The following is a 72,089-nucleotide window of genomic DNA, read 5'->3' on the forward strand; positions in this document are numbered from 1 at the left end:
ACCTATATGATCAGTTAGAAGTCATATTATCTAACTGAAAGGGAGGCTAGGAAATGTATTTTTTTTCCCAAAAAAAGGACATGGTAAGATGAACACAATGTATTATCTTCATAGATTCACCATTTTTATAGCTGACTTAGCAAGAAATTTGGGAGTTATAAACTTTTCCTTTTTTTTTTTTTTTTTTTTGCATCCTACTTCAAGTCAGTCACTTGGTCTGCTTATTAAGCTGATTGATACCTATTGAACCTACAAGTCACATTTTTTTTTTATAATAACTGGTCACTATCTTACCTTACTGCAAGCCTTCATTACTCCTCTCTAAGCAAATTGCAACAGTCCAAGTTAGTCTCCCATCTGACACTTGAGAGACCATTCCAAATTACAAATACAATTAAAAAACTACTTCATTAAAATTCTTCAGTGGCCTCCACTATTTTTCAGGCTACTATGCAAACTTCTTCACTTGCTCTAATGGGCTTTATGATGTAAACTTTGCTTAAATTTTCACTATCTACCTTTATCTTCATCATAGATTTGGATTCTGCAAGTAAATAAGGCTTTCTCCTCCTACATATTCACATGTGCTTGCTCTTTTTCATGGATTATCCTTCAAAGACTCTTTAACTCTTACTGATGTTTTAGGAATCAGCATCACTTTTTCTAATGTCTCCCTCTTAATCTGGGTACAGACCCTGATCCCCCATTTTACTTATTCCTCCCAAACCTTGTAGCTACCCGTATTTACTTTTCTCATACCATTCTTTACACTTAATTTTAATTATCTCCTTACTATCTACTCAGTGCAAGGAGTGAGTAAATATTTTAGTCACTCAGTTGTGTTTGACTCTTTGTGACCTCATGGACTGTAGCCTACTAGGCTTCTCAGTCCATGGGATTTTCCAGGCAAGAGTACTGGAGTGGGTTGCCATTTCCTTCTCCAGGGGATCTTGCCGACCCAGGGATCAAACCCAGGTCTCCGGCATTGTAGGCAGATGCTTTACCCTCTGAGCCACCAGGGAAGCTATTTTAGACTTAGGGTCATATTTTTCATCTTTGCATACATAACATGCTTAATACATAGTAGGGCCTCAGTTAAGGTTTCTTGAATAATAATTTTTGAAGCCAAAGTGTTTTATATGCCTGTAGTCCTTTTATCTCTTTAAATTTCATTATGATATACTCAAGTATTCTGATTACATAGGATCTTATAATGAGTTTAAACTTCTCCCAACATTTTACAACCTATAGTTTGAATGGGTAGAAATGGTTGAGTAGTTTTGTTATTACTCTCAATAAGTATGGTTCTTATACACTTCCCAAAATAGTCCCCCAGGGGAAAAGTATGGAAGTGATATAAAAATAAGGTCATTTTAGATTCCTCTTTGTATCATGTAATATTTAGAGGTTATGGATATGTTTATGACATAGATTATTATGAAGGTTTTGCAAATGTACTTATCTCTAGATTCATCAAGTTTTCAATGTATTAAACCCTGTGCAGCTTTGAGTATGTCAACTGGTTAAAAAAAAAAAAGAAAAACCAATGACAGAAAATAAAAACAACAACCCCTCTAATGGCCTGACCATTTATCTAATTTACTATAATCAGGTTTTATTCTGGCTTATTTGATTTCTCCTTTTGATGTATAAGAACATATATGAAAGAATAACAGAAGGCTAGATTGTAAGGATTTCTGAATCAGATTGCTTTACATTCACTTGATGAACTGTAAATACCTGTGGGTCAGATCATGAACTCCTTATTGCCAAATTTAGACTTAAATTGAAGAAGGTAGGGAAAACCACTAGACCATTCAAGTATGATCTAAATCAAACTCCTTAAAATTATACAGTGGAAGTGACAAATAGATTCAAGGGATTAGATTTGATAGACACAGTGTTTGAAGAACTATGGACCAAGGATCGTGACATTGTACGGGAGGCAATGATCAAGACAGTCCCCAAGGGAAAAAAATGCAAAAAGGCAAAATGGTTGTCTCAGGAGGACTAACAAATAGCTGAGAAAAGAATAGAATTGAAAGACAAAGGAGAAAAGGAAAGATATACCGATTTCAATGTGGAGCTCCAAAGAATAGCAAGGAGAAATCAGAAAGCCTTCCTCAGTGATCAACACAAAGAAATAGAAGAAAACAATAGAATGGAAAATACTAGAGACCTCTTCAAGAAAATTAGAGATACCAAGGGGACATTTCATGCAAAGATGGGCACAATAAAGAACAGAAATGGTATGTATCTAACAGAAGCAGAAGATAGTAAGAAGAGGCATCAAGAATACACAGAAGAACTGTACAAAAAATATATTAGTGACCCAGAAAACCACGATGGTGTGATCATTCACCTAAAGCTAGACATCCTGGAATGTGAAGTCAAGTGGGCCTTAGGAAGCAATATGGTGCATGAAGCTAGTGGAGGTGATGGAATTCCAGTTGAATTATTTCAAATCCTCAAAGATAATGCTGTGAAACTGCTGCACTCAATATGCCCACAAATTTGGGAAAATCAGCAGTGGCCCAGGAGGGGAAAATATCTGTTTTCATTCCAATCCCAAAGAAGGGCAATGCCAAAGAATGTTGAAACTACTGCACAATTGCGTTCATCTCACATGCCAGCAAAGTAATGCATAAAATTCTCCAAGCCATGCTCCAACAGGATGTGAAGTGAGAACTTCCAGATATTCAAGCTGGATTTAGAAAAAGCAGAGGAGCCGGAGATCAAAGTGCCAGCATCCAAAGGGTCATTGAAAAAGCTAGAGAGTTCCAGAAAAAATCTACTTGTACTTTTAACTATGCCAATGCCTTTGACTGTGTGGATCACAACAAACTGTGGAAAATTCTGAAAGACATGAGAATACCAGACCACCTTATGTGCCTCCTGAGAAATCTGTATGCAGGTCAAGAAGCAACAGTTAGAACTGGACATGGAACTACAGACTGGTTCCAAATCAGGAAATGAGTACATCAATGCAGTATATTGTCACTTGCTTATTTAACTTATATACAGAGTACATCATGGGAAATGCCAGTTTGGATGAAGCAGAAGCTGAACTCAAGTTTGGCAGGAGAAATATCAATAACCTCATATATGGAGATGATACCACCCTTATGGCAGAAAGTGAAGAAGAACTCAAGAACCTCTTGATGAAAGCAAAAGAGGAGAGTGAAAAAGTTGACTTAAAACTCAACATTCAGAAAACTAAGATTATGGCATCCGGTCCCAGCACTTCATGGCAAATAAATGGGGAAACAGTGGAAATAGTGAGAGACTTTATTTTGGGGGGCTCCAAAATCACTGCAGATGGTGACCGCATCATGAAATTAAAAGACACTCCTAGGAGGAAAAGCTATGACCAACCTAGAAAACCTATTAAAAAGCAGAGGATTTGCTTTGCCAACAATGGCCTGTCTAGTCAAAGCTATGGTTTTTCCATTAATCACGTATGGATGTGAGAGTTGGACTATAAAGAAAGCTGAGTGGTGAAGAACTGATGCTTTTGAACTATGGTGTTGTAGAAGACTCTTGAGAGTACCTTGGACTGCAAGGAGTTCCAACCAGTTAATCCTGAAGGAAATCAGTCATGAATATTCATTGGAAGGACTGATGCTGAAACTGAAACTCCAATTGTTTGACCACCTGATGCGAAGAACTGACTCATTTGAAAAGACCCTGATGCTGGGAAAGATTGAAGGTGGGAGGAGAAGGGGGATGACAGAAGAAGAGATGGTTGGATGGCATTACTGACTCAATGGAAATGAGCTTGAGTAGACTCTGGGAGCTGGTAATGGACAGGGAAGCCTGGCATGCTGCAGTCCATGGGGTCACAAAGATTTGGATAAGACAGAGAGACTGAACCGAACTGAATTGAACTGAAATGCCTTTTCAATGATTTTTAGTATTTTTTAACGCATGTTATAGTGTTAAGAATATCCACATAGATGTGAGCAAAGAGGTATGGTAAAGAATGAAGTGAGTATATATGATAAATATCACCAGAGCCATGAAAAAAAAAAAAAAAAGAATATCCACATAGATAAAATTTGGGAGCATTTAATTCACTACATTCTCAAAATATATTTTAGATTGCCTATCTTAAATAATTTGGTAATTAATCCAAACCCTTTAGTTGAGGACAGAGGACACTAAAACCAAAATGGGATCTATAATACATTCTATAGTACTACTCTCCAAGTAAGGGATAGACCCATAGGAGTGCTAAGCTATGCAAGTTTAAGTTGGGCAATCTAAAGCCCCTGAGACAAAATATAGGACCATGTTTAGAATCCAAGTCTCTGGGCCCCAGTTTAGTCTCTATTGCATGTTTTCATTCTACTGGAAATTCTCAAACTTATATAAACTCTGCTACATTAAAAACAATCATCTCATAAACATATTGGAGAAGGAAATGTCAACCCACTCCAGTGTTCTTGCTTGGAGAATCCCAGGGACGGGGGAGCCTGGTGGGCTGCCATCTATGGGGTTGCACAGAGTCGGACATGACTGAAGCGACTTAGCAGCAGCAGCATAAACATATTCCATCCATATCTAAGATAGCCCTTTCTGCCTTGAGACTCAATAATATGCAAAATAGTAAAGTTTTCTTTATGAGCTTACTTTCTTGAATTTGTATTAAAAAATAGTAATTTTAAGGAACAATTCTAAAATCAAATTATACTGTCATAATGAATATGCTTATTTATACTTTATACACCCTTTCAAGGATGCTGCAATATTTCTTTCCATCAAGCTGACAGCCTTATAAATCTCTGCCGTATACAATGATACTGCCTGTTTAAAACCTTCTGATGCTTTAAACTCTAGAATGCCATTTGAAGTATGTGCCAGTTTTGAAGCTAGCATTTTATTTCATATTTCATGAAACATAAAGTTAATATCTTTGAATATTAAATTATAAGTAGAATCTAACTATTATTTTGCAAAACCAGAAGCTTAAAATGCTTTCATTTTATATCATCAACAAAGATTTCTGAAGGTGATCCAGGACATTTGTCTAATGCAGAACTGATCTTGTTATAGGTGTGAGATTATCTTACTTTAAAACCCAAATCCTGCCATTAAATCACCAACAAAGCTTTCATTTGAAATGTGGCCTTTAAATGCATAACACAACAGAAGGACAATTAAAGATAGTCATAGTCTATTATCATCGCCATTGGTTCTGCTAATGAGTTCTGTGACTTGTTTCAGAATCAAAATGCTACTCCTGAGAAAGCTTATCAACCTAAGTAAGTGAGTCTTTATCACTTTGCCCTTAAATAGCTAGTGTTCTGAGCCTTTGAGTTTGGGGAGCAGTGCTAAAAGAAACTCTTTATAAAAGAGCTATTAGTCTTGTGCAGTCTAGGATTTGACAGCTCATGAGGTTACACAGACCATTACATTACCAACACCATTTCCAATTCCTTAGGCATCTCCTCCAGTACCTAGGGAGCATTACCTCAGCTCACTTTCTTTCTCTTCCCTTCCTCCTTTCCTCCCTCCCTTTCTGCTTTGCTTCCCTCCCTCTGTTTCTTTCTCCTTCTCCAAATCTCTCCTTCTCCTTCTCTGTCTCTTTGGCACTTTTAATTTTACTAACATATGCTGGGTAATTGAATGAAAACATGATTTTTTGAATTTTTCCCCCTAAATGCCTATGTTTATTCTGTGTATAATGATATCATATGAATATTTTAGATGGAAAAGGAACAATATAAATAGCAAAAAGAAAATTATTCAGTTTGCTTTTGCAGAGGAATCAATTGATTACATTTATTTATTGAAGTAAAATGGAAGGATTATAATCATGCATGTAGCATTGTTATTACTTGTGATCAAAACAATTTATGGAATAATAAGGCTTCTGACTTCTACACAGGAATAAACTAGGCATTTAAATAAAAAGATTGGAATATGATCATTTCCAAAAGGACAAAGAACATGAGTGTAATTTCATGATAAAATGGCAGTGTCTGATAATATATCTAACATGGTCTTATTTTAGTACTTATGTATATATATTTCTAATCTAAATTTCATCTATAAACAGTCCCATTAATTTATGCTTTAAAAATAGCAGCAATTTATTTTCAACTTTATATTTGAATTTTCTTTTTTGAAGGTATCACTGTATCAGAACATCTAGGATCTTGGTAAAAAATGATATTCTAACTACTGTCTGTTATATTATTTAAGTGCATGTTTATTTCATTGATCTGAACTTTTCCACTGAAACATTGTGTAATTTTTAAAGAGAAATTGGATATTATTCACAGTATGTGAATGTGACCTTTCCAATAGAACAGTGCTGTATTTCTAAGGCATGAAACTGACAACATCCAGTTACATGTTACATATGTTACAGATGTAAAGGTGTCACAGAAAAAGTGAATGCTAACTAAAGCCAATTGTGTAGGCTTTCATTTTTTTCCCTAGTTTTACTCATTCTCCCTCTACTCAATGCCTAACAGTTTATTCTAGTTATATTCAAAGTTGTTAAAAGTATACTTTAGGAAGCATGTGTGAAAACAGGCAAACAAAAGTCCTGTTTGAAAATCAGTGCCTTGCAAACTTCCATGTTACTGTGCTGCTGAATACTATGTGGTCTCATACATTATGTGTGTTGGGATGATGAAAGTCAGAGCATCAGAAAGACTGCTCTAGACAACATCTTCTTAACGTTCCAATTCTTTCTATTGTGATAAGAAAAAATAACTTGAGATCTACAATCTTAACAAGTTATCAATGTACTGCATAATATTGCTAACAATAAATGTAATATTATACAGCAGATTTCTAAAACGTATTCATCTTGCATAACTGAAATTATATATATATTGAACAGGAACTCTTCATTATAATGTAGGATTGCTTAACTATCTTAAGGATATTCAGGACTCTGACTAAAATCATTGTCAGAAGAAAGTATGTCAAGTTTTGCAATTTTATGCAATCCCAGTTGGAGCAAGGTGTTCATCTGTGTCTTCTCCCCCTGGGGTATGCAGGATTTATTATGCTCCCTTAAAAGGCCTCCTTTGATTTTTATGTCTTGGATTCTTATTTCATGGATCAAGGATTAGCAACGTATTTGTCTCCAAGCTCTTTTGGTGGCAATAAGAAATGTTTGAGATCTAAGACAAACCTCAAGGAGAAGGAAAAATCAATCAGAATATCTTTGGAGAAGCAATGTGTCCATAATTGTATTCAGTTTTTGAAACTTATATATTTTCTTCAAAATTATCAAGATAAATTAATATATTATTATTATTTTACATTTTTGGCTCCAGTTGAGATTAAAATGAAATCAGTGCTGCCTTAATAAATATCACAACTTTACAGGGAATCTACATGTTAAAAGAAAATAACTGAAAGATCAGTAAGAATAGATGATTTTAATTCATCTAGGAATCTTCTCTTAGGAAGTATATCTAATCTCATGATAATTTAATTTTGTAATTTTCTATGCATTTATATTCAAACATGTGAAAAACTATTAGAAGGAAATTGTATCTTGGATTTTTCAGAAAGTGACACGAGTGTCCATAGTTTCTTCCTAGAAAACTCTAATTCCAACAAATCTAATAAGACCAACTTAAAAATCTAGAATAACAGCTATATTTCTTCCATTGTGTTAAAAGGCAAATTCATCAAAAATGCTTCATAAATTTCTTCATACATTTAAAAGTGAAGTAAATAGCTTTTGAAAGGTGATTCAGAATGCTTCAGTTTGATTAATTGGTATTAACCTTGAATCTATTTTGGTTTCATCTATTCCCTGATGGCTCAGAAGTAAAGAATCTACCTCCAATGCAGGAGACACAAGAGACATGAGTCTGATCCCTAGGTTGGGAATATCCCTTGGAGAAGAAAATGGCAACCCCTGCAGTATTCTTGCCTGGAAAATTCCATGGACAAATGTACCTGTCAGGCTCTAATCCATGGGGTCGTAAAGAGTCGAACACGACCGAGCACACATACATACGTGTTTAATGAATTCTTTTAGGAAAACATTACAGTTTTCCTAACTGTAACTGATAAATATGCTTAAAATAGATTAAGATCTTATAAAGGCTATCTTTAATAAAACTAACCAGTTAAGCTAACATACCTATGGTCCATCTGGTTAAGGTATCACTTTCTAATGATCATCTTTGCCACATTATTTTATGGAATTTTTTTAACAAAATCCAACACAGATTCCATGTATGTTAATGCAAATTTGATTTTATAGAATAACTGTAGTATATTTGACAATCTATGATGTGGACATAAACAGAAACCAATCAAATAAGAAAAGCAAGCAGTATTTATTCTGAACTCACTATAGCAAAGCAGTCAGCCTCCATTATTTGAATTTGGCAGTTACTCAAAGGCAGACAGCAGCGGGAAAATTTTACATTGAGAAAAAGGAAGTCTTCAGATATGCCCTGACTAAAGATTGTTTTTCTGGGGAAGCTATAGGTGGACTGACTATAAGTAAGTATCCTATGTGATTGGTTTGGGCTACATATTTGGCTTCCTCTAATTGGTCCTAAATTGGAAGCAGGGATAAAGATTGGACATGCTGTCAGCTATTAATCATGTCCTGCCTATTCTGGGCCAGTTGTTACAGAAGATATTGTTTAGCTTTTTTGATTGTAACTAGAGACAGCAATCTGAGCATCCTAGCTTCTTGTGTTGTTGATTGCATATAAAGGGTTGGTTTTCTAGGCAGGTTGCTACATTGTAGGTCAAAGATATATTTTTATATATCATCTGGCCATTGTTTGTTTGTATATTCAATCTCTCCATGTTAATTAGGACATGATTAAGGGACAAAGATTGGATTAAATGACCTACACACTAAGATTCTGTGACCCTCTTTTAGGAGTACAGATAATATTGATCTGAAGTTCTCATTAACTCATAGATCAATGGTAAATATAAAAGAAAGAGAATGACTAATTTTCCTTCATACAAAATTAAATTATTATTTGGAGTGTATTTATTTAAACAAAATTAATTTCCTCAAACATCTCAACTACTCAACCTCTGCAAATAAAGTTATTTTTTTCATTTTTTCCCCCACATCACTCACTTCAGATGTAGTAGAAATCACAATATTATAGACTGCACTAATTGCAAGGAGTCTTCGATTGTTTTTAAGCACATTTTCCAAATATCCAAATAAATGGATCAACATATTCTTTGTTTTAAATGTATATTTAGTATGTACTGTATGAAAGACATTGTGCACACAGCAATGAACAAAGCAGAAACAGTATCTGCTCTCAGGAAGACTTTGTTAATGGTTGCAGACAGACAGTAAATAAATAGTTCATAAGGGATGTCTATGTAGTGATGACTAACTCTTTCTCTAAAAGTTAAGAACAGTAATGAATGTATATAAATTGAAACATAAAATTTTTAGGCATATTTAATGTATTCCTTCTTACTTGAAGGAATATGTGATCAGCCTGACCTTTACTGATGTGACTTTAGGATTCATTTTGTACAACGTTTATGTGATTCTGTTAATTAAGTTATTCTCAAGCAAAGCAACATAATCCCAAAATATAGACATTTAAAATAGCAGAGACCTTCATTTTCTCGTACAAAACAAACTCTGGAACTTCTGTCCTGTGCTATTTTGTTCAATGTATCAACTATGTCACCAAAAATCTAGTTTTTTCTATCTTTCCCCTTGTCTTCCATAGGGGAGTATGACAGATACAGATAGATTCACTCAGCACCCATCTCGAGCACTGGTTCCTCTCTTTCCTCAACTACAGAGTCTGAGAAGAAAAAAATAATTTTCCCACGAAGAGTGCCCCTGTGGGAAAGTATTCTGTCTTCTCATGCAGTGAGTTAACTTATTCTTCATTCCTTCTTCCTCTTCTGATTGTTTTGACAAAGATTTGCTGGTTGAGACTATAACAGCCACCTTATACTAATATAGAAAATGAAAGTCACTTAGTCCTGTCCGACGCTGTGACACCAATGACTGTAGCCTGCCAGGTTCCTCTGTCCATGGGGTTCTCCAGGCAGGAATATTGGAGTGGACTGCCATTTCCTTCTCCAGAGGATCTTCCCAACCCAGGGATTGAAACTGGGTCCCCTGCATTTCAGGCAGATTGGAAGAATTTAAGAAATCTTGGTTTTAGTATCCTTAGAGCTGCTGTTTCAAGGCCAGTGAATAGTACCTTTCAGATATTTTGCTGAATGAAAAAAGTAACCTTTTAAATATGATCAAACCTTTGTGTCCGTTATTTACAATGACATGAAATAAAGGCAAGGTTTTTCTCTTTTACAGTATACCTCTCTTCATGGTGACAAAATGGCTGCAGCAGTTCCAGTATCGTATGCAGACATAACTGTTATCAGGGAAGAAGAGAGAATGCATTCCTGTTCATCTCTCTTATTGAGAGAAAAATCTCCCACAGAAGTTTACCGGTAGAGTTTTTCTTACGTTGCATTGACCAGGAGTTGGTCACATGACAATATATAAAATATCCACTGCCAAAAGTAATAAGACCAAGCTGATTTGACTGAACAAATCATGGTTCACTCCTGGGGCTGGAAATAGGGTCACCATTCTTGAGCTCATGGCTTTGCAGAGGGAAAAAAAATAATAATAATAATGGTGATAACAGGATTTTGTGAGCAGAAAGGAAGAGCGCGTGCATCTGGGTAGCAAACAGCAATACACTCTACACTGACACAGGACATAGACTCTCTAATAATAACGTCATAAAAATCTGATAAAATCTAGCACAGTGCCAAGGCCAGATTTAACATAATGAGGATACCTTATTTGGAATCCAAAGATATCCTTCTTGAGATATGGTATATAATATTTATTGAAAAAAGAAGGAACAAGAAGAAGTTCTGAGTTGTTTTGAGTATGATAAATTCTTTGAAAATTTTAAGTCATTGAACAGGTATAAGAGTTGATTTCTCTGTTTCCAAGTCTTTCTTCTGTTAAATACTTTTATTTTTTAAAATCCATGCTGAGAAAGAGACAGACCATCAGAGACAGAGAGAAAGAGAAGGAGGGACAACAAATTTTCTCAGTCTACTTCTATCATAATAATTGTATTTAGTCTCTTAAATCTAGGCTTCCTATTGTAGTTTCCTTTGAAAAAAGAAAATGCAGAAAAAAACTGATAATACACTGAATTGCCCTACCTCCAACATCCCTTCCATAAATGAACCTATTGTAGTTCTATACATCCTCAAAAGAATATGAATGTTTTTCAGGGTGAAATTTGTAATTTTCTCTTTTTATTGTATTCATATATAAGATTTTATATTTTAGGCAAACTCGTAGAGTGAGCATAATTCTGAAGAACTATACACGTGTGTGCAAGTTCTGGCTAAGGATTTAGAAAGCAGGTACAAATCTTAGTTGAATCTATATGATCGAAATATTCAATTTAGTCTGGATTATATGAATATGTTCTTTGATTAATGACATCAGTTAGCTATTTTATGCTATTTCTGTTCCAAAGGAGGAATAGTCTTCAATCTTTAAGTATTATAAAACAGGGTTTTAGACTTTACTCAAAAAATTATAACTTTTTTTTCTTAAAATATTGACACCCAGTGACTGGTAACAATATAGTTTATACCACTGGTCTTCTTGTGAAACTTTATTCCTAATTTGTCAGCTTACTCAGCTCTGTTCTTCAGAGCTGTGCAATAAATTACAATAGACGTTCAGCACATTCATCAATTTGACATTTTTCCTGGACAAATATAGTCAGAGAAAAATTGATAAGACTTTTCAGGTTTTAATGTATTAATAATAATTCAAATATTTATAATCACTGATGCTTTTTTCAACTTTTATGTTTTGGAAAAATATTTTTTTCTTAATAAGCATAGTGCATTTAATAGAGAATTGATAATTCACAAATGGAGAAGTAATAACAAAAAATGGAGGTTGAATGTTCTTTTTTAAAATTCAATAATTTACACAGTTAATTATATATTTTTCCATTATGAAAGAATATATTTTATTATGGAAAATGTAACAAAGTAGATAGATGATAAATGTGTTATCTGAAGTTAATTCACTAGCATAACTTTACCAGATTTTTTTGTAGATTTGTTTTCCATGGATAGTATTTCCTTTTCCTTTCCTTAACCTTGACCATTGTATTTGTGTGTGTGTGTGTGCTTGAGGGTCATTACACTCTAGTTGAATGGACCCCTAAAACTTATCCAAAGATCTGTTGTAGGAGGTGCTGCTATGTGAGCTTTCCACTGTGCTGAGATGTGCTTAGTCGCTCAGTCATTTCCGATTCTTTATGACACTATGGACTGTAGCCTGCCAGGCTCCTCTGTCCATGGGGATTCTCCAAGCAAGAATACTGGAGTGGGCTGCCATGCCCTCCTCCAGGGCATCTTCCCAATTCAGGGATAGAACCCAGGTCTCCCACATTGCAGACGGATTCTTTATTGTCTGAGTTTGTGTGGTTAGTAGTTAGTAAAGTTGCTCATTAAACACTGCATTTCTCTGTCTCAGCTGCCCTCTGGGTGCACATGGCAGGTTGGCAGAACCATACCTGCTTTGGAGTGCTTGGTAAGGCATGTGACTTGGCCAATGGCTTGTAATTGGAAATTACATGTGCCAATTTCTGGAGCAAATTCCCTTCCAGTGCTGCAGACCTGGTGAAAGGATATATCTGAATGAAGCTTGTTAGCCTGAGTCTCTGATGAAAGAATAAAAAAAGAACGCCTTGATCACTTGCAATTATATACCTGTAGTACAAGTGAACATTTAATATTTGTTGTGTTGAGAATACAAAATGTGGAAACAGTTTGTTGTGGGCACATAAAAAAGCCTGATTTAACTGACATGTAATATCCTATTTTTCTTCTCTTTCAACATCAGGGCCAAGGCAATTGTCTTGTTATTTAAAATCTTCATTAAAAAAGTATGTGTGTGTGTGTGTGTAACTATATGTAAAATCTTGATCAGCTGATGAGAGAGACCTAGGAAAACCCATCAGTTCTTTGATCTAGGATTTCTGTCCCCTAAGACAGTGAGAAAATGAGGTTCTGTTGTTTAAGCTCCCCAGTCTGTGATCTTTTGCTACAGTATCTCTATCAAACTAATACAACTAGCCTGGTGGAAGATATGATCGTCTGGAATAGATGAGCCATTTCAGGAGGAGTCCCTTAGAGAAGACAGCATCCAAATAAAAATTCAGATGATTGTAGAAAGATCTACCTAAATACAGTATCAATTGCTGACACAGAATAATAAACCAATAAAATGGTGGTTGTTTTAAATCCTGGGGTGGTTTATAAGCAATAATTGATAAATAAGCTATTTCATTAGGGATGTACAGTATCATTCTGGGTCCTCTAAGCTTAGGACCTCATTCAATAATTTTTTTTTTGCAAATCACAACCATGAATTGAATACTAATGATCTACCAGACATTGAAGTCACAAAGTCCTGCCAAAGCTATAGAATTAGAATCTTAATCAAAAGATTCTGAGTAATTTTCTAATTTATCTATTTTCTGCTATTTCATATATTACCCATTAATATTTTTGTAATGTTTAAATTACCCTAAACTAAAAATATCAAGACACTCTTTATCTGTCTCTCTCCACCCCAACTCCTTTCCCAGATAAACTTCTCTAGTGTGGACTCTATTTTTAGACCAGATTTTCCGTCATGGTTTCATGATGGTTTTGTCAGCTCTTGATGCTACATTTTCCCAGGTTCAAAAACATAGCAAATATTGTTGAATTCTCACAGGAATACCTGAGAAACACTTTGATTAACCTGGAGAAGTATGATGAAGCTGAAACCCACAATTACAACTGTCCTGAAAGTGGGGCAGAAATGGGTTCCCCTATCTTAGCTGCTTAAATAAACAAACAAACAAACAAACAAACAAAAAAAAACACCAATGGTTGGCTTAAGCATCAGGCATTTACTTCTGTCAGTTCTGGAGTCCGGAAAGTCCAAGATCAAGATTGCAGCTGGTTATTATTAGATTTTTAGCAAGGATTCTCTTCCTGGCTTGCAGAAAGCTGTCTTCTTGCTGCATCTTCAGAAGGCAGGGAAAGAGAGAGAGAAAGAGAGCAGGCTCCCTGGCCTCTACTTATGAGGGATCTAATCTCATCTTATGAGCACTTCACTCTTAGAACCTCAGTGTGTGTGCATGCCCAGTCATGTCTCTTTGCCACCCCATTGACTGTAGCCCACCAGGCCTCTCTGTCTGTGGGATTTTCCAGGCAAGAACACTGGAGTGGGTTGCCACTTCCTTCTCCAGGGGATCTTCCCGACCTGGTATTGAACCCGTGTTTCTTGAACTCCTCCTTGGCAGACAGATTCTTTACCACTTAGCCACCTGGGAAGCCTCCTCTGGATCTTATCTAAACATAATTACTGCCCCCAAAGTTCCATTTACAAATATCACTGGGAATAGAGAATCAACATAAAAATGTTGTGAGGGCATAATTTAGTCCACAGCATATCACAATGTAGAGCAGTCCTAGTATGACTGGAGAAATAGGAAAGCAACAATATCTAGTAACAAGATCATCAAATGGAAATAATACTTTTAAGAGAAAATAATGATCTTAGACAAAGAGATTTTATTAAGTCCCAACTATAGCAGAAATTTACTGTGTCCTGCCTTCCAGCCCAAACAAATGATCGCATAAATAGACTATCTGTCTATTAGAAGCTCAGTTTTTTGGGAATATCTACCATGTTCTAGGCATCACGTTAACATGTTCTACTAGATAAACATATATAATTTTGCAGCTTTTACCTGTATACAAATATAATTTAATAAAGTTTTGCCCCAAATTATATTCATTGGAAAGTTTATAATAAGTATATTTATACTAAGCATTCTATTAATACAAGGGAGATGGTTCTCTGGGGTGATTATAGTAAACATTTGAGAGGTGCCTCATTAAAATTTCTATAACACACTCATTGACAGACATTTATGTTTTTTAAATCAGGTGAGAATAGCAAGATATCCAATAACTTTTTGTTATAGTTATCCTCTCCTTCAGTCCCCTCAAAAAAATTTTTTTTTCAGAACCTCCTTATATAACTGAAAAGGTCTCTAAAATGTCTCCCTTTTTTAATGGCAGAATACCAATTTCACGCTCAATGCATGAGAGCTCTCATTCCATAGGAGCCCATATCTATTAATCTTTCCTTTTCCCCCCTTCTTTTTTTTTTTTTAAACAGTAGGTCCACTCTACACTGGGTTTTTCTTTTAGAAGTTTTCCAATTTTATTTTGTAAATATATAAGCCTCAATTATATTTACCCTTCTTGATATGGTATTTCTCTATCAGAGTTAGAAAGACTGCTAAGACAGCAACCTTCTAGTCAAAGAAATGTACAAACGTAGAACAAAACTGTTTTCTGAAATCATCGCAAGTGATGATGCTGAGACTAAATATTGTTGCATCATCTTCTAGTGATTGTTTCTATGGGCTTCATAATTAAGATGACAGCCTGGAAGGACTGAGGCAATGATGTAATATAAAGATGGTCTTGTTGCTACTTTATGCTCTACCTTTTCTATTGTTTGCTAGTGAGTCCCAACAGCAGTCTCTCAATTCTGTTCAGCTGAGAGCTCAGTTGTACAGTGACTATGTAACAGGGTATTTAGAGATTTAGTCCTTATCACAATGTGGCATATGATTCTCTTATTTTTTCTTCCTTACAAGTCAGTGTAGTCAGTCACTTTCCCTACCAGGAAAGGGAAGCCTACTTTTGTTCTGAAGTCTTAGTTACTGCAATTAAAAAAAAAAATCTAATTTGGAATGTAGGGCAGAGCTATTCAGGCAAGATCGCATGAAGATGGAGGGGAAAAAAGAGGACTCTTTAATCCAAATTTTGAATTTCTAAACTCTTTTGGCAGACTCTTGATTATTGAAGATTCATAATTATATTCATTTTATGGTTTTGATTGATTGATTTTCATTGCCCCCTACTGGATTAGGGAGAGAAACAATATGGAATGCTCAGAAAAAAATAAAAAAGGCTTTAAGGAGACAGCTAGACAATCTGACAACAAACAGGGTAAAAAATTCCCACCACTCAACCTTACCTAAATCCCTCCCCCATCCTGACCCAGCTTCCTGCTCTCCATACACACATGCACAACCAACCACAATATTTGCCCTTTCAACTTTATGCTGCAGTCCATGGGGTAGCAAAGAGTTAGACACTGAGCAACTAAACTGAACTGAACAACTTTATCTGAGGTTCTGCAACACAGAGGTAGGCTAGCTATGGCCACCAGAATAAATATTCCCCCACCACCCATTTTAGTAAATAAAGTTTTATTGGAACACAACCACACCCAATTGGTTTATGTAATTAATGTCTGTCAATGGCTGCTTTCCTGCAGTGCTGAATAGAGATCATAAGGCCCACAAGACCAAACATATTTGCTATTTGGGCTTAAAAAAAGGTCTCTCAGCTCTGTTAGACCATTGATTATTACATTTGAACATAATTCACACAAGTTGCATCATGTAAGCAATTCTGGTTTCAAAAAATATGCAGTATGAGGTTCAAAAAGTCTTTGTATTTTAAAGGCAGGGGAAGTAGTTCATCTCTAGAATTTATTGAGCAACAAAAAACATCAAACATTCTGTAGATTATGTAAAATGAGTAATACACATACTATTTTATGGTTAGAGCTCTTTCATAATCAGAAATCTTATGGCTATGCATCAGTGGCTAATGGTTGTGTGTATTACAACAGAAATATAAGTAATCTGAATGCAGTAGTAATCTGATTACACTCATGCAAAGTTGTTTCTTTTAGAAATTAGTAACTAAATACAGTAAATAAATGCAGGAGCAACAGATATAGTAAATAAGTGTAGGAACAATAATTAAAAATGAGTAACATAAAAAAATCAAAATTTACTTATCCATAATTTGTAAATTAAAACATATTGACACTATGCTGCTGCTGCTGCTAAGTTGCTTCAGTTGTGTCCAATTCTGTGCGACCCCATGGACTGCAGCCTACCAGGCTTCTCCGTCCATGGGATTCTCCAGGCAAGAACACTGGAGTGGGCTGCCATTTCCTTCTCCAATGCATGAAAGTGGAAAGTGAAAGATAAATCACTCAGTCGTGTCTGACTCTTAGCGACCTCATGGACTGCAGCCTACCAGGCTCCTCCACCCATGCGATTTTCCGGCAACAGTACTGGAGTGGGGTGCCATTGCCTTCTCCCATATTGACACTATACTCATAGTAAAATGTGTACTTGTAGGAGAAAATTAAAAAAAAAAAAAAAGACAGACTATTTGAATCAAATCTTACAACAACAAAAACACAGCAACTTTGAAAGAATGCACCTTGCCTAGTGCTATATGACTTGCCCTTAAGCCTTGCCGAGGCTAGACTATGCATTAGAAATCCCTTGGGTCTTGCTTTCTCCTTCATCACACAGTTGTAATACAATATGTTAGCAGAAGGCCAAGATTATTAACTAAAGCAATATGTGAACTCATCCTCACCTCAATACTTTAACAATACTCTAACATCATCTCAAACCAGAAGACAGATAGCTTTCTATTCTCTTCTTGAATACTCCATTTCTGCCAACCATGTGGCTTTGAGAGCTATCATCTTTTCACTGTCCCTCAATTATAATAAAGGGACTTCCCTGGTGGTTCAGACTGTAAAAGCGTCTGCCTACAATGCATGAGACCTGGGTTCAATCCCTGAGTTGGGAAGATCCCCTGGAGAAGGAAATGGCAACCCACTCCAGTACTCTTGCCTGGAAAATCCCATGGACCAAGGAGCCTGGTAGGCTACAGTCCCTGGGGTCACAAAGAGTCGGACATGACTGAGCGACTTCACTTCACTTCATTTCACTTCATCTATACTGCATGAGTCCTCCAGTCCATCCATATGGAACTGCTTATAGTTCCTTTAGTATCATGTCCTCTCTTACTTTCAGGCTTCTGTACAGGCTGCTCACTCTCTGTATGATACCTTCCTGTTGCTGTTTTTGTTGTCAACAAGTATGTCAGACTCTTCACTACCCAATAGACTGCAGCACGCTAGGCTTCCCTCTCACCATTTCCTGGAGTTTGCCTAAGTTCTTGTCCATTATATCCGTGATACCATCTAACCATTTCATCCTGTCACCCACTTCTCTTTCTGCCCTCAATCTTTCCCTGTATCAGGGACTTTTCCAATTAAGTTGGTTGTTTGCATCAAGTGGTCAAAATATTGGAGATTCAGCTTAAGCATCAGTCCTTCCAATGAGTATTCAGGATTAATTTCCTTTAAGATTGACTGATTTGATCTCCTTGCTGCCCAAGGGATTCTCAAGAGTCATCTCCAGAAAAATAGTTCAAAAGCATCAATTCTTCAGTGCTCTGACTTCCTTATGGCCCAGTTCTCACAACCATGCATGACTACTGGAAAGACTACAGCCTTGACTCTATGCACTTTGTCAGCAAAGTGATGTCTTTGCTATTTAACACATGATCTAGGTTTCTCATAGCTTTTCTTCCAGAAGCAATTGTCTTTTAATTTCATGGCTTCAGTCACCATCCACAGTGATTTTGGAGCCTAAGAAGAGGATATCTGTACCTGTTTCTACCTTTTCCCCTTGCATTTGCATGAAGTGATGGCACTGGATGCCATTACCCTAGTCTTTTTTTTTTTTTTTTAATAGTGAGTTTTAAGCTGGCTTATTAATAATTCTCCTCTTTCAACATCATCAAGAGGTTCCTTAGTTCCTCTTCACTTTCTGCCACTAGAGTGGTATCATCTGTATATCTGAGGTTGTTGATATTTCTCCTGGCAATCTTTTATTATTATTATTATTTGAAGGAGGATTGCTTTACAGAATTTTGCGGTTTTCTGTCAAACCTCAACATGAATCAGCCATCAGTTCAGTTCATTTCAGTTCAGTCGCTCAGTTGTGTCCGACTCTTTGCAACTCCATAAATTGCAGCACGCCAGGCCTCCCTGTCCATCACCAACTCCTGGAGTTCACTCAGACTCACGTCCATTGAGCAGTGATGCCATCCAGCCATCTCATACTCTTTCGTCCCCTTCTCCTTCTGCTCCCAATCCCTCCCAGCATCAGAGTCTTTTCCAATGAGTCAACTCTTCGCATGAGGTGGCCAAAGTACTGGAGTTTCAGCTTTAGCGTCATTCCTTCCAAAGAAATCCCAGGGCTGATCTCCTTTAGGATGGACTGGTTGGATCTCCTTGCAGTCCAAGGGACTCTCAAGAGTCTTCTCCAACACCACGGTTCAAAAGCATCAATTCTTCGGCGCTCAGCCTTCTTCACAGTCCAACTCTCACATCCATACATGACCACTGGATAAACCATAGCCTTGACTAGATGAAACTTTGTTGGCAAAGTAATGTCATTTTCATTTTCAATATGCTATCTAGGTTGGTCATAATTTTCCATCCAAGGAGTAAGCATCTTTTAATTTCATTGCTGCAGTCACCATCTGCAGTGATTTTGGAGCCCAGAAAAATAAAGTCTGACACTGTTTCCATTGTTTCCCCATCTATTTCCCATGAAGTGATGGGACCGGATGCCATGATCTTCGTTTTCTGAATGTTGAGCTTTTTTTTTTTGCTTTTTTTTTTTATTTTATTTTTAAACTTTACATAATTGTATTAGTTTTGCCAAATATCAAAATGAATCTGCCACAGGTATACATGTGTTCCCCATCCTGAACCCTCCTCCCACATCCCTCCCCATACCATCCCTCTGGGTCGTCCCAGTGCACCAGCCCCAAGCATCCAGTATCCTGCATCGAACCTGGACTGGCAACTCATTTCATACATGATATTTTACATGTTTCAATGCCATTCTCCCAAATCTTCCCACCCTCTCCCTCTCCCACAGAGTCCATAAGACTGTTCTATACATCAGTGTCTCTTTTGCTGTCTCGTACACAGGGTTATTGTTACCATCTTTCTAAATTCCATATATATGCATTAGTATACTGTATCGGTGTTTTTCTTTCTGGCTTACTTCACTCTGTATAATAGGCTCCAGTTTCATCCACCTCATTAGAACTGATTCAAATGTATTCTTTTTAATGGCTGAGTAATACTCCATTGTGTATATGTACCACAGCTTTCTTATCCATTCATCTGCTGATGGACATCTAGGTTGCTTCCATGTCCTGGCTATTATAAACAGTGCTGCGATGAACATTGGGGTACACGTGTCTCTTTCCCTTCTGGTTTCCTCAGTGTGTATGCCCAGCAGTGGGATTGCTGGATCATAAGGCAGTTCTATTTCCAGTTTTTTAAGGAATCTCCACACTGTTCTCCATAGGGGTTGTACTAGTTTGCATTCCCACCAACAGTGTAAGAGAGTTCCCTTTTCTCCACACCCTCTCCAGCATTTATTACTTGCAGACTTTTGGATCGCAGCCATTCTGACTGGTGTGAAATGATACCTCATAGTGGTTTTGATTTGCATTTCTCTGATAATGAGTGATGTTGAGTATCTTTTCATGTGTTTGTTATCCATCTGTATGTTTTCTTTGGAGAAATGTCTATTTAGTTCTTTGGCCCATTTTTTGATTGGGTCATTTATTTTTCTGGAGTTGAGCCGTAGGAGTTGCTTGTATATTCTCGAGATTAGTTATTTGTCAGTTGCTTCATTTGCTATTATTTTCTCCCATTCTGAAGGCTTTCTTTTTACCTTGCTAATAGTTTCCTTTGATGTGCAGAAGCTTTTAAGGTTAATTAGGTCCCATTTGTTTATTTTTGCTTTTATTTCCAATATTCTGGGAGGTGGGTCATAGAGGTTCCTGCTGTAATGTATGTCAGAGAGTGTTTTGCCTATGTTCTCCTCTAGGAGTTTTATAGTTTCTGGTCTTACTTTTAGATCTTTAATCCATTTTGAGTTTATTTTTGTGTATGGCGTTAGAAAGTGTTCTAGTTTCATTCTTTTACAAGTGGTTGACCAGATTTCCCAGCACCACTTGTTAAAGAGATTGTCTTTAATCCATTGTATGTTCTTGCCTCCTTTGTCAAAGATAAGGTGTCCATATGTGCATGGATTTACTTCTGGGCTTTCTATTTTGTTCCATTGATCTATATTTCTGTCTTTGTGCCAGTACCATACTGTCTTGAAAACTGTGGCTTTGTAGTAGAGTGTGAAGTCAGGTAGGTTGATTCCTCCAGTTCCATTCTTCTTTCTCAAGATCGCTTTGGCTATTCGAGGTTTTTTGTATTTCCATACAAATTGTGAAATTATTTGTTCTAGCTCTGTGAAGAATACTGTTGGTAGCTTGATAGGGATTGCATTGAATCTATAAATTGCTTTGGGTAGTATACTCATTTTCACTATATTGATTCTTCCAATCCATGAACAAGGTATATTTCTCCATCTGTTAGTGTCCTCTTTGATTTCTTTCACCAGTGTTTTATAGTTTTCTATATATAGGTCTTTAGTTTCTTTAGGTAGATATATTCCTAAGTATTTTATTCTTTCCATTGCAATGGTGAATGGAATTGTTTCCTTAATTTAACTTTCTGTTTTCTCATTATTAGTGAATAGGAATGCAAGGGATTTCTGGGTGTTGATTTTATATCCTGCAACTTTACCATAGTCATTGATTAGTTCTAGTAATTTTCTGGTGGAGTCTTTAGGGTTTTCTATGTAGAGGATCATGTCATCTGCAAATAGTGAGAGTTTTACTTCTTTTTTTCCATTTTGGATTCCTTTTATTTCTTTTTCTGCTCTGATTGCTCGGCCAAAACTTCCAAAACTATGTTGAATAGTAATGGTGAAAGTGGGCACCCTTGTCTTGTTCCTGACTTTAGAGGAAATGCTTTCAATTTTTCACCATTGAGGATAATGTTTGCTGTGGGTGTGTCATATATGGCTTTTATTATGTTGAGGTATGTTCCTTCTATTCCTGCTTTCTGGAGAGTTTTTATCATAAATGGATGTTGAATTTTGTCAAAGGCTTTCTTTGCATCTATTGAGATAATCATATGGTTTTTATTTTTCAATTTGTTAATGTGGTGTATTACATTGATTTGCGGATATTGAAGAATCCTTGCATCCCTGGGATAAAGCCCACTTGGTCATGGTGAGCTTTAAGCCAACTTTTTCACTCTCCACTTTCACCTTCATCAAGAGGCTTTTTAGTTCCTCTCCACTTTCTGCCATAAGGGTGGTGTCATCTGCATATCTGAGGTTATTGGTATTTCTCCCAGCAATCTTGATTCCAGCTTGTGCTTCTTCCAGCCCAGCGTTTCTCATGATGTACTCTGCATAGAAGTTAAATAAGCAGGGTGACAATATACAGCCTTGACGAACTCCTTTTCCTATTTGGAACCAGTCTGTTGTTCCATGTCCAGTTCTAACTGTTGCTTCCTGACCTGCATATAGGTTTCTCAAGAGGCAGGTCAGGTGGTCTGGTATTCCCATCTCTTTCAGAATTTCCCACAGTTTATTGTGATCCACACAGTCAAAGGCTTTGGCATAGTCAATAAAGCAGAAATAGATGTTTTTCTGGAACTCTCTTGCTTTATTGATGATCCAGGAAATGTTGGCATTTGATCTCTGGTTCCTCTGCCTTTTCTAAAACCAGCTTGAACATCTGGAAGTTCACGGTTCACATATTGCTGAAGCCTGGCTTGGAGAATTTTGAGCATTACTTTACTAGCATGTGAGATGGGTGCAATTGTGCAGTAGTTTGAGCATTCTTTGGCATTGCCTTTCTTTGGGATTGGAATGAAAACTGCCCTTTTCCATTCCTGTGGCCACTGCTGAGTTTTCCAAATTTGCTGACATATTGAGTGCAGCACTTTCACAGCATCATCTTTCAGCCATAGGTATACATATATTCCTTCCTTTTTGAACCTCTCTCCCATTTCCTTCCCATCCTACACCTCTAGGTTGATACAGAGTCCCCATCTGAGTTTCCTTAGCCATACAGCAAATTCCCATTGGCTATTTATTTTACATATGGTAATGTAAGTTTCCATGTTACTCTTTCCATACATCTCACATTCTCTTTCGCTCCCTGCTTGTCCACAAGTCTATTATCTATGTCTGTTTCTCCATTGTTATCCATAAGTAAATTCTTCAGTACCATTTTTCTAGATTCCATTTATGTGTTCAGTTCATTTCAGTTCAGTTCAGTTTAGTCGCTCAGTCGTGTCCGACTCTTTGCGACCCCATGAATCGCAGCACTCTAGGCCTCCCTGTCCATCACCAACTCCCGGAGTTCACTCAGACTCACGTCCATCGAGTCAGTGATAACATCCAGCCATCTCATCCTCTGTCATCCCCTTCTCCTCCTTCCACCAATTTCTCCCCGCATCAGAGTCTTTTCCAATGAGTCAACTCTTTGCATGAGGTGGCCAAAGTACTGGAGTTTCAGCTTTAGCATCATTCCTTCCAAAGAAATCCCAGGGCTGATCTCCTTCAGAATGGACTGGTTGGATCTCCTTGCAGTCCAAGGGCCTCTCAAGAGTCTTCTCCAACACCACAGTTCCAAAGCATCAATTCTTCAGCACTCAGCCTTCTTTACAGTCCAACTCTCACATCCATACATGGTCACACAAAAAATCATAGCCTTGATTAGACGGACCTTTGTTGGCAAAGTAATGTCTCTGCTTTTGAATATGCTAGAATACGATATTTATCTTTCTCTTTCTGGCTTATTTAACTCTGTATGATAGGTTCTAGGTTCACCCACCACATTAGAACTGAATCAACAGTGTTTCCTTTTTAATGGAGGAGGAATATTCCATTGTGTATATGTACCACAAAATCTTCTTTTGTACAGTTCTTCTATGTATTCTTGTCACCTCTTCTTAATATCTTCTGCTTCTGTCAGACCCATACCATTTCTGTCCTTTATTGAGCCCATCTTTCCATGAAATATTCTCTTGATATCTCTAATTTTCTTGAAGAGATCTTCTCTAATTTTCTTGAAGAGCTCTTTAGTCTTTCCCACTCTATTGTTTTCCTCTATTTATTTGCACTAATTGCCAAGGAAGGCTTTCTTATCTCTCTTAGCTATTCTTTGGAACTCTGAATTCAACTGGGTATATCTTTCCTTTTCTCCTTTGCTTTTGACTTTTCTTTTCACAGCTATTTGTAAGGCCTCCTCAGACAGCCGTTTTGCCTTTTTGTATTTCTTTTTCTCAGGGGTGGTCTTGATCCCGGTCTCCTGTACAATGTAACAATCCCCATCCATAGTTCATCAGTCACTCTGTGTATCAGATCTAATCCCTTAAATCTATTTCTCATTTCCACTGTATAATCATAAGGAATTTGATTTAGGTCGTACCTGAATGGTCTAGTGGTTTTCCCCCACTTTCTTCAATTAAGTCTGAATTTGGCGATAAGGAGTTCATGATCTGAGCCACAGTCAGCTCCCAGTATTGTTTTTGTTGACTGTATAGAGCTTCTCCATCTTTGGCTGCAAAGAATATCATCAATCTGATTTCAGTGTTGACCATCAGGTGATGTCCATAGGTAGAGTCTTCTCTTGTGTTGTTGGAAGAAGGTGTTTGCTATGACCATTGCGTTCTCTTGGCAAAACTCCATTAGCCTTTGTCCTGCTTCCTTCTGTACTTCAAGGTCAAATTTGCCTGTTCCTCCAGGTGTTTCTTGACTTCCTACTTTTGCATTCCAGTCCCGTATAATGAAAAGGACATCTTTTGTGGGTCTTAGTTCTAAAAGGTCTTGGAGGTCTTCATAGAACCATTCAACTTCAGCTTCTTAAGCATTGCTGATCAGAGCATAGACTTGGATTACCATGATATTGAATGGTTTGCCTTGGAATTGAACAGAGATCATTCTGTCGTTTTTGAGATTGCATCCAAGGACTGCATTTCGGACTCTTTTGTTGACTATGATGGCCACTCCATTTCCTCTAAGGGATTCCTGCCCACAGTTGTAGATATAATGGTCATCTGAATTCAATTCACCCGTTCCAGTCCATATTAGTTCGATGATCCCTAGAATGTCGACATTTACTCTTGCCATCTCCTGTTTGACCACTTCCAATTTGCCTTGATTCATGGACCTAGTATTCCAGGTTCCTATGCAATATTGCTCTTTACAGCATCAGACCTTGCTTCTATCACCAGTCACATCCACAATTGGGTGTTGTTTTTGCTTTGGCTCCATCCCTTCATTCTTTCTGGAGTTATTTCTCCACTGATTTCCAGTAGTATACTGGGCACCTACCGATCTCGGGAGTTCATCTTTCAGTGTCCTATCTTTTTGCCTTTTCATATTGTTCATGCGGTTCCCAAGGCAAGAATACTGAAGTGGTTTGCCATTCCCTTCTCCAGAGATGAACAGTGTAGGTGATGAGAATGAGACAGCCTCTCAGTTTTCTATGGACTGCCTGTTTATTTCAAGTTTAAAATTCTCTTTTATATTTTTATAAAAACATTAGGCCAGAGGTTTGGCATTTTCTGTTCCCCCTCTCCCTGATTTATTATCTCCACAAATCATTGTTGCTCTTCAAACAGTTCCTGCTTCAGTGATTCTCAGCCTTATCATCTATTATCTACCTCCTTTAAAGTGTCCTATAGTTAACTTGTGATTACATAGTAACTCATACTACATTCCTCAGTTTACTACTTATCTTCCTAAATCCTGTTTGCCCCTAACATCCTGAGCTCACTATCTCTTAAAAAGGCTTCTAGCTATAGTGTCTCTAAAAATTCCTAACTTCTGTAAGCTATAGTAAAATATGTTAACTTTACAACATTCCTTAAATCTTTAACTTCTAACTGTTTTAATTATTTCTAAGCCATAAATTCAGCAAACTCCTTTGCCATGAACATTCTCCTCACAGATAGGCTTCAAATAGTAATCCCTCCCATGGCCTCAAGCTACGGCCTATGTGCTCATCTTGGAACACTCGTTTGTAAAAGTCCTTGAATAAATGTCAATGATTAACTTTATGAATTATTTTCTGAGCACAGCTGCAGAAGGCTTTGTGCCTTCTCATGCTCCTCTCAAGAACAATAAGCACCTTAATATTCCTTTTCAGTCAACTCAGAGGAGGAGAGGATAAGACAAGTCAGAATTACAAGGCCTAACTCCTTCATCCCAGGTACCTGGCTGCAGAATGAGGAGATGGGGCTGGGGGCCGTGCCTCCATTTTGTCAGTAATGCCTAATGGGCTCCCGACAAACCAGTCCATCCTAAAGGAGATCAGTCCTGGATGTTCATTGGAAGGACTGATATTGAAGCTGAAACTCCAATATTTTGGTCACCTGATGTGAAGAGCTGACTCATTTGAAAAGACTGATGTTGGGAAGGATTGAGGGCAGGAGGAGAAGGGAACGACAGAGGATGAGATGGTTGGATGGCATCACTGACTCAATGGACATGGGTTTGAGTGGACTCTGGGAGTTGGTGATGGACAAGGAGGCCTGACATACTGCGGTTCATGGGGTCACAAAGAGTCAGACACGACTGAGTGACTGAACTGAACCACAACACATTTATCTATTCTTCTGTTGATGGACATCTAGGTTGCTTCCATATTCTAGCTATTGTAAATAATACTGCAATGAATAATGGGATACATGTGTCTTTTCAATTTTGGTTTCCTCAGGTTATATGCCTAAGAGTGGGATTTCTGGGTCATATGGTGGTTTTATTCCCAGTTTTTTAAGGAATCTCCATACCATGTTCCATAGTGGCTGTATCAATTTGCATTCCCAGCAACAGTGCAAGAGTGTTCCCTTTTCCCCACACCCTCCCCAGCATTTACTGTTTGTAGACTTTTTGATGATGGTCATTCTGAGTGATGTGAGGTGATATCTCATTGTAGTTTTGATTTGCATTTCTCTAATAATGAGGGATTTTGAGCATCTTTTCTTGTGTTTGCTATCTTTAATTTCTCTTTCTGATTTTTCATTGTTAGTATATAGAAATGCAAGTGATTTCTGTGTATTGATTTTGTATCCTGCAACTTTGCTAAATTTATTGATTAGCTCTAGTCATTTTCTGATATGCTCTTTAGGGTTTTTTATGTATTGTATCATGTCATCTGCAAACAGTGAGAGATATACGTCTTTTCAGGTCTGGATTCCTCTTATTTCTTTTTCTTCTCTGATTGCTGTAGCTAGGACTTTCAGAACTATGTCAAATAGTAGTGGGGAAAGTGGACACCCTTGTCTTGTTCCTGATCTTAGGGGAAATGCTTTCATTTTTTTACCACTGAGAATAATGTTTGCTGAAGGGTTATCATATATGGCCTTTAATATGTTGAGGTAGGTATGCCCATTTTTTTGAAGAGTTTTAATTATAAATGGATGCTGAATTTTGTCAAAGGCTTTTTCTTTGATTATTGTATGGTTTTTATCTTTCAGTTTGTTAATATGGAGTATCACATCGATTGATTTGTGTATATTGAAGAATCCTTGCATTCCTGGAATAAGCCCAACTTGATCATGGTGTATGAGCTTTTTGATGTGTTGCTGAATTCTGTTTGCTAAAATTTTGTTGAGGATTTTTTGCATCTATGCTCATCAGTGATACTGGCCTGTAGTTTACTTTTTTGTGTGTTATCTTTATCTGGTTTTGGTATTGGGGTGATGGTGGCCTTGTAGAGTGAGTTTGGGAGTATTCCTTCATCTGTAATTTTTTGAAAGAGCTTTAGAAGGATAGGCATTAGCTCTTCTCTAAATGTTTGATAGAATTCTCCTGTGAAGCCATCTGGTCCTGGGCTTTTGTTTTTTGGGAGATTTTTGATCAAAGCTTCAATTTCAGTGCTTGTAATTGGGTTGTTCATAATTTCTATTCCTTCCTGGTTCACTCTTGGAAGATTGAACTTTTCTAAAATTCTGTCCATTTCTTCCAGGTTATCCATTTTATTGCCATATTGTTGTTCATAATAGTCTCTAATAATCCTTTGTGTTTCTGCATTGCCTGTTGTAACCTCTCCTTTTTCATTTCTAATTTTGTTGATTTTTAAAAATTAATTAATTTATTTTATTTACAGGCTTATTACTTTACAATATTGTAGTGGTTTTTGCCATACTTTGATATGAATCAGCCATGGTAATTTTGTTGATTTGATTCTTCTCTCTCTCTGTCATTTTTTTTTTTTTTTTTTTTTTTAGTATGGCTAAGTTTCATCAATTTTGTTTATCTTATCAAAGAACCAGCTTTTAGTTTTATTAATTTTTACTATTGTTTCTTTCATTTCTTTTACATTTATTTCTGCTTGTATCTTTTATGATTTCTTTCCTTCTTCTAATTTTGGGTTTTTTTTTTTTTTTTTTTTTGTTCTTTTTCCAGTTGTTTAAGGTGTAAAGTTAGGTTGTCTATTCAAAGCCTTTCTTGTTTCCTGAGGTAGGGTTGTATTGTTATCAACTTCCCTCTTAGAACTGCTTTTGCTGCATCCCATAGGTTTTGAGTTGTCATATTTTCATTGTCATTTGTTTCTAGAAATTTTTTTTATTTCCCTTTTGATTTCTTCAGTAACCTGTTGGTTATTTAGAAATGTATTGTTTAATCTCCATGTGTTTGTCTCCTGGCAATCTTGATTCCAGCTTGTGACTCATCCACCCTGGCTTTTCTCATGATGTGTTCTGCATATACAGGGTGAAAATCAACAGCTCTGTCATACTTCTTTCTCAATCCTGAACCAGTCAATTGGTCCATACACAATTCTAACTCTTGCTTCTTGACCTGCGTTCAGGTTTCTCAGGAGACAGGTAAGATGGTCTGATATTCCTGTCTCCACAGTTTTCCAGTTTGTCATGTTCTACACATTTTATCATGATCCACGCAGTCACACAGTCAAATGTTTTACACACAGTCACACAATCAGTCAAAAGTTTTAGTGTTGTCAATGAAAGAGAAGCAGATGTTTGTCTGGAGTCCCCTTACTTTCTTTATAATCCAGCAAATGTTGGCAATTTGATCTCTGGTTATCGTGCCTTTTCTAAACCAAGCTTGGACATTTGGAAGTTCTCAATTCAGGTAATGTTGAAGCCTAACATGCAGGATTTTGAATATAACCTTACTAGCATGAAAGATGAGTGCAATTGTCTGATGGTTTTAACATTCTTTAGTACTCCCCTTCTTGGGAATTGGGATGAGGATTGACCTTTTCTAGTCCTGTGGCCACTGCTGGGTTTCCCAAATTTGCTGACATATTGCGTGCAGCACTTTGATAGCATCATCTTTTGGGATTTTAAATAGTTCTGCTGGAATTCCATCACCTTCACTAGCTTTATTGACAGCAGTGCCCTCTAAGGCCCACTTGACTTCACTTACCAGAATGTCTGGCTCTGGGTGAGTGACCACACTATTGTGGTTATTTGGATCATAAAGATTTTTTTTTTGTACAGTTCTGTGTACTCTCTCAATCTTTTATTGATCTCTTCTGCTTCTATTAGGTCTTTACTGTTTCTTTCCTTTATTGAATCCATCTTTGGATGAAATGTTCTTTTGATATTTCCAATTTTCTTGAAGCGATCTCTAGTCCTTCTCTTCTGTTGTTTTCCTCTATTTCTTTGAAGTGTTAATTGAAGAAGGGTTTCTTGTCTCTGCTTTTAGTACCTTCCCATACTTCACTTTTATTTGGCCAATTGGACTTAACGCAGATACCTCCTCCATGGAGAGCCCATGCCAGACTTTTCTAGGCTTTATTCACTGTGTTTCCTTGAAATCCTCTAGATGTCAATACATATGATTCTTAATATTACTTTCTCTTGGGAAACTTTACATTTAGCTAACAGAAAACCTGCAACATGCTAACTAATGAGGAGATGTATTATTTCACATTAAACCCCACAAAGTATGCTATTATCAAGGTTCTAGTACTTTCAGCTAAAGAATGAGTTTCTGCATGCTTCCTGATATTGGTTTTATTCTCTCGTTGACTATTCAAGGAACACAAGTTAATTGCAAGTAATAACAGAGCAGAGTGTCTCATCATATAAGTCTAAAGGACGAAAAAGAAAGCCTTTCCCTGTTCTGATTAGACCAACTGAACAAATAGCAGTTGCTAGAAGAAAACTATCATCTCATGCTTATATTCCTAAATGAGGAAGGGATGGTGTTACTAACCTCAGTTTAGACAAGGGTTTCTCAAGGGTGGCAGCATTGCTATTTTGGACTAGATACTTTTATGCTCTGTTCATCCTAATGTATTAGTAACATCCTTAGACTCTGCACAGTATTTGCTATCCCCCAGGTTTTATGGACCGAGGAGCCTGGTAGGCTGCAGTCCATGGGGTCGCTAAGAGTCGGACACGACTGAGCAACTTCACTTTCACTTTCATGCATTGGAGAAAGACATGGCAACCCACTCCAGTGTTCCTGCCTGGAGAATCCCAGGGACGGGGGAGCCTGGTGGGCTGCCGTCTACGGGGTTGCACAGAGTCAGACACGACTGAAGTGACTCAGTAGCAGCAGCAGGTTTTAATAACAAACGCTGTCTTCAAACATTGCTGAGTGTCTTTTAGAGGGCAAAACTACTTCCAATTGAGGGCCACTCTGGCTTTGACTACGGAGAAGGCAATGGCACCCCTCTCCAGTACTCTTGCCTGGAAAATCCCGTGAATGGAGGAGCCTGGTCCTCGGCTGCAGGCCATGGGGTCGCTGAGGGTCGGACACGACTGAGCGACTTCACTTTCACTTTTCACTTTCATGCATTGGAGAAGGAAATGGCAGCCCATTCCAGTGTTCTTGCCTGGAGAATCCCAGGGACGGGGGAGCCTGGTGGGCTGCCGTCTATGGGGTCGCACAGTCAGACACGACTGAAGTGACTTAGCAGCAGGCTTTGACTAATGAAGACACAGTCTGGATCCCTGACCTCATGGAGGATTTACAGATAATTTAAGAAGAGGAAGGGAAGAATGGATGTTGGGTAAGTAATCTATAGTACCCACCAGCTCTGTTGTAATTTAGTTGTCTTTGTCCCTACTAGAAAGGACATCTCTGGAAGTTCTGTTTTCTTCCTGCTTTTCTTATCCCTAGTACCTGGCATATGCTGCTTTCTTAATACATTTTTATTAAATTGATGTATGAATTATGCATTGGGAAAGGGAATTCTTTAGTGCTTTTTCACCTCTACTCAACAAGCATTATAACATTGATTCTTTGAGTATCTATGCTTTCAATGGTGAAAATGCTTTTCGGTTTGTGACCAAAGATATTGAAAACACATTCTCCAACTGTGGAGATGAAGGCAAAGCAATGAAGTGAAAGTGAGGGGTGAAAGAGAGGTGAAGTTACTATTTTAAGCATGAAAAACTTGTCATCTAAGTGAAGAAAGAGTGTGCAATTACCATGGTGGATGCATAAATAAGACAAGGCATCTGTCCAGATCAGTCACTTACTAGTTGCTCTGAATTAGAAGCAAAAGTTGATATAGTGACAAAATATGCCAGTATTGATTTTTCCTATGAACAAGCCATTCCTAAATCACTTGTCTTAAGTTAAAACTTGCCTGAATTTGGGCATTTGGAATGTATGAATGATTTCTTCATTTGGATGTTTGACAATGCAGATATAGCTGTAAAACTATGAACCAACTTTTCACTGGATGTGTACATGGATTTTTCTCTTCATTTGTTTAGTTTCTCCACTAATAAGGCAATTAGTTTCCTACACTCTTAAGGTGTTGAATTTATTTAAATGGTTAATGCATGACAAAATAAACTATAATTGTATAAATATTTACTATCATGATATGAATGTTAGCTTTGTGAACATTTTAAGAAAAACTGAAATGCATTATAATTTCTAAGAATTTTATGTAAACCAATGAAACACTAAGACCATAAATATTTTTAATTTATTCTAATATTTGAATTTCATAAAATTTTACAAAATGATGTAAATTCATTATTATTGGCCAATCTTCTTCTTGAAACCTGGAAATAAGTTAGCTTTCCTTCTGGGTACCTCTCTGGATCATTGTTTTGGTGCCAAGCAATTTGTCACAGCCTGAGTTTCTGCTTTCATTTAATAACTGAAACCTAAATGTTACAATCAAAAACCACTGGTCTGCTGCGCAGTGATCCATGTGAGAACAGTGAACTTATGTCTCCGTAAATTTGTTAGTCATCTATGAGGAAAAGCAATGCTGACCTCGTAATGTCAAATCCCATTTAGAGTTGGTGAATAGGTTGGATGAGGAACTTGATGTCTTTTGAGTTGTATTAAGAAATGCACTTCTGTGTAGGAGGATGAAAGCCTTTGTAAAATAAGGTGGAGATTGTAGCCTATCCAAATAATTTATAGTTGAATTCTATCTTCCAGAAGAAAAGAATGCAGTTAATAAAGGTTCTGAGTTGAGTAAACAGTTTTAAGTAACACATGCTTTTCAGTAAGTTCTTGAAGTACTAACTCTGACCTTCCACCTTAATAGTTTTCTACTCATGACTTTTCCTAAAATCTGATTAGTAAGAAACTGTTTATGGCTTGGGATTCCTATTTCCTATGTAAGTAAGAATCCCAAACTCATTGTAAGAGAATAATTGAATTTTAAGATTATTTTACCTGTCTAGTTTGAAGAATTATGTTATACAGCACTTTCTGTTTACCTTTTGATATGGTTTTCTTAAAGCTATATTTATCAAGTCAAAAGCAGAATTTTTAGGTGAAACTAATTTTAGGCATTTTCATATTTTAAGGTCATCAAAGGATAAAAGATTTGTCTTGAGATTATTAACTAATTGCCAGGTTTCCCCTATGACACAAGTCAGTATGTGACTTCTACCATGTGAAGAAGGGTATTCCTTGCAAACTGCAACTACTGTGTGTTTCAGAGTAGGAATGTCAAGACAGCAACATCAGTTGATGATGACTATATTGCATAAATATGTGCAGTAGTTAATTTAAAAAGCAACAGCATTATGTATAAATATGGGTTGTTTAGATTTCTGTATTGAAAACCTGAATTGAAAATGTTTGCTTCCACTGCTTTCAAGCCCTCCTAATTTCTCTCTTAGATAATTGCAGTAACTTGTCTCATGGTTTTTATTTTCTGCTCTCCGATCATCTTTTAAACTTACCAGGATTAACCTTGTGATTTGTAAATCTAATTATATTACTCCCTGTTGAAACTGTTTCTGAGATATGATCACCACTTCACTGACTCTGAGTAATGTTCAAATAAGACCTTTCCTAATCAAAACTCTGCTCCCTATTCCCTTCTCATCATCTGTCATCAGTGGGCAAACTGAACCACTTTTCATTCCCTAAGTTTATCCTGCTCCTGTTCTTCCCTAAGAGTTGGGTGTCCTTCCAAACACCCTCTCTGTGGGCCTCTTAGATATACACTATATACACACACTTATTTTGATGTAAGGTATTGTGAGAATTGATTTTTGTTGTTGTTGTTCTGTCTAGCCCATTAGTCAGTGAGCCCCTTGAGGGCTTGGCCATGCAAGGCAAATGCTGAATACATTTTTACTAAGTGAAGGAAAGGACAAACCATGAGATGATGGTTGTGTGCTCTCCACATGCGCTTTTCTTTGTTTATGTTTTTTTCCCTAGTCATTGATAAGCCTGGACCACATTGCATAAGCAGAAATGCTTATTCTAATGTTTATTTTTACCTTCAATGTAGATTCTTAAAAAAAAAAAAAATGTTTTGGAGAAAGTCAGATAGAGTTTACACCAAATAATAGACCAGAAAGTGATTAGAGGAGGAGATAAACTGCATTACGGAGAAGGCAATGGCACCACACTCCAGTACTCTTGCCTGGAAAATCCCATGGACGGAGGAGCCTGGTGGGCTGCAGTCCATGGGGTTGCTAAGAGTCGGACACGACTGAGTGACTTAACTTTCACTTTTCACTTTTATGCACTGGAGAAGGAAATGGCAACCCACTCCAGTGTTCTTGCCTGGAGAATCCCAGGGACGGAGAGCCTGGTGGGCTGCCATCTATGGGGTCACACAGAGTCGGACACGACTGAAGTGACTTAGCAGTAGCAGTAAACTGCATTATACCCAGACCCTGGATGATCATATAGAACCGAACAGTGTTGAGGTTGGAAGGTGCATGGCAGGGAAGAAGGGGAGTGAACTTTGAGGATTTTAGAGATGGGACAGGTCAATGCTGGTGACTCAGAGGCAGGGAGTTGATGAGATGTGGGCAGCAGTATGAGATTACCAAATGCTACATTTTTGTTTTTCTCATTGCTCTCATTCTGTCACCTCTGGGTTCTATCTCAACTCCCTGAAAAAGACAGGATTGGTAGTTTTGGCCTGTACCCTTCTTACATCTCCCCTTCCCCCTCACCAAAGTACACTTGTTTTATACTAAACAGCAACACCAGGGAAACCTAAACAAATGCCTCAACATGTGAAGCTGGTAACAGCTCATTTATATTTCATTATCTAAGAAGAAATTCAGGAATTTTGATCAACACATTTTGTCTTATTTGGTATTACTTGGTTTCTTGCTAATTTACGATACAGACATTAGAATTATTATTGAAAAATTTTAAAAGTATGCAATTTAATTTTGAAGGCCCTTGGGGAGTGTGGGCACAGTTACTTGCATTTCTTGGGAAAATAGGCTCAATAAATGTGATTACAAGGTGAACATTGGAGCAAATGCATTTATATCCTGTTTATCTCAAGCACAGAGCCAATCTGGAACTCTAATGCTTTGAGAAGATGATAAATGTTTTCTGCCAGTCTTTCCAACTGAACAAACTCTGTTTGATTGGTATTAATCACTTCTGGCAGGCGATGCTCAAAGCCTGCTAACTGCAATCTAGGTGAAAAGCTTGTCATCAGTATCACATAATGAAATGAAAGAGTGAGGAAAAAGAGAAGAAATATTTCCATTTACCTAGTCATCAAAGTAAGTGTCAAGCTAAATAAGACATGAACTATTTATTTTTAAATGTACAGTTTAAAATAGAAAACTTTAATAAAATTATGTTCCTTTTTATATTTAAAAGCAGAAATTGACCCAAATAATAATCTATGACTTTTATGATAAAAAGGACTTCCCTCATTCTCCCAAATTATCTATGGCTTCAGAAAATTTTCCTAAAATCAGGCTTTTCCACAAGCAGTATATACAAATATATATCAGATCAGATCAGATCAGTCGTGTCCGACTCTTTGCGACCCCATGAATCGCAGCACGCAAGGCCTCTCTGTCCATCACCAACTCCCGGAGTTCACTCAGACTCACGTCCATCGAGTGAGTGATGCCATCCAGCCATCTCATCCTTTGTCGTCCCCTTCTCTTCCTGCCCCCAATCCCTCCCAGCATCAGAGTCTTTTCCAGTGAGTCAACTCTTCGCATGAGGTGACCAGAGTACTCGAGTTTCAGCTTTAGCATTATTCCTTCCAAAGAAATCCCAGGGCTGATCTCCTTCAGAATGGACTGGTTGGATCTCCTTGCAGTCCAAGGGCCTCTCAAGAGTCTTCTCCAACACCACAGTTCCAAAGCATCAATTCTTCAGTGCTCAGCCTTCTTTACAGTCCAACTCTCACATCCATACATGACCACAGGAAAAACCATAGCCTTGACTAGACAAATATATATATACTAACATACACACACACACACACACACACACACACACACACACAAAGTACATATGAACAAAGAAGCCCTAAAAAGAACTGGAATAATCTGGAAAATAGAATTGTTGTGGATTGGATACATGTGTACCCTTCAATTTCATATGGTGAAATCTATTCCTCATGTGACAATATTAGTATGTGAGAGATGATTCAGTCAAGAAGACTGAGCTCTCATAAGTGAGATGGGTGTCCTTCTAAAGGAGACCCCAGCAAGCTCTCTTGCATCTTCTGCCATGTTGAGGTTATAGCAAGAAGACTGCCTTAGATAAACAGGAAGTGGGTTCTCTCCAGACACAGAATCTGCTGATGCTTTGAACCTAGACTTCTTAGTCTCCAGAACTATGGGAAATAAATTTTTGTTTATAAGACACCCAGTCTACAGTATTCTGCCATAGCAGCACAAACAGACTAATAGGCTTTGAGATTGTTAAGTAAGATTTAACTGTTTAAAAAAAAATCCATCCTAGTTCAAAAAAGCCTTTTTGTCATGATCTGGTTTCATTTTGCTATATCATATTCCCTGAAGAACCATCACTTAAAAAATTAGCCACTGAAAATGCAAAAATCCACGGGGGTAGTGTGTGGAGATCTCATTCATTCACTTCATAGAATGATTCAATTTTATTGTCAGCTTCCTAATAAGTTGATAATAGCTAGATTGAGAGAATTCATTTGCTTCCTGGAGTAAAACTCAGGCAGAAATTCTAGCACTTTATTTGATAAATCAACTTATTTTCCTGCTACTCTATTAGAGAACCCACATAACTTAGTCTTTGAGTTAATGATCACTTTAAATTGTGTGTTTAAAATGACTTAAATACATCCATTAAAACTGGTACTTTGAGTTAGAGACAGAACATTTCTTAAAAGTAGTTAATTGATGGTCTATGGACACCCCCATTATTTCAATGATTAATTAATTGTATTAAATCTTGAAATGCACCTTGAAACTGTCATTCACATTTGCAGGTTAACTCAAGGCAATTCTTTTGAAGCCAACTGTTTTGAAGTGAATGAGGATCCTAGCTAGGTGAGTTTTCTATGGGGTAGGAAACTCTATTTTGATGATAGTGTAGTGAACTCAGCAGTTAAATTCAACCTACTCTCTGAAGATAACAGTGGTGTTATCCTTATAGTTCTAACTGATTTTTAAATTCCAAGTGTAAAAAATTTTGAGTTAAATAAGAAGAGATACTAAAAAGCAACCTAAGAAATTAGGCTCCATTTCTAGTAGAGAAGATAGAATTTTTAAATTTTTTTTTAGCATTCTACTTCTGTTTAGGTCTAGTCAAGTGCATTTCAATGTCTGCATCTGTTTTATTTTATGTGCTTTTAATTCTCCCCCTCCGTCCCCACTTGTTTAGTTTAGATTGAACTTTAAAAATGACCTCACTACTTTCCAAAAGCTGCTGCAAACATCTCAGTTTACAAGATATTTGATTAGCATCTGATTATTTAATCATTTAAGTTAAATTCATTATACTTGATTTATTTTTCTTTTTTCCTTTAAAACATGAAAAAATTACCATTTAATTTTAAGGTGCAAGAATCTTTCAAGATACCTTTTAAAAAATATTAACTATCAGTCTTGTGAGTTTCTCTCCTCATCATCTTTTAGAGATGTTTCTCTCACTTTCTAATACGACCGCCATTTCAGGGCATCTTTGTCCCCGTACTGAAGCACTGGCCACCTACTTTTATGCTGTAAAATTCATAGAAGTGATTCTCAAGCATTTAAATCTCAAATTTTTCAGGGACTAGTTCTTAAACTTGCATTATATTATAAAATAATTTACTTGGCAGATTATTTTTAAATTTATTTGTTTGTAATCTAAGGTCCAGATCTGGGTTGATTTACACAAGTTTTTTTTTGAAGATTGTGAGGAAGTTCTGACAGGTACCAGAGACTCTGTGTTATGAAGAACTTTAAAGTGCTGTGAGGTCAGCTAGGTGTCTGGGGAGATAGGCATATTATCACTGTGTTTGTAAAAGGTCCAGCCTAAGTAAAGAACCTGGGCTGTGAAGGAAAGAGTTTATTACATCACTTTAGCACATCCAAAAAGCACTCCAGTGGGAAATGCAACACAAGACTGAAGAATTCCCAGGTCACTTTCTGAACACTTGAATTGATTAAAGATTAAGAATTATTTTTTCTTAAGTAAAACTTCTGAGACTGAAAAAGAGAAAATTTAGAAATTTAGAAAGAACGTGCTTTTGTTGGGTTTTTGTTGGTTTTGTAACTAATATAGATTAATAAAAAATAAGTATTGTGAAATAATGATTATGGAGTATATTACTATGATGCCTGGATGTTGCTGAATGATATTCATGATTTCCTTATTTTGTTCAATATTAAGCATTCCTGGGTTTGAAACATGATTCAATCAGAGGCATTTGGGTTCAGTTTATCTATACCATACTTCTTATATAAGAAATTATGTTTTTTTCAGTTTATGACTTTTATTATTTTGTGTTTTCCTTATTAGTTTATAGGAATAAAATATATTGTGGTTACCTTGAAAAAACTCTGATATTGATAAACGTATTACCATTTTCCTCTATTTTTGAAGATCCAATGTTTGAAAGTGATGATGCTAATTAAAAAAAAAAAAAATCACTTGTAGCTGCAAGTCTTGACCCAATGGTTCTTCTCCTCAAAGCTTTATTTGACTCTTCTCTTAAAATGCCCTTTAGATATTTCTTTTTGAAGGGATCTATTTTTTGCCACCTCTGTTATATTAGAGAATTTATGCTTGCTTTCATACTGCCAAATGTTTAATTTTCTCATAACATTTATCACATCAGAACAGAGGCCTTGTTTTATTTTTCTGTGTATCCTTTGTACCTTGCAAAATTCCTGGTATTTGGTGAATCTTCCTCAAATATGTGCTTAATGAAGGACTAATGGCTATCTCCTCAGTCTATTATATGTGGGAAATAAGAGCATGCACATAGTTGCACATATCACCAAACTTAACCCATATGTACCCTCAACATCCTAGCTAAAGGCAGAGTCACTGAGAAATCTTCACCCCTAGTTAAGCTACCACTAGACTCCCAGCCTCTGTCAACAGCACACATCATAAGTACTGGTCTAACAGTCTGATCTAAAATTTCTCATATGTCTATGTTGACTTCTTGAGGTCGAAAAAACTCTGATGCATCTTGTTTTCATCTACAGTGTTCTTATGTGTCCAATATTATAGATCCATTACTTCATCTTAAATGTATAAATTCAAGTTAATTATATAATAGTGCACCATTTAGTTAAATGGTAGTCCATTTTGCTATATTGTTTATAGAGTTAAACAACTGTTTAAGTTTTAACTAACAAAACAACAAAATAATAAAGCTTGAAGTTCCTTGATCCCTTATTCTCCATCTCATTCTACCTCACTCCTCTCCTTTACTATATCGTGTCAACCACTTCCAATAAAAAAAAAATGAATTCTAAAATGTATCCTTATAGTACAACTTATCATTGTTTTCTGGAACACTCAACATTTCTGAACACATTTGCTATGTTCAGGAAATTTCCATCCTTTGAATCCTGCTTTCCGCATGTAGAAGAAAAATCAGCTTCCTGGATCTTTGTGTCTAGAACCTGATCTGTAGCAAATAGACTTGTTTGGGGGTCTAAAACAAAAATAAGCAAACTAAAGAAGGAGTCTCTATACAGAATCCACTGTTTTGGCAAGGGGTGATGTGAGAGGTGCCTGACAATGATTGCATTATCAAGATCCTGAAAAAGAATTAACAGTGGCATTAAATTCTAGGTCATAGCAATAATAGCAATAATGCTAGCTGCATAGCATCACAATCAGTGGCTTCAGTGGAAAAAGAATGCTTTCTCATTGGGTCACTTTGGTAGCCAGGAATGTAGCTTTGTTACTGAAAGCTCAGCTGGGAATCTGATAGAAGTAATCTAGTTTCCTCAGTTCTTTGAGTCACCCAATATCCTTTCAGTAAACTTCTTGTCTGCTTAATCTGCCAGGACATTTCTGTGCTTACAATGTAAAACACATACTAAGAGTTTCCTAATTATAACTCTTTCTCCTTTCATCTCTGCTAATAATTAGGACCTTATTACTCTTAACTATCTCCTGAGTGATCTCCTTTCAATGATATTCTTCTTCAATGTATTATATCAGCTAATTGTTGAAATATGAACTTTATAATGTTTATGTTTTCTAATTAATTGTATCTCCTACTATTATAACATGGTTCACATATTTTAATCACTTCACCAAAATAATAATCTATTTCTTGTATTTTCTGCAAAATTGACTTGAACCAAGTAATTGGTCTTTTGGTTGTAAATGTATGTCTGCAATAGAAGATCAACATTGAGAACTACAATAATTGAGGTTTATATATATATATATATATATATATATAAAATAAGTACAATATTTGAGGTTTATTTTATAAATATACATATATATATAATATATATGTATGTAGTATGTTTTAAAAATAAAAGCGGGTAGTTGAGGGAAAATCCTGTGAAAGTTAGTCTGGTATGATAAATAACTCAGCCCGCCATCTTCTGCATATTAACACTGACCTTGTCTTTGCTACATAGCTTATTATAATAACAAATGCCACTGTAGCAAAGATGACAGGTAAAGAACAGAATGATAATTTATGAATTTAGATTATAAATATAAGAGCTAAGTGAAAGAAATTGTTGCAGCTTGCATACCCACACATTCTCTCCTAGTAGGCAAACTTCATGGGAAGCAACTAGCTAAAGATAGGTTGCTGACTGAGACTGAACCTGAATTCACAGCAGTTCTTCCCCCCTAGTAATTAAAAGTTTCTTGGTCCCAGACTCCCATGTCCACATATATGTTGACAGATTATCATGAAATTTGATACATGATTTCTCTCAAAGAACACCAACTTCCCACTTGGCACATTTAATGGCTTGCTTAGCATTGACTCCAAGGAATTGGCATGTCTTTTTGTTCATGTAGGGACTCTCCTAATGGCTCAGATGGTAAACCATCTGCCTACAATGTGGGAGACCTGGGTTCGATCCCTGGGTCGGGAATATCCCTTGGAGAAGGAAATGGCAACCCACTCCAGTACTCTTGCTTGGAAAATCCCATGGACCGAGGAGCCTGGTAGGCTACAGTCCACAGGGTCACAAAGAGTTGACAGGACTGAGTGACTTCACTTTCACTTACAGTCTATCCTGTCAAGATAATGTTGGCTATCTCAGTTAGAATCCATAATGTGTTGATTCTGAGGTTTAACACCCAAGTGACATTTGACATATTCTTCAGTTTTATTCTTGTTGCCATCTGTGCTGAAGGAAATTAGCAGGTTTATATTTAGTGGTATAGTATCTGAATTGTAATATGGTGTACATCACTGTAAGATTATTTTTATTGTTATTCTTTATATTTTTTATTTATACAATAGGTAGTTTAATAGAAATTAGTTGACAGAAGATAAATATAATATTTCTGTTTTTGGAAAAAATCAACTTTTAATATCTAACTTTAATTTCTAGTGCTTACCAAATAATTCTGAATTTCTTTCTTTAAGATGGGTTAAAGCTTTTTTATGTTTTTCTTCTTCACTTTCTGTACCAACACTTCAGGAAAAAATTTGATGAGGACTGTTTGCCCCATATTACCTGATTAAATCTTCATAAACATTCTTAGAGGTAAATGGTATCTCCCTTAGGTAGCTGGCCCAAAGTCAAATTTCTTGTTCATACTTTGGTAATTTTGGTCTGTTGGTATCCCTTTAATCTGCAATTTGAAATTCCATAATTTATAAATCCATAATTTGAAATCTCATAATGTATTTCACAGGTTCAATTGCTTTTTTTTTTTCACTTTTTTGCTATGAAGATGAGCTTTCATTATTAATTCTTGGCTCTGCCCCATGTATCTTCCAGGTTTTTACACCTTCTGTAAGATTTACACTATCTCAGCAGTTTCCCTGGTAGCTCAGTGGTAAAGAATCCACCTGCCAATGCAGGAGACACTAATTCAATCCTGGTCCAGGAAGATCCCCCACTCTGCAGAGCATTTAAGCTCATACATCAGAACTATTGAGCCTGTGTTCTAGAGCCCAGGAACCAAAACTACTGAGTCCACGTGCCACAACTACTGAAGCCCGTGCATTTTCTGGAGCCTGTGCTCCACAGTAAGAGAAACCCACACTCCATATCTAGAGAGCAGCAGTTTTTGTTGCAACTAGAGAAAAGCCCATACACCAAATGAGGACCTAGCACAGCCAAAAATAAATAAATTAAATTGGTTTTAAAAGATTCACACTATCTCACAATTCACAACACTCACAATATCAGCATAGACTTTTAACTCACTCAAAGTATTTCTCTAGCCAATCCTTATTTTTAACATATTTAAAAAGTTATCTTATTTATGACAATTTCAGATAATATTACCTATCTAGTTGAAAGTTTTAGGTTCTGCTAATTTTCTGCTTCATTTAGTATTTGTTTGTTTTGATGATTAAAAACAGTAAGCTCCTTACTGGAAGGTAAGAAAAGTTTGAAAGGTACAGAAAAGTTCAAAATGAGAGGAAAAACTACCCATAATTCCACTGTACAGAGATAAAAACTAATGAAAAGGACAGCATAAAACCAAGATGTAGCACTGCATGGATCTTGTGTTTCTCTGTTCTTTGCAAAAAAATTTCCCTTAATTTTCCCTCCAAGGAAGGCAGTCTTGGTCTAAATGGACTGCTTATACACAGACATCATATTCTCCAAGGCACCAAAATATTCTTACTTCTAACTTTGCTCAAAGAGAAGCATGTATTCAAACTGAGTCCTCTACGTTCTTTTCCACCAGGTTGGCTATTATCTGACAGTAACATTACCTTGTCTTATTCATTAAAACTTAGATTTTAGTAGCATTAAAAAAAAAAACCTTTTTGCTTATTTATTTTTCAAGCCTTTTTTATGTGTTTGAATAGTAGTCTTAGTATCTGCTGCTGCTAAGTCGCTTCAGTCGTGTCCGACTCTGCGACCCCAAAGACAGCAGCCCACCAGGCATCCCCATCCCTGGGATTCTCCAGGCAAGAACACTGGAGTGGGTTGCCATTTCCTTCTCCAATGCATGCAAGTGAAAAGTGAAAGTGAAGTCGTTCAGTCGTGTCCGACCCTTAGCGACCCCATAGACTGCAGCCTTCCAGGCTCCTCCGTCCATGGGATTCTCCAGGCAAGAGTACTGGAGTGGGGTGCCATTGCCTTCTCCGAGTCTTAGTATAGGATACTAAAAATAATCACCAGGTAAAGATAATTTTGATTATTTTTCCTCTTTGTACTTACTCATTTATTGAATTTACTTCTGGAAAAGGCACTTAATATATATTTTCCACCACATAGCTGCCTCTAAATTGTACTAGGTTTGACTTTAATGAAATTTTATTTAATGGTCTGAAAATAAAGACTGGAGCTGAAGATGATTTAAGTCCTCAAGGTCTTAAACATTTTCAGATTTTTTTTTTTTTAAATTTCATGTATTTACTCAATGAAAACTTACTGAGTAACTATTATGTACTTGGCATTACTATGGTCCTGGTAACAAGGGTAAACAACAGCTGTTTGAGAACTTGGATATAAAATACAATTTTGGGTTAAATGTGATAGAAAAGCAGTTTTGTCTTGGTATTGTGGCTTTGAAAACAAATACAAAGACTATTTTAGGCGATCCTCCTCCTTCCCCATGTCTTAAGAAAGGGCATTATGAAACTCGGTAACTGTGATTTTTAAACTGTTCACATTTTGGGCCAATTTATAAATATTGAGACAAAACTATTTATCTGCTTCTAAAACAGATGGTCACCAACTCAATAGACATGAATTTGAGCAAACTCTGAGAGATAGTGCAGGACAGGGGACCCAGGCATGCTGCAGTCCCTGTGATGGCAAAGAGACAGACACAACTTAGCGACTGAACAACAACAGTAAAGCAGTTGAAGTAGCTACAATGGCAGTGAGGTATACTATTGTGAGGTACTTTTTTTACATTGTATGTGAATTAAGTCATTTAATTCTCACAACAACCCCATTGTATAGGAAATAAAAACTTAAGCGTATAAAAGTTAAATAGCTTGCTGAAAATCACACAGCCAAGCTAGTGGCAAAGCTGGAATTTGAAGAAGAGCCATTCTTGCATTACAGCCCACATTCTTATAACCACATCGTCATTATGCTAAGTGTCCAGAAAGCTAAACCTAAAGTGCACAAATGAGCTTAGAAAGCAACTCAAGCACTATGAAATGCTGCTGTGATTTAACAGAATGAAGAATCAGAGAAAAATAAGGGACACATTGTGTGCACCCCTCTTTCTTAAGGATGAATCTCAAGAACTGCTAGAGGACACTACTGCTTGCCAGAAACCACTCACATGGTCTCACCTATCTGTCAGGGAAGGAGGAAAATACAATCATATCTGGAGGGCAGCATGCTCAGTTAGCCATTTTACTACTGTGGGCAAAAAGCAGAATGAATTTAGGGAGAATACCAGTGATTTCTGTCATAGCCCTGTCCTCTAACTCCAGTATTATAGTGTATTGTACTGAAGTAGCTTTAAACAACAGATCAAATTAAGAAGATACCTATTGTAAGCAATATGAACTTTTTATATAAGGATTAATGGAAATGATTTCACACTTTTAAAGTTAGCAAGGATATAAGTATTATTTTAAGCATTATCTAAATACTACATATAGATAGATACCATATAACACATAAAAGATAAATGTATTCCAATAAAAACACATCACTTCCTGCACAGAAGCATCCAATGCCTATTTCACACAGAGTAAAAGCAAACATTTCAAATGGCCTACAAGGCTTTAGCCAAACTGCATCTTTTCCTCTGCAGGAAAAAGAGGGTAACTCTTTTTCTCTTTCTCACTCACTGCCCTCCAACTGCTCCATGACATTCCTGGAGTACTTGAAACACTTTGGTTCTGGACATTTGTACCAGCAAGCTTCAACTGGAGATGATTTTCCCCCCTGAGAGCCAAGAGGTTTGAATCCTTGTCTCCTTCAAGTCTCCTTCATTCAGGTCACTTTCTCAGTGAGTCCTCCTCTGACCATCTCTTTGTATTTCAACCCTTACTCCAAGCCCAGGCACTTCCTAGTTCCCTCCCTTGTTTCATTTTTATCATAATATGCAGTATCCTCTCTCTCAGTCTTGCACTCATGTCTCATTCTTTGCAACACCATGGACTGTAGCCAGCCAGGCTCCTCTCTTCATGGAATTCTCCAGACAAGAATACAGGAGTGGGTTGCAATTTCCTTCTCCAGTGGATCTTCCCCGATCAGGGATTGAACCCACATCTCCCGCATTGCAGTCAGATTTTTTACCTCCTGACCCATTGGGGAAGCCCTTCAATATTCCCTATAACTTTCTTGTTGTTTCTTTTTTCTGTTTTTTCTTTTTCCACTAGAATTCTGGACCTGTGAAGGCCATCCCTACAGCATAGAAAGAGATTGGGCAGCTCATAGGAACTCAATAACTATTTTAGATGACTATGAACGTAATCATCTCATCTCATTTTAGATGAGAGTGTTAGACTTTCTCTCCATTTGTCAACTTCAGTTACGATTGTCATGCTATTTTCAATTTTAGCACTTGAATAGCTATCTGTTCACTATGACTTTAAACATTTTTAATTAAAATATTTTCCATTTTTAGGTAATCAAATATTTTTGAGGTGTTAGAACTACAACAATGCAAAGGAAGTTCGAGATGCTGAGCATGAAGACTTTAAAGTCTTCAGGTAGTTTGCTCAGTAACTAGTTTACATTCCTCCCTTCCAACACCATTTAAAACCTGAGGAGTTGGTGTCTAAATCATCCACCTCATTAAGCAGAGGTGCAACTCTTTCTGCCAGTTTCTAAAGGGTTGCTTGAATTGTTTTTATGTTCTGCTACACTTTGCCTCCACTTCCTCTTCTAATCTATTTTTCAGGGAAATCTAATTTCTTTTCTAAATTGGAGTTGTGTGCTGCCAGGTTTGATACTTTACTATCCACATTCTCATCAGTGCTATCATCTCTAAACTTCTGATTCAAAAGCATCACAGAGAATTACTTTGGAATATATATTTTGATTGAAGTACCATCTTATTTAAACATATCAGAATTAATTGTTCTTCTAAAAATGCCTGTGTGTGTCTTTGCATATTAGATTGTCACATATGCTGGCAGGAATTATAAACCGTCTACTTAAGCAATCATGGAATTTGGTTGGACTTGAAAAATATAACTATTTTTCTTAGCAGCAAAACTGTTATGCATACTTTTCAAAGATATTGATTTTTAATTCATACTCCTTGGTGGCTGATGTGGACACAGCTGAGTAACTAACACTTTCACGTTTTTAAAATTAATATCCCATCATTTTAGAATATGACATTTCACGGTTTTATACAATAATCATTTACTATATGTTACTCTCAAAGATTTATTTATTAGATACAGCCTTCAAATGAGAATATATTATTTATTTATTTTTTATAGCTCTAACTTTATTTTTTTAATATAAACTTATTTATTTTAATTGGAGGCTAATTACTTTACAATATTGTATTGGTTTTGCCATACACCAACATGAATCTGCCACGGGTGTACATGTGTTCCCCATAGTGAACTGCCCTCCCACGTGCCTCCCCATACCATCCCTCTGGGTCATCCCAGTGCACCAGCCCCAAGCATCCTGTATCATGCATAGAACCTGGACTGGTGATTCATTTCACTTATGATATTATATGTGTTTCAATGCCATTCTCCCTAATCATCCCACCCTCGCTCTCTCCCACAGAGTCCAAAAGTCTGTTCTATACATTTGTGTCTCTTTTGCTATCTCACATACACGGTTATCAACACTATCTTTCTAAATTCCATATATATGCATTAATATACTGTATTGGTGTTTTTCTTTCTGGCTTACTTCACTCTGTATAATAGGCTTCAGATTCATCCACCCCATTAGAACTGAATCAAATGTATTCTTTTTAATGGCTGAGTAATACTCCATTGTGTATATGTACCACTGCTTTCTTATCCATTCGTCTGCTGATGGACATCTAGGTTGCTTCCATGTCCTGGCTATTATAAACAGTGCTGTGATGAACACTGGGGTACACGTGTCTCCTTCAATTCTGGTTTCCTTGGTGTGTATGCCCAGCAGTGGGATTGCTAGGTCTTACGTCAGTTCTATTTCCAGTTTTTTAATGAATCTCCACACTGCTCTCCATAGTGGTTGTACTAGTTTGCATTCCTACCAACAGTGTAAGAGGGTTCCCTTTTGTCCATACCCTCTTCAGCATTTATTGATTGTAGACTTTTGGATAGCAGCCACTCTAACTGGTGTGAAATGGTATCTCATTGTGGTTTTGATCTGCATTTCTCTGATAATGAGTGATGTTGAGCATCTTTTCATGTGTTTGTTAGCCATCTGTATGTCTTCTTTGGAGAAATGTCTGTTTAGTTCTTTGGCCCAGTTTTCAATTAGGTCATTTATTTTTCTGGAATTGAGCTGCAGGGGTATATTTTTGAGATTAACTCTTTGTCAGTTGCTTCATTTGCTATTATTTTCTCCCATTCTGAAGGCTGTCATTTAACCTTGCTTATAGTTTCCTTTGTTGTGCAGAAGCTTTTAATTTTAATTAGGTACCAGTTGTTTATTTTTGCTTTTATTTCCAATATTCTGGGAGGTGAGTCATAGAGGATCCTGCTGTGATTTATGTTAGAGAGTGTTTTTCCTATGTTCTCCTTTAGGAGTTTTACAGTTTCTGGTCTTACATTTAGATCTTTAATCCATTTTGAGTTTATTTTTGTGTATGGTGTTAGAAAGTGTTCTAGTTTCATTCTTTTACAAGTGGTTGACCAGTTTTCCCAGCACCACTTGTTAAAGAGATTGTCTTTTCTCCATTGTATATTCTTTCCTCCTTTGTCAAAGATAAGGTGTCCATAGGTGCATGGGTTTATCTCTGGGCTTTCTATTTTGTTCCAGTGATCTATATTTCTGTCTTTGTGCAGGTACCATACTGTCTTGATGACTGTGGCTTTGTAGTAGAGCCTGAATTTAGGCTCTCAGATTGATTGTAGTAGAGCCTGAATTTAGGCTCTCAGATTGATTCCTCCAGTTCCATTCTTCTTTCTCAAGATCGCTTTGGCTATTCGAGACTTTTTGTATTTCCATACAAATTGTGAAATTATTTGTTCTAGCTGTGTGAAAAATACCGTTGGTAGCTTGATGGGGATTGCATTCAATCTATAGATTGCTTTCGGTAGTATACTCATTTTCACTATATTGATTCTTCCAATCCATGAACATGGTATATTTCTCCATCTATTAGTGTACTCTTTGATTTCCTTCACCAGTGTTTTATAGTTTTCTATATATAGATCTTTTGTTTCTTAAGGTAGATATATTCTTAAGTATTTTATTCTTTTCGTTGCAATGGTGAATGGAATTGTTTCTTTAATTTCTCTATTTTCTCAGTATTAGTGAATAGGAATGCAAGGGATTTCTGTGTGTTGATTTTATATCCTGCAGCTTTACTATATTCATTGATTAGTTCTAGTAATTTTCTGGTGGAGTCTTTAGGGTTTTCTATGTAGAGGATCTAGGTCATCTGCAAACAGTGAGAGCTTTACTTCTTCTTTTACAATTTGGATTCCTTTTATTTCTTTTTCTGCTCTGATTGCTCTGGCCAAAACTTCCAAAACTATGTTGAATAGTAGTGGTGAAAGTGGACACCCTTGTCTTGTTCCTGACTTTAGGGGAAATGCTTTCAATTTTTCACCATTGAGGATAACGTTTGCTGTGGGTTTGTCATATATAGCTTTTATTATGTTGAGCTATGTTCCTTCTATTCCTGCTTTCTGGAGAGTTTTTATCATAAATGGATGTTGAATTTTGTCAAAGGCTTTCTCTGCATCTATTGATATAATCATATGGTTTTTATTTTTCTATTTGTTAATGTGGTGTATTACATTGATTGATTTGCGGATATTGAAGAATCCTTGCATTCCTGGGATAAAGCCCACTTGGTCATGGTGTACGATCTTTTTAATGTGTTGTTGGATTCTGATTGCTAGAATTTTATTAAGGACTTTGCATCTATGTTCATCAGTGATATTGGCTGTAGTTTTCTTTTTTTGTGGCATCTTTGTCAGGTTTTGGTATTAGGGTGATGGTGGCCTCATAGAATGAGTTTGGAAGTTTACCTTCCTCTGCAATTTTCTGGAAGGGTTTGAATAGGATAGGTTTTAGCTCTTCCCTAAATTTTTGGTAGAATTCAGCTGTGAAGCCATCTGGACATGGGCTTTTGTTTGCTGGAAGATTTCTGATTACAGTTTCAATTTCCATGCTTGTGATGGGTCTGTTAAGGTTTTCTATTTCTTCCTGGTTCAGTTTTGGAAAATTGTACTTTTAATGAATTTGTCCATTTCTTCCAAGTTATCCATTTTATTGGCATATAATTGCTGATAGTAGTCTCTTATGATCCTTTGTATTTCTGTGTTGTCTGTTGTTATCTCTCCATTTTCATTTCTAATTTTATTGATTTTATTTTTCTCCCTTTGTTTCTTGATGAGTCTGGCTAATGGTTTGTCAATTTTATTTATCCTTTCAAAGAACCAGCTTTTGACTTTATTGATTTTTGCTATGTACTCTTGTTTATTTTGCATTTATTTCTGCCCTAACTTTTAAGATTTCTTTCCTCCTACTAACCCTGGGGTTCTTCATTTCTTCCTTTTCTAGTTGCTTTAGGTGTAGAGTTAGGTTATTTATTTGACTTTTTTCTTGTTTCTTGAGGTATGCCTGTATTGCTATGAGCCTTCCCCTTAGCAGTGCTTTTAGAGTGTTCCACAGGTTTTGGGTTATTGTGTTTTCATTTTCATTCATTTCTATTCATATTTTGATTTCTTTTTTGATTTCTTCTGTGATTTGTTGGTTATTCAGCAGCGTGTTGCTCAGCATTCATATTTTGGAATTTTTAATAGTTTTTCTCCTGTAATTGAGATCTATTCTTATTGCATTGTGGTCAGAAAAGATGCTTGGAATGATTTCAATCTTTTTGAATTTACCAAGGCTAGATTTATGGCCAAGGATGTGATCTATCCTGGAGAAGCTTCTGTGTGAGCTTGAGAAAAAGGTGAAATTCATTGTTTTGCAGTGAAATGTTCTATAGATATCAATTAGGTCTAACTGGTCTATTGTATCATATAAAGTTTGTGTTTCCTTGTTAATTTTCTGTTTCGTTGATCTATCCATAGTTGTGAGTGGGGTATTAAAGTCTCCCACTATTAGTGTGTTATTGTTAATTTCCCCTTTCATACTTATTAGCATTTGCCTTACATATTGCAGTTCTCCTATGTTGGGTGCATATATATTTACAATTGTTATATCTTCTTCTTGGATTGATCCTTTGATCATTATGTAGTGTCCTTCTTTGTCTCTTTTCACAGCCTTTTTTAAAAGTTTATTTTATCTGATATGAGTATTGCTACTCCTGCTTTCTTTTGGTCTCTGTTTGCGTGGAATATCTTTTTCCAGCCCTTCACTTTCAGTCTGTATGTGTCCCTTGTTTTGAGGTGGGTCTCTTGTAGACAACATATATAAGGTATTGTTTTTGTATTCATTCAGCCAGTCTTTGTCTTTTGGTTGGGGCATTCAGTCCATTTACATTTAAGGTAATTATTGATAAGTATGATCCTGTTGCCATTTACTTTAATGTTTTCGGTTCGAGTTTATATGCCCTTTTTGTGTTTCCTGTCTAGAGAAGATCTTTTAGCATTTGTTGGAGAGCTGGTTTGGTGGTACTGGATTCTCTCAGCTTTTGCTTGTCTGTAAAGCTTTTGATTTCTTCTTCATATGTGAGTGAGATCCTTGCTGGGTACAGTAATCTGGGCTGTAGGTTATTTTCTTTCATCACTTTAAGTATGTCCTGCCATTCCCTCCTGGCCTGAAGAATTTCTATTGAAAGATCAGCTGTTATCCTTACAGGAATCCTCTTGTGTGTTATTTGTTGTTTTTCCCTTGCTGCTTTTAATATTTTTTCTTTGTGTTTGATCTTTGTTAATTTGATTAATATGTGTCTTGCGGTGTTTTGCCTTGGGTTTATCCTGTTTGGGACTCTCTGGGTTTCTTGGACTTGGATGATTATTTCCTTCCCCATTTTTGGGAAGTTTTCAACTATTATCTCTTCAGTATTTTCTCATGGTCTTTCCTTTTGTCTTCTTCTTCTGGGACTCTTATGATTTGAATGTTGGGGCGTTTAACATTGTCCCAGAGGTTTCTGAGATTGTCCTCATTTGTTTTAATTCATTTTTATTTTTTCCTCTCTGAGTCATTTATTTCTACCATTCTATCTTCTACCTCACTAATCCTATCTTCTGCCTCCATTATTTTACTATTTGTTTCCTCCAGAGTGTTTTTTATATCATTTATTGAGTTATTCAAAATATACTGACTCTTTTTTATTTCTTCTAGGTCCTTGTTAAACCTTTCTTGCATCTTCTCAATCCTTGTCTCCAGGCTATTTATCTGTGATTCCATTTTGTTTTCAAGATGTTGGATCATTTTCACTATCATTATTTGGAATTCTTTATTAGGTAGATTCCTTGTCTCTTCCTCTTTTGTTTGGTTTGATGGGCATTTATCTTGTTCCTTTACCTGCTAGGTATTGCTCTGTCTCTTCATCCTGTTTATATTGCTGTGTTTGGGGTGGCCTTTCTGTATTCTGGCAGTATTCTCTTTATTGTGGAGTTTCCTTACTATGGGTGGGGTTGTACCAGTGGCTTGTCAACGTTTCCTGGTTAGGGAAGCTTGTGTCGCTGTTCTGGTGGGTGGAGCTGGATTTTTTCTCTCTGCAGTGCAATGAAGTGTCCAGTAATGGGTTATGAGATGTCAATGGGTTTGGAGTGACTTTGGGCAGCCTGTATATTGAAGCTCAGGGCTATTTTCCTGTGTTGCTGGAGAACTTGTGTGGTATGTCTTGCTCTGGAACTTGTTGGCCCTTGGGTGGTGTTTGGTTTCAGTGTAGGTATGGAGGTGTTTGATGATCTCCTGTCAATTAATGTTCCCTGGAGTCAGGAGTTCTCTGGTGTTTTCAGGATTGGACTTAAGCCTCCTGCTTCTGGTTTTCAGTCTTATTTTTACAGTAGCCTCAAGACTTCTCCATCTATACAGCACTATTGATAAAACATCTAGATTAAAGATGAAAAGTTTCTCCACAGCGAGGGACACCCAGAGAGATTCACAGAGGTACATGGAGCAGAGAAGAGGGAGAAGGGATATAGAAGTAACCAGGATGAGATGAGGTGGAATCAAAAGAGGAGAGAGCAAGCTAGCCAGTAATCACTTCCTAATGTGTGCTCCACAGTCTGAATCCCTCAGAGATGTTCACGGAAGTACACAGAGATGAGAAGAGGGAGGAAGGAGACAGAAGTGGCCAGGAGGATAAAAGGAGGGGATCAAAAGGAGAAAGACAGATCTAGCCAGTAATCAGTTCCCTAAGTATTCTCCACCATCCAGAACACACAAAGAGATTCACAGAGTTTGGTATAGAAGAGAAGGGGGAAGTAGGAGATAGAGGTGACCTGATGGAGAAAAAGGAGAGTCCCAAGGGGGAAAGAGCAGTCAAGCCAGTAATCTCACTCCCAAGTAAAAGGGTACTGAAGATTGGGTTCTTAAAGTTACAAAATTGATAATAAATACCAAAAAGAAAAGTTTAAAAATCTACAGTAGAGGTTGGATTTTCAAAAATTCAATATTAAAGAAAGAAAAAAAAAACAAAGTCACAAAAATTGTAATATATGTATATATATGGAATTTGCTTTAAAAAATAGGGTCTCTTTTTTTGCAAAGTAATAGTAGATTACTACTCAGCCATTAAAAAGAACACATTTGAATCAGTTCCAGTGAGGTGGATGAAACTGGAGCCTATTATACAGAGTGAAGTAAGCCAGAAAGAAAAACACCAATACAGTATACTAACACATATATATGGAATTTAGAAAGATGTTAACAATAACCCTGTGTACGAGACAGCAAAAGAGACACTGATGTATAGAACAGTCTTATGGACTCTGTTGAAGAGGGAGAGGGTGGGAAGATTTGGGAGAATGGGATTGAAACATGTGTAATATCATGTATGAAACGAGTTACCAGTCCAGGTTTGATGCACGATACTGGATGCTTGGGGCTGGTGCACTGGAACGACCCAGAGGGATGGTGTGGGGTGGGAGGAGGGAGGAGGTTTCAGGATGGGGAGCACACGTATACTGTGGAGGATTCGTTTTGATGTTTGGCAAAACTAATACAGTGTTTGAGGTTTAAAAATAAAATAAAATAAATTAAAAAAAATAAAAATAAAAATGAAAATTAACGGAGTAATAGAGGACTTAAAAATTTTTTAAAAATTAAAGAATGATAGTAAAAATATATCTAGGACTTTCTCTTATGTTGTTGTGGGCAGTGTGGGGTGAGTTCATTTCCAGATAGTTCCTTGATCCAGCTTATATTGCTCAAGATCTATAGGCCCCTTCCTATGTAGTCAGTACTAACTACAGGGTTTTAATCTATTGCACCTGTCACTTCCAAAGAGGTTCCCTCTGTTTTAGCTACTTCTGTTTGCTGGTCTCTTCAGTGTCTAGTTTCCGCCCTGGCACAAGGAGGCAGTATTGGACACTTCTTTAGGCTCACTTGTTCAGTCGTGCTGTGGGGAGGGAGGGACGCTGCAAACAAATAACACTGGCGTGTGCTCACGGTGTCTTGGCCACACTGGGTTTGCACCTGCTCACGGCATGTATGCTTTCCCTGTCTACACTGCATAGGCTCTAGGTTGCTCTGCTGGGAACTGTCTGAGGCCAGCCCTGGGTTGTATGCACTTCCCAGGTCTAAGCTGCTCAGGTTCAGGTACTTGGATAGTCCTCAGAGGCACAGAGTCAGTTGGTCCTGCATTTTGTGCCCTTCCAGGTCCTAGCAGCTCAGGCGACCAGGTGTTTGGCGAGTGTGGTCACTGCAACTTATTGCCTCTCCCGTCCCTGCCACTAGGTTTTCTGGATGTATAACCAGCGCACCTTCTCAGGCGGATGTTGACCCTCCAGAATCCCAAGAAGTCTTGGTTGGCAATGAAGCCTGCTTGCTGTTTGGTAGATAATGCCTTTCTGGGGCTGCGATTGTCCCCTTCCAGCTCTGGCTGCCCTCACCTGCCTGTCACCAGAGGGGAATGGGCCGGTCTGCACTCGGCTAGCTCTGTTCAGTCCTTTGTTCTGTGAGTGGGCCTGACAGTGTCTTAGGTTAGGGCTTTTCGCGTGGTATCTATCCCACAGTCTGTTTTGCTATCCCAAGTTACTTCCCTCAAATTCCCTTGGGGTGTTCAGGCCTGGTCCTTACTCTAAGCAATGCAGCCCGGCCTCCCTGCCCAGCCCCCACTTGCTATTGGCGGATACAGGCATCTGCACTACTTCTCCACTGGAAGTTACCATTGGGCACGCAATCTGTGGGGTTTAATTATTTATTTTTCCTCCTGGTTATGTTGCCCTCTGTGGTTCCAAGGCTCGCCACAGACTTGGCAGTGAGAGTGTTTCCTGGTGTTTTGAAACCTCTCTTTTTTAAGACTCCCTTCCCAGGATGGAGCTCTGTCCCTACCTCTTTTGTCTCTCTTTATCTTTTATATTTTTCCCTACCTCCTTTTGAAGACAATGGGCTGCTTTTCTGGGTGGCTGATGTCCTCTGGTGACTGCAGCCATGAAATTAAAAGACGCTTACTCCTTGGAAGGAAAGTTATGACCAACCTAGATAGCATATTCAAAAACAGAGACATTACTTTGCCAACAAAGTTTCATCTAGTCAAGGCTATGGTTTTTCCTGTGGTCATGTATGGATGTGAGAGTTGGACTGTGAAGAAGGCTGAGCACCAAAGAATTGATGCTTTGGAACTGTGATATTGGAGAAGACTCTTGAGAGTCCCTTGGACTGCAAGGAGACCCAACCAGTCCATTCTGAAGGAGATCAGCCCTGGGATTTCTTTGGAAGGAATGATGCTAAAGCTGAAACTCCAGTACTTTGGCCATCTCATGCGAAGAGTTGACTCATTGGAAAAGACTCTGATGCTGGGAAGGATTGGGGGCAGGAGGAGAAGGGGACGACAGAGGATGAGATGGCTGGATGGCATCACTCACTCGATGGACGTGAGTCTGAGTGAACTCCAGGAGCTGGTGATGGACAGGGAGGCCTGGTGTGCTGTGATTCATGGGGTTTCAAAGAGTCGGACACGACTGAGTGACTGAACTGAACTGAACTGAACTGATGTCCTCTGCAGGCATTCAGAAGTTGTTTGTGGAATTTACTCAGCGTTCAAATGTTCTTTTGATGAATTTGTGGGGGAGAAAGTGGTCTCCCAGTCCTGTTGCTCTGCCATCTTAGGACCGCCCACTGAGAATATATTATTTGTATACATACATACACATGCTCAGTTGTGTTTTACTCTTTGCAACTCCATGGACTATAGCCCACCAGGCTCCTCTGTTCATGGAATTCTCCAGGCAAGAATGTTGGAGTCGGTAGCTATTCTCTTCTCCAGGGGATCTTTTTGACCTGGGGATCAAACCCAGGTCTCCCACATTGCAGGCAGATTCTTCAACGTCTGAGCCATTAGGCAAGCCCCACGTATATTATTTGAGGTCAACATATTTTTGAATTTTGAAGGTGTGGAAGCACTCTTAAATTAATTCTAATCCATTCATTGGATTAAAGTCTCTGTTTGGTAAACTTGTGAGGAACATGAGAGATTTGATTGAGTGTGTGTTCTTTATGCACATACTTTTTGGCCTGGAGTATGTAAGTTTCATTGTAAGTATTATCTGTGTACCTGGGTAGAATAATATTCGTACACTACAAAATCTGCCTTACTGCTGGGAATATGAAACGCCTGTCCATCAGGATAGTAATTTGTCATCATATGCAAGGATATTTATGCTAGGGTTTAATTTCCTTTTTCTTTATTATTAATGATGCTTTATACTTGAAAGAAATTCTATCTTGAAAGCTTCTTAGAATCATTAATCCTCATGCTATATAAGAAGTAGTTAAGAATTCTTATCCATACTTGGAAATGCAAAAAGTAAGAAAGAGCTAACATGGACAAGTTAATCCATGTTGTAGAATATAATCCTTTCTATTAAAAAATAAATAAATAAATAATAAAAAAAAGACTTCACAGACACCACAGGACTAAACAGAGACAAGTTGATTGTGGTTTATTTTATTTAAGTGTTTAATTTTTTTGTCTGTTTGCATGTGTAGAATAATTTATAGCTTCATAGAGTGGGAGACTTCAGACATAAAAAGACTATTATCTGTGCCTTTGTCACAGACTAGTAAGTACCTGAACTTATCTTTTCTTGTATCCAATGCTGTTTCAATAGTGAAGAATGAAACTGTAAATTTTTGCATGCATAAATAAATGCATTCACACGTGTCTATTAAAAAAAAAAAAAAAGAACAACCCTTTGAGACACCTGGTCTATTTAGTGAGTAAAGGAGTGAGTGAAAGCCTCTCAGTTGTGTACAACTCTTTGTGGCCCCATGGCCTGTACAGTCACTGGAATTCTCCAGGCCAGAATACTGAAGTGGGTAATCATTCCCTTCCCCAGGGGATCTGAGCCTCATCTTATAAAATTATGTTTTATTTCAGGTGACTTTAAAATTGGCAGTGTTCCTATTCAATGTTTTATTTGGAAAAAGATCAGTGGCTTCTTTTATTATTTTTTTTTTCAAATCAATTTATTTTCCAATGCTGAAAAAAAATGTAAAATTCAAGGAAAATCCTTAACTATTAATATTCACATATTATAATTTAAAAATGAAAGATGCATTTAGCAAATAAGGAATTTTAAAGAGGATAATGAGGAAAGTTCTGGAATAGTTTTGAAGATGGTAAAAAAAATACAGTAAATTTCTTTATAAAAGGGGAAAAATCACTGAAATAAAAAAATGAAAAGTGCAGACTCTGCCTAGCTAGAAAAAAAATTCACCAAAGAATGATAAATGGCAACCTATTTCTCATTCTGCTTTTGAGTATCACTTACTTGTTATTTCTCTCTTCCTTGGCAATTTATTCATGTCTTTGTGCAGCACTTATGCACTGCAACTTTATGTACTTTGACAAGCATCTCTGCCTTTAGTCTACAGACATCGTCTGATCAGGAACAGAGTGCAAGGCATCTTTATATCCTTACTGCTTCCTAAGAACCTAAGAGTTATCAAGTACTCAATAAACATTTGCTAAACTAAAAAGAGACATAAAAGAAATTACTAGGATGTAGAAAATAATTACATATAAAGACATCTACATTTATTCACAGTGCTAGTAGTTGAGAAATTCAAATTTTTGTAAATAACCAATCTTTCTCACTCTGATTTTTCCATAAACAGGCCTAATTCTTTCACTCGGCTTTGTATGTAAGCAATGGAGAATCCCTACTGGCTCATTTTCTTTTTAAAAGCTTAAAAAAAAAAATAGAATTATAGATGACTTAAAATATTAAATTAGCTTCTGTTGTAAAACATTGTAAAACATTTAATATATTATACTTTATTTAAAATTTCTATAAAATGTTGACTATATTCCCTGTAATATAGGTGTACCTCTTAATTCCCTTCACCTAGTAACAGTTAGAACTAGACATGGAACAACAGACTGGTTCCAAATAGGAAAAGGAGTACGTCAAGGCTGTATATTGTCACCCGCTTATTTAACTTCTATGAAGAGTACATCATAAGCAACGCTGGGCTGAAAGAAGCACAAGCTGGAATCAAGGATGCCTGGAGAAATATCAATAACCTCAGATATGCAAATGACACCACCTTTTATGGCAGAAAGTGAAGAGGAACTAAAAAAGCCTCTTGATGAAAGTGAAAGTGGAGAGTGAAAAAGTTGGCTTAAAGCTCAACATTCAGAAAACGAAGATCATGGCATCTGGTCCCATCACTTCATGGCAAATAGATGGGGAAACAGTGGACACAGTGTCAGACTTTATTTTGGGGGGCTCCAAAATCACTGCAGATGGTGATTGCAGCCATGAAATTAAAAGATGCTTATTCCTTGGATGGAAAATTATGACCAACCTAGATAGCATATTCAAAAACAGAGACATTACTTTGCCAACAAAGGTCTGTCTAGTCAAGGCTATGGTTTTACCAGTAGTCATGTAGGGATGTGAGAGTTGGACTGTGAAGAAAGCTGAGCACAGAAGAATTGATGCTTTTGAACCGTGGTGTTGGAAAACACTCTTGAGAATCCCTTGGACTGCAAGGAGATACAACCAGTCCATTCTGAAGGAGATCAACCCTGGGTGTTCTTTGGAAGGACTGATTCTAAAGCTGAAACTCCAATACTTTGGCCACCTAATATGAAGAGTTGACTCATTGGAAAAGACCCTGATGCTGGGAGGGATTGGGGGCAGGAGGATAAGGGAACAACAGAGAATGAGATGGCTGGATGGCATCACTGACTCGATGGACATGAGTTTGGATGAACTCCGGGAGTTGGTGATGGACAGGGAGGCCTGGCGTGCTGTGATTCACGGGGTTGCAAAGAGTTGGACACGACTGAGCGACTGAACTGAACTGAGTGGCTCTATCCCCACCCGTCTCTCCACTGGTAACCACCAGTTTGCTCTCTGTAACAATGAGTCTGCTTCTGTTTTATTATACTTATTTTACTTTCTTGTTTCCACATATAAGTGAAAATACACAGTATTTATATTTGTCTGTTGGACTGATTTCACTAAATATAACACCCGACTGGGCCATCTAAGGGCTTCCCTGACGGCTCATATGGTAAAGAACTTGCCTACAATACGGGAAACCTGGGTTCAACCCCTGGCTCACAAATGGTAAGATTTCATTCTTTTGCCTGGCTGAGTTTGTATACAACATCTTAATCCATTAATCTGTTGATACATATAGACTGTTTTCCTATCTTGGCTATTGTAAATAATGCTGCTATGATCATTCAAGTGTTCAAGTGTTAGTCACTCAGTCATGTCAAACTCTTTGTGACCCCATGGACTGTAGCCCACCAGTCTCTTCTGTCCAGGGAATTTTCCAGGCAAGAATACTAGAGTGGGTAGCCATTCCCTTCTGCAGGGATCTCCCTGACCAAGGAATTGAACCCAGGTCTAATGCATTGCAGACAGATTCTTTACCATCTAAGCCACCAGAGAAGCCTGTGAACACTGGGGTGCTTATATCATTTTGAATCAATATTTTTGTTTTCTTCAGCTATATACCCAGTAGTAGAGTTGCTAGATGAAGAGGTAGTTTTATTTTTAATTTTTTGAGGAACTTCCATACTGTTTTCCATAGTGGCTGCACTAATTTATATTCACACCAACAGTACAAGCGTTCCCTTTTATCCACAGCTTTTGCAACATTTCTAACTTCTTATCTTTTTGATGATAGCCATTCTGATAGTGTGAGACGATATCTCAGTGTAGTTTTGATTTGTGTTTCCCTAGTGATTGACAATGTTGAGAATCTTTTCATGTGCCAGTTGGCAATCTATACATCTTCTTTGGAAAATTGCCTGTTTGGATCTTCTCTCAATTTTTAATCAGGTTGTTTGTTTTTTGACATTGAGTTTATTAGCTCTTTTATATTTTGGATATTAACCTCTTATCAAACATATTATTTGCAAATATCTTCTCCCATTCAATATATTGCCTTCTTGTTTTCTTTGCTGTGCAATGTTCTAAGCTTGATCCAATCTCATTCATTTACATTTGCTTTTGTTTCCTTTGCTAGAGGAGACATATTAAAAAAAATTGCTAAAACTTATGTCAAAGTGTATACTGCCAGTTTTCTTCTTTGAGTTTTATGGTTTCTAGTCTTTCATTTAGGTATTTAATTCCTTTTGAGTTTACTTTTGGATAGGGTATGATAAAATATTCTAAGTTCATTGAGGCTGGTTCTGTGCAAAAGATGTTAGAGCTATTTTACTGAGCTGGTCCACTCCTTCCCGGATCTGCATGTGGATATGTATACCTGAAGTGGTGGTTTCCATCCTGGAGCTGGTTTCACTACCTCCCAACGATGTGCACAGAGAAGTGTGCTGACAGTGGCTGCCTCTTCCTAGACAGAAGCAGAGCTGGGCTCACACTGTCCTTGTTCGCTCTTAGTGTGCTCACTGTCATTAGCAATGGGAGTCTCCACCTTAGTGGGGCTCAGTGCCTGAGCAAGAGGGGCTAGCATACTAGACTTAACATGGAAAGCCAGCCAGAACAAGAGGCAGTTTTCAATCTGCTGCCTCTGTGCTGTGACTGGGAGAAAGAAAGTCTGTGCCCGTGCTCTTCAGAGCAAAGTCTCAGTTTCTACAGCCCTTCAGTTAAGCCCCACTGGTTTTTAAGCCAGTTTGGACTCATCTCCCCAGTATCAGGCCCCATGGAGGGTCCCCAAGCTTGTTATAAGGCACTTTCTTCTGGATCATCAGTGGGTATGAGTCCTGACTAAATCTCTTTTCTCTCTTCCTACCAAATTCTGTGTGGACATTTTTTTTTTCTTCCCCACAGTATTTGTTGTAGAAGAGCCATTCTGCAAGTCTTCAGGTCAATTTCAGCAAAAGTTGCTCTCTATGCAGTTGTAGTTTTGATAAGTTCCTCAAAAGAGTAGACTTAGAGTCCTCCTACTCCACTATATTGATGTCACCTGCCAGGTACTTTTGTTTTTGTTTGCCTGTTTTTTTTTAATTTATTTTTTAATTTTTTTCAACCTTCATTCTCTTATCTCTTTATAACCTTACCATAACCTAGCAATGAAATCATGTAAATTTTCTCTACATTTGTGTACCTTTCATAAATTAGACATTACAAAAGGTATCTAGCAAGCAAGTGTAAAATCATGTGTGTTTTTAGCAGTTCAGATATTATATTAGTTGTGGAGTTTAAAAATATAGGGATTTAAATACAAATCCTCTTTTACTTTTGATAAATTGTTAAAGCTCTTGTATTTGTAACAATTGTATTTGGAAACAAATTTGTCATGAACTTTCTTGCCTTTCTCAGTAATTTTACAAAGGTCCTTTCACTTTCTCTTAAATGATATCTTTACATATCAGGAATTCCTTCAGTTAACTTCAGTTCAGCCACTCAGTCATGTCTGACTCTTTTCAACCCCATGAACCGCAACACACCAGGCCTCCCTATCCATCACCAACTCCTGGAGTTTACCCAAACTCATGTCCATTGATTCAGTGATGCCATCCAATCATCTCATTCTCTGTCACCCCCTTCTCCTCCTGCCCTCAATCTTTCCCAACATCAGGGTCTTTTAAAATAAGTCAGCTCTTTGCATCGGGTGGCCAAAATATTGGAGTTTCAGCTTCAACATCAGTCCCTCCAATGAGCACTTAGGACTGATCTCCTTTAGGATGGACTGGTTGGATCTCCTTGGAGTCCAAAGGACTCTTAAGAGTCTTCTCCAACACCACAGTTCAAAAGTATCAATTCTTTGGCACTCAGCTTTCTTTATAGTCCAACTCTCACATCCATACATGACTACAGGAAAAACCATAGCCTTGATTGGACAGACCTTTGTTGACAAACTAATCTCTCTGCTTTTTATTATGCTGTCTAGGATGGTCATAACTTTCCTTCCAAGGAGTAAGTGTCTTTTAATTTCATGGCTGCAATCACCATCTGCAGTGATTTTGGAGCCCAAAGAATTAAAGTCAGCCACTGTTTCCCCTGTTTCCCCATCTAGTTGCCATAAAGTGATGGGATCAGATTTCATGATCTTAATTTTCTGAATGTTGAGCTTTAAGCCAAATTTTTCACTCTCCTCTTTCATTTTCATCAAGAGGTTCTTCAGTTCTTCTTCACTTTCTGCCATAAAGGTGGTGTCATTTGCATAACTGAGGTTATTGATAATTCTCCTGGCAATCCTGATTCCAGCTTGTGCTTCTTTCAGCCTAGTGTTCCTCATGATGCACTCTTCATAGAAACTAAATAAGCAGGTTGACAAAATACAGCCATGACATACCCCTTTTCCTATTTGGAACCAGTCTGTTGCATGTCCAGTTCTAACTGTTGCTTCCTGAAATGCATACAGGTTTCTCAAGAGGCAGGTCCTTATATAGTTACAAAGTCCATGAAATGCAATTTAACTTTCACTTATATAACCTTTGGTATTTCCAAATGTCATTCTTAGCTCTTCACAAATATTAGCTAAATTAAAAATCACCAAGAAGTAGTTGCTATTATATTAGCTCCATTTTGCTTAAACAAAGCAAAGTAAAACTTCGTATTTAGAGCTGCTGCTGCTGCTAAGTCACTTCAGTCGTGTCCGACTCTGTGCGACCCCATAGTTGGCAGCCCTCCAGGCTCCCCTGTCCCTGGTATTCACCAGGCAAGAACACTGGAGTGGGTTGCCGTTTCCTTCTCCAATGCATGAAAGTGAAAAGTGAAAGTGAAGTCGTTCAGTCGTTTCCGACTCTTTGTGACCCCATGGACTGCAGCCCACCAGGCTTCTTCATCCATGGGATTTTCCAGGCAAGAGTACTGGAGTGCAGTGCCATTGCCATCTCTGTATTTAGTGCTAGTAACTATTAAAAACAATTATGGAAAGCCAAAGGAGTCTGACTTCAGAATCCAATATTTATGCTACTTCTCAAAAAACTATGACCACAAAAACATCCATGTTTTAACTTAAACAAAATACTTCGCATACCAATCAATCCAGATTTGTCAATAAGTAAACTGAAGCTGGAGCTTCCCTGGTGGCTCAGCAGGTAAAGAATCCACCTGCAATACAGGAGAGAGAGTTTTGAACTCTGAGTCAGAAAGATCCCCTGGAGGAAGAAATGACAACCCACTCCAGTTTCTTGCCTGGGGAATCCCATATAGAGAAGAGCCTTGTGGGCTACAGTTCATAGACTTACAAAAATTGGACATGACTTATGCGACAGACCATGAAGAACCACGGCCAAGAGGAGCTACCCCTCACCCAAGATCAGGGGTAGTGGACAAGACAAGCTACCCCACGTCCGAGGTCAGGGCAGTGGATGATAGGAGCTACCACACGTCCAAGGAGTGGCGGCTGCATGGGTGCAGGAAGGCCTGGAGGAGCTACTCCATGTTCAAGGTCAGGAGGGGCAGCTGTGAGGAGATACCCACCATCCAAGGTAAGCAGCAGTGGCTGTGCTTTGCTGGAGCAGCCGGGAAGAGATACCCCACATCCAAGGTAAGAGAAACCCAAGTAAGATGGTAGGTGTTGTAAGAGGGCATCAGAGGGCAGACACACTGAAACCATAACCACAGAAAAGTAGCCAATCTCATCACACAGACCACAGCCTTTTCTAACTCAATGAAACTAAGCAATGCATTGTGGGGCCACCCAAGATGGATGGGTCATGGTGGAGAGGTCTGACAGAATGTGGTCCACTGGAGAAGGAAATGTCAAACCACTTCAGTATTATTGCCATTAGAACCCCATGAACAGTATGAAAAGGCAAAATGATTAGATATTGAAAGGGGAACTCCGTGGGTCCATAGGTGCCCAATATGCTACTGGAGATCAGTGGAGAAGTAACTCCAGAAAGAATGAATGGATGGAACAAAAGCAAAAAAAATACCCAGTTGTGGATGCGACTGGTGACAGAAGCAAGGTCTGAAGCTGTAAAGAACCTGGAATGCCAAGTCCATGAATCAAGGCAAATTCAAAGTGGTCAAACAGGAGATGGCAAGGGTGAATGTCAACATTCTAGGAATCAGAGAACTAAAATGCACTGGAATGGGTGAATTTAACTCAGATAACCATTATATCTACTACTGTGGGCAGGAATCCCTTAGAAAAAATGGAGTAGCCATCATGGTAAAAAAAAAAAAAAAAAAGAGTCCAAAATGCAGTACTTAATGCAATCTCAAAAACAACAGAATGATCTCTGTTTGTTTCCAAGGCAAACCATTCAATATTACGGTAATCCAAGCCTATGCCCCAACCAGTAATGCTGAAAAAGCTGAAGTTGAACGGCTCTATGAAGACCTACAAGACCTTTTAGAACTAACATTCAAAAAAGATGTCCTTTTCTTTATGGGGGACTGGAATGCAAAAGTAGGAAGTCAAGAAACACCTAGAATATAGGCAAATTTGGCCATAGAATATGGAATGAAGCAGGGCAAAGGCTAATAGAGCTTTGCCAAGAGAACGCATTGGTCATAGCAAACACCCTCTTCCAACAACACAAGAGAAGACTCTACACATGGACATCACCAGATGCTCAATACCGAAATCAGATTGATGATATTCTTTGCAGTCAAAGATGGAGAAGCTCTATACAGTCAGCAAAAGCAAGACCAGGAGCTGACTGTAGCTCAGATCATGAACTCCTTATTGCCCAATTCAGACTTAAATTAAAGAAAGTGGGGAGAACCACTAGACCATTCAGGTATGACCTAAATCAAATTCCTTATGATTGTACAGTGGAAGTGAGAAATAGATTTAAGGGACTAGATCTGATCGACAGAGCGCCTGAAGAACTATGGACGGAAGTTCGTGACATTGTACAGGAGACAGGGATCAAGACCATCCCCATGGAAAAGAAATGCAAAAAAAGCAAAATGGCTGTCTGGGGAGGCCTTACAAATATCTGTGAAAAGAAGAGAAGCAAAAAGCAAAGGAGAAAAGGAAAGATATAAGCATCTGAATGCAGAGTTGCATAGAATAGCAAGGAGAGATAAGAAAGCCTCCCTCAGCGATCAATGCAAAGAAATAGAGGAAAACAAAAGACTAGAGATCTCTTCAAGAAAATTAGATGTACAAATGGAAAATTTCATGCAAAGATGGGATCGATAAAGGACAGAAATGGTATGCACCTAACTGAAGCAGAAGATATTAAGAAGAGGCGGCAATAATACACAGAAGAACTGTACAAAAAAGATCTTCACGACCCAGATAATCACGATGGTGTGATCACTGACCTAGGGCCAGACATCCTGGAATGTGAAATCAAATGGGCCTTAGAAAGCATCACTATGAACAAAGCTAGTGGAGGTGATGGAATTCCAGTGGAGCTATTTCAAATCCTGAAAGATGATGCTGTGAAAGTGCTGCACTCTCTATGCCAGCAAATTTGGAAAACTCCGCAATGGCCACAGGACTGGAAAAGCTCAGTTTTCATTCCAATCCCAAAGAAAGGCAATGTCAAAAAATGCTCAAAGTACTGCACAATTGCACTCCTCTTACACGCTAGTAAAGTAATGCACAAAATTCTCCAAGCCAGGCTTCAGCAATACATGAACTGTGAACTTCCAGATGTTCAGACTGGTTTTAGAAAAGGCAGAGGAACCAGAGATCAAATTTCCAACATCTGCTGGATCATGGAAAAGGAAGAGAGTTCCAGAAAAACATCTATTTCTGCTTTAGTGACTATGCCAAAGCCTTTGACTGTGTGCATCACAATAAACTGTGGAAAATTCTGAAAGAGATGGGAATACCAGACCACCTGACCTGCCTCTTGAGAAACCTGTATGCAGGTCAGGAAGCAACAGTTAGAACTGGACATGGAACAACAGACTGGCTCCAAATAGGAAACAGAGTACATCAAAGCTGTATATTGTCACCCTGCTTATTTAACTTCTATGCAGAGTACATCATGAGAAATGCTGTTCTGGAAGAAGCACAAGCTGGAATCAAGATTGCTGGGAGAAATATCAATAACCCCATATATGCAGATGACACCACCCTTATGGCAGAAAGTGAAGAGGAACTAAAAAGCCTCTTGATGAAATTGAAAGAGGAGAGTGAAAAAGTTGTCTTAAAGTTCAACATTCAGAAAACGAAGATCATGGCATCTGGTCCCATCACTTCAGGGGAAATAGGTAGGGAAACAGTGGAAACAGTTGTAGACTTTATTTTTGGGGGACTCCAAAATTCCTATCTATGGTGACTGCAGCCATGAAATTAAAAGATGCTTACTCCTTGGAAGCAACATTATGACCAACCTAGATAGTACATTGAAAAGCAGAGATATTACTTTATCAACAAAGGTCCATCTAGTCAAGGCTATGGTTTTTCCAGTAGTCATGTATGGATGTGAGAGTTGGACTGTGAAGAAAGTTGAGCGCCAAAGAATTGATGCTTTTGAGCTGTGGTGTTGGAGAAGACTCTTGAGATTCCCTTGGACTGCAAGGAGATCCAACTAGTCCATCCTAAATAAGATCAGTCCTGAGTGCTCATTGTAAGGACTGATGCTGAAGCTGAAACTCCAGTAATTTGGCCACCTCATGTGAAGAGTTGACTCATTGGAAAGACCCTGATGCTGGGAGGGATTGGGGGCAGGAGGAGAAGGGGACGACAGAGTATGAGACGGCTGGAAGGCATCACCTACTCGATGGACATGAGTTTGAGGGGACTCCAGGAGTTCCTGATGGACAGGGAGGCCTGGCGTGCTGTGATTCATGGGTCGCAAAGAGTCAGACATGACTGAGTGATTGAACTGAACTGAACTGATTCACACATGCTAAGTTAAAACTGATTTTCATCATCTATTCCATGTAGCAGTGCTCTTTCTCTTTCTAAAAATATATCTCTTAAGTAGTTTCTTCCTTAAAATGTCCCAATACATCCTTTGCTTAGAACGTTCATACACATACATTGCTTATTTACATGTTTTCCCCCAATCAGACTCATGTAAGACCAGGCCTTGGCCTTGTCAAACAACTTTAGAAGACAATGAATTTCAAAAAATTATGAGGAAAATAATCTATGCCTATATATTTTTCCTGAATATGTTTTTATAGCTTTAACCAAATTCTTAAAATGACCAAAAGAAGTAAAAACCTTTTGTTTTACATCTAATAAAATCAAGTACACATAGACTGGAAAGTTCAATGATAAGGGGTATTGTGTTGCTTAGTTCTTCAGTCATGTCCAGCTCTTTGTAACCCCATGGACTGTGGTCCAGCAGGCTTCTCTGTCCATGGGATTCTCCAGGCAGGAATACTGGAGTGGATTGCCATTTCCTTCCTCAGAGGATCTTTCTGAACCAGGAATTGAACAAGGGTCTCCTGCTTTGCAGGCAGTTTCTTTACCCTGCATTGCAAGATGGTTAAGGGGTATTTAGATTCCCTTTTATTTTTTAATTTATTTATTTTAACTGGAGGTTAATTACTTTACAATATTGTAGTGGTTTTTGCCATACATTGACATGAAGCAGCCATGGGTGTACATGTGTTCCCCATCTTGAACCCCCCACCCTCCTCACTCCCCATCCCATCCCTCAGGGTCATCCCAGTGCACCAGCCCTGAGCACCCTGTCTCATGCATCGAACATGGACTGGCAATCTATTTCACATATGGTAATATACATATTTCAATGTAGTTCTCTCAAATCATCCCACCCTTGCCTTCTCCTGCAAAGCCCCAAAACCTGTTCTTTACATCTGTGTCTCTTTTGCTCTCTCAAATATAGGGTCAATATTATCATCTTTCTAAATTCAATATATATGCATTAATATACTGTATTGGTGTTTTTCTTTCTGACATACTTCATTCTGTATAATAGGCTCCAGTTTCATCCCCCTCATTAGAACTGATTCCAGTGGATTCTTTTTAATAGTTGAGTAATACTCCATTGCATATATGTACCATTGCTTTCTTATCCATTCATCTGCTGATGGACATCTAGGTTGTTTCCATGTCCTGGCTTTTGCAAACAGCGCTGCAATGAACATTGGGGTACACGTGTTTCTTCCAATTCTGGTTTCCTTGGTGTGTATGCCCAGCAGTGGGGTTGTTGAGTTGTATGCAGTTATATTTCCAGTTTTTTAAAGGAATCTCCACACTGTTTTCCATAGTTGCTGTACTAGTTTCCATTCCCACCAACAATGTAAGAGGGTTCCCTTTTCTCTTCACCCTCTCCAGCATTTATTATTTGTAGACTTTTTGATAGCAGTCATTCTGAAAAGAGTGAGATGGTAACTAATTGTGGTTTTGCTTTGCATTTCTCTGATAATGAGTGATGTTGAACATCTTTTCATGTGTTTGTTAGCCATCTGTATGTCTTCTTTGGAGAAATGTCTGTTTAGTTCTTTGGCATATTTTTCAATTGGGTCATTTATTTTTCTGGAATTGAGCTGCAGGAGTTGCTTGTATATTTTTGAGATTAATATTTTGTCAGTTGCTTCATTTGCTATTATTTTCTCCCGTTCTGAAGGTTGTCTTTTCACCTTGCTTACAGTTTCCTTCATTGTGCAAAAAGCTTTTAAGTTTAATTAGGTCTCATTTGTTTATTTTTGCTTTTATTTCCATTACTCTGGGTTGTGGATCATAGAGGATCCTGCTGTGCTTTATGTCAGAGAGTGTTTTGCCTATGATTTCCTCCAGGAGTTTTATAGTTTCTGGTCTTACATTTAGATCTTTAATCCATTTTGAGTTTGCTTTTGTGTATGGTGTTAGAAAGTATTCTAGTTTCATTCTTTTACAAGTGATTGACCAGTTTTCCCAGCACCACTTGTTAAAGAGATTGTCTTTTCTCCATTGTATATTCTTGCCTCCTTTGTCAAAGATAAGGTGTCCATAGGTGCGTGGATTTATCTCTGGGCTTTCTATTTTGTTCCATTGATCTATATTTCTGTCTTTGTGCCAGTACCATACTGTCTTGATGACTGTAGCTTTGTAGTATAGTCTGAATTCAGGCAGACTGATACCTCCAGTTCCACTCTTCTTTCTCAAGGTTGCTTTGGCTATTCGAGGTTTTTTGAATTTCCATACACATTGTGAAATTTGAATTTCCATACACATTGTTCTAGTTATCTGAAAAATACCAATGGTAGCTTGATAGGGGTTAACATTGAATCTATTGATTGCTTTGAGTAGTATACTCATTTTCACTATAATGATTCTTCTGATCCGTGAACACGGTATATTCCTCCATTTGTATCATCTTTCTTTCTTTCATCAGTGTTTTATAGTTTTCTATATATATAGGTTTTTTTTTTTTCTTTCTTTAGGTAGATTTATTCCTAAGTATTTTATTCTTTTCATTGCAATGATGAATGGAATTGTTTCCTTAATTTCTCTTTCTGTTTTCTCATTGTTAGTGTATAGGCATGCAAGGGATTTCTTTGTGTTGATTTTATATCTTGTAACTTTACCATACTCATTGATTATATCTAGTAATTTTTTGGTGGAGTCTTTGGGGTTCTTTATGTAGAGGATCATGTCATCTGCAAACAGTGAGAGTTTTACTTCTTGTTTTCCAATCTGGATTCTTTTTATTTCTTTTTCTGCATTGATTGTTGTCACTAAAACGTCCAAAACTATGTTAAATAGTAGTGGTGAGAGTGGGCACCCTTATCTTGTTCCTGACTTTAGAGGAAATGCTTTCAATTTTCACCATTGAGGATAATGTTTTCTGTGGGTTTATCATATATGGCTTTTATTATGTTGATGTATGTTCCTTCTTGGTCTGCTTTCTGGAGGGTTTTTATCACAAATGGATGTTGAATTTTGTCAAAGGCTTTCTCTGCATCTATTGAGACAATCATATCGTTTTTATTTTTCAATTTGTTAATGTGGTGTATTACATAGATTGATTTACAGATATTGAAGAAATCTTGCATCCCTGGGATAAAGCCCACTCAGTCATGATGTATGATCTTTTTAATATATTGTTGAATCTAGCTGTTTACTAGAATATTGTTAAGGATTTTTGCATCTATGTTCTTCAGTGATATTGACCTGTAGTTCTTTTTTTGTGGGAACTTTGTCTGGTTTTATCATTAGGGTGATGGTGGCCTCATAGAATGAGTTTAGAAGTTTACCTTCTCTGCAATTTTCTGGAAGAGTTTGAGTAGGACAGGTGTTAGCTCTTCTCTAAATTTTTGGTAGAATTTAGCTGTGAAGCCTTCTGGTCCTGGGCTTTTGTTTGCTGGAAGATTTCTGATTACAGCTTTGATTTCCGTGCTTGTGATGGGTCTGTTAAGATTTTCTATTTCTTCCTGGTTCAGTTTTGGAAAGTTATACTTTTAAAGAATTTGTCCATTTCTTCCAAGTTGTCCATTTTCTTGGTATATAGTTGCTGATAGTAGTTTCTTATGATCCTTTGTATTTCTGTGTTGTCTATAGTGATTTTTTCATTTTCGTTTCTAATTTTGTTGATTTGATTCTCCCCCCTCCCTTTTTTTTTTTTTTTTTTTTTTGATTAGTCTAGCTAATAGTTGTCTATTTTATTTATCTTCTCAAAGAACCAGCTTTTAGCTTTGTTGATTTTGGCTATGGTCTCTGTTTCTTTTGCATTTATTTCTGCCCTAATTTTTATGATTTCTTTCTTTCTACTAACCCCGAAGTTCTTCATTTCCTCTTTTTCTAGTTGCTTGGTGTACAGTTAGGTTATTTATTTGATTTTTCTCTTGTTTCTTAAGGTAAGCTTGTATTGCTATGAATCTTCCCTTAGCACTGCTTTTACTGAATCCCATAGGTTTTGGGTTGTTGTGTTTTCATTTTCATTCGTTTCTATGTATATTTTGATTTCTTTTTTTATTTCTTCTGTGATTTGTTGGTTATTCAGCAGCGTGTTGTTTAGCCTCTATATTTTTGTATTTTTAATGTTTTTTTTTTTTTTTTTTTCCCCCTGTAGTTGACATCTAATCTTGCCACACTGTGATCTGAAAATATGCTTGGAATGATTTCAATTTTTTTTTTTTAATTTATTAAAGCTGGATTTATGGTCCAGGATGTGATCTATCCTGCAGAAGGTTCCGTGTGCACTTGAGAAAAAAGCGAATTTAATTGTTTTGGGGAGAAATGTCCTATAGATATCAATTAAGTTTAACTGGTCCTTTATACCATTTGAAGTTTGTGTTACCTTGTTAATTTTCTGTTTAGTTGATCTATCCATAGGTGTGAGTGGGGTATTAAAGTCTCCCACTATTAATGTGTTACTGTTAATTTCCCCTTTCATACTTTTTTGCACTTGCCTTACATATCGCAGTGCTCCTATGTTGGGTGCATATATATTTATAATTGTTATATCTTCTTCTTGGATTGATCCTTTGATCACTATGTAGTCTCCTTCTTTGTCTCTTTACACGGCCTTTATTTCAAAGTCTATTTTATCTGATATGAGTATTGCTACTCCTGCTTTCTTTTGGTCTCCATTTGCATGAAATATCTTTTTCCAGCCCTTCACTTTCAGTCTGTATGTGCCCCTTGTTTTGACGTGGGTCTCTTGTAGACAGCATATATAGGGTCTTGTTTTTTATTCCATTCAGCCAACCTTTGTCTTTTGGTTGGAGTATTCAACCCATTTACATTTAAGGTAATTATTGATAAGTATGTTCCCATTGCTATTTATTTTGATGTTTTGGGTTCAAGTTTATACACCTTTTCTGTGTTTCCTGTCTGGAGAAAATCCTTTAGCATGTGTTGAAGAGCTGGTTTGGTGGTGCTGAATACTCTCAGCTTTCGCTTGTCTGTAAAGCTTTCATTTCTCCTTCATATTTGAATGAGATCCTTGTTGAGTGCAGTAATCTATGTTGTAATTTTTTTCTCTTTCATCACTTTAAGCATGTCCTGCCATTACCTTCTGGCCTGAAGAGTTTCTATTGAAAGGTCAGCTGTTATCCTTATAGGAGTCCCCTTGTGTGCTATTTGTTGTTTCTCCCTTGCTGCTTTTAATATTTGTTCATTGTGTTTGATCTTTGTTAATTTGATTAATATGTGTCTTGTGGTGTTTCACCTTGGGTTTGTCCTGTTTGGGACTCTCTGGGTTTCTTGGACTTGGGTGATTATTTCCTTCCCCCATTTTAGAGAAGATTTCAACTATAATCTCCTCAAGGATTTTTCTCATGGCCTTTATTTTTGTCTTCTTCTTCTGGGACTCCTATGATTCGAATGTCGGGGCATTTAACATTGTCCCAGAGGTCTCTGAGGTTGTCCTCATTTTTTTCCCCCATTTTACTTTTTTCCTCTCTGCTTCATTGATTTCCACCATTCTGTCCTCCACCTCACTTATCCTATCTTCTGCCAGTGTTATTCTACTGTTGATTCCCTCCAGAGTGTTTTTTATCTCAGTTATTGCATTATTCATTATTGATTGACTCTATTTTATTTCTTCTAGGTCCTTTTTAAACATTTGTCTCATGTTCTCAATCCTTTTATCCAGACTATTTATCTGTAACTCCATTTTGTTTTCAAGATTTTGGATCATTTTTATTATCATTATTCTGAATTCTTTTTCAGGAAGACTCCCTATCTCCTCCTGTTTTTTTGGTTTGGTGGGCATTTATCATGTTCCTTACCTGCTGAATATTTCTCTGCCTTTTCATCCTGTTTAGACTTCTGTATTTGGGTGGCCTTTCTGTATGCTGGAAGTTTGTGGTTCCTCTTTATTGTGGAGGTTCCTCCCTGTGGGTGGGGTTGGACAAGTGGCTTGTCAAGGTTTCCTGGTTAGGGAAGCTTGCTTCGGTGTTCTGGTGGGTGGAGCTGGATCTGTTCTCTC

Source organism: Bubalus kerabau, chromosome 2 (genome assembly GCF_029407905.1).
Source record: "Bubalus kerabau isolate K-KA32 ecotype Philippines breed swamp buffalo chromosome 2, PCC_UOA_SB_1v2, whole genome shotgun sequence".
In the NCBI taxonomy this organism is placed as follows: Eukaryota; Metazoa; Chordata; class Mammalia; order Artiodactyla; family Bovidae; genus Bubalus; species Bubalus kerabau.